Source organism: Salmo salar, chromosome ssa11 (genome assembly GCF_905237065.1).
Source record: "Salmo salar chromosome ssa11, Ssal_v3.1, whole genome shotgun sequence".
Taxonomy (NCBI): Eukaryota; Metazoa; Chordata; class Actinopteri; order Salmoniformes; family Salmonidae; genus Salmo; species Salmo salar.
In genome coordinates, this window is record NC_059452.1 from 92,766,169 (window position 1) to 92,837,207 (window position 71,039).

Genomic DNA, 71,039 nt, shown 5'->3' on the forward strand with positions numbered 1-71,039 from the left:
GTTCTATGATCCCAACACTGAGGCATGCCCCTCCCGGCCTCCAGGCCTGGTTACTGACCTTCAAGTGACATCAGAATGACATGCTCACAGAGGCTGAGCTGTAAATGAGACAGGAAGGAGAGAGAAGAGGCGGGAGAGGGGGAGAGAGGGGGAGAGATAGGGGGAGGGGGAGAAAGCGAGAGAAGAGAGAGAGGGGGAGACCGAGGGATAGAGAATTAAGACATCATGTTCAGGGAAAATGTTTAAGGATATCACTGATTGAAATAACGCAATTATTACAGCTGACATAGAGAAAAGCAAGTAGAGAAAAGCTGATCGTAGCAGTTTAGTCAAAGTATGAATTTGGTATATTTTATACATATTTAGGAACAACACAATGTATATAGTTTGATGACCATAGTATACAGCAGGGATCATCAACTACTGTAGATTCAGGCGCGGGACAGTTTTTTTCTTGAGCGGCTGGTCAGGGGGCCGGAACATAATTACAAATACTTTGTAGACTGCAAAGAAGCCCAAACAGAAATAATATTTTATGAAAACATAACAATTTCAAACCATGCTTACAGGTGTAAAATGTTTAAATATGTTTGCTCAGAAAACTTGGGGGAAGGGGGGGAAATTAAGTCACCCGCAGGGCATATTCGGCCCACGGGCAGCCAGTTGGGGAACCCTGGCATAAGTGTCTATGAATATCCCATGCTTTGGAGACAATGGCATTCAGTTTCCCCATTGGATTTTTGTGTGAGTGATGAGTATTTCTTGTGTGCTCCTTGAGTGGTCTGAACAGAGATTGACTTCATCACTACTTGTATTTGTGAGAAGTATTGACATATCGAATGCACCAAGCTGTCTGTTTAAACTACTAGCACTCAGCTCAGAGACCAGTGGTGGAAAAAGTACTCAATTGTCCTACTTGAGTTAATAGAAAATGACTCAAGTAAAAATGAGTCACCCAGTAAAATACTACTTGAGTAAAAGTCTAAACATATTTGGTTTTAAATATACTTATGTATCAAAAGTAAATGTAATTGGTAAAATATACTTCAAACATAAAATTATAAAATATAACTTAAGTATCAAACATAAAAGTGAAAGTATAAATTATTGCAAATTCCTTATATTAAGCAAACCAGATGGCAATATTTTCTTGTTTTTTAAATTTACAGATAGCCAGAGGCACACTCCAACGCTCATAATTTACAAACAAGCATGTGTATTTAGTGAGTGCCCCAGATCAGATGATCAGGGATGTCCTCTTGAGAAGTGCGTGAATGTCCTGCTAAGCATTCAAAATGTAATAACTACTTTTGGGTGTCAGGGAAAATGTATGGAGTAAAAAGTACATTATTTTCTTTCGGAATGTAGTAAAGTAAAAGTTGTCAAAAAATATAAATAGTAAAATAAAGTACAGCTACCCCAAAAAGTACTTAAGTAGTACTTGCAAGTATTTTTACTTAGTACTTTACACCACTGTCAGAGACCCATACGTACCCCACAAGACCTGCCACCAGAGGTCTCTTCACAGTCCACAAGTCAAGAACAGACTATGGGAGGTGCATAGTAGTACACAGAGGCGACGTTGCAAGGATTATGTGACACGTGTAGAAGCTAACCTCATGGCGTCCTATGTTTTGATAGGCTTGAAATGTGTCCGTTGGCTTGCATTTAAAGTCGAGCCCCTCCCACCATTCCTAGGCCATGGTCAAACTACTTGTCTTTCACTGACACCCCCACCCCAGTCCCTCAGCTGTCAGTCCTGTCAAAACACTGTCTCAGCCTTTGGCCCCGGGGTCAAAGGTTAATGAGCTCTGTGACAAACTCAACACAGAGAACAGCACTCAGAAATCTAGGCCTAGATTCAATCAGATCAGGTGTTAACAGGCGATAGCAGACACCCGCATAGCGGATGTTTTGGCAGTGTTGGAGGTGGAACTGCGTTAGAGCCGTCAAATCGGTGAGCAGCTGCTCTTACGATAATTGTCAGGAAGCCATAGCCGCCCCATTCATGTTAGAAGTTCAGAACGAAAAACTGTGTAGTCTAGAAATAATTACGCTCAAATTGAAAAATCATTCAACTAAATAATCAGGATTTCGATCATCCTAATCAAGGTGTAGATTACATCTCACATTCTAGTGTTCGAACTTGTAAACAAGGCTGCATTGGATTTCTGTTAATGTGACTCTGTGAAGCCAATGGCAATGTTCGCTTTAGCTATAATGCCAGGAACCGCTTGTGGATTTGACAGCTCTAACGCAGTTCCACCCCAGACACCGCCAAAACAACTGCTATGCGGATGTCAGCTAAAGCAGATCTAATTGAATAGAGACCTTAATTAGACAAGTGGAACTGTAGCCGTGTAGTCATCACTGCTCTCTCATCACTGCTTATTCATTAGGGGGATGGAGATTGTTTTTGTAATCTCTCTGTTTCCTCTCCTTCTCTCTTTCTCTCTCTCGCTCTCTCTCAATTCAATTCAAGGGGCTTTATTGGCATGGGAAACACATGTTTACATCACCAAAGCATATGACAAACAATAAACAAAAGTGAAAAAACAAACAGAAATTAACAGTAAACATTACACTCACAAAAGTTTCTCTCTCCCTCTGTTTGTCGATCCATCTTTTTTCTCATTCATTCTGTCTCTCTCTCATTTGCTTTGTTTCTCTCTCTCTCTTTCTTCTTGGTCTCTAAATATCGCCTCTGCCCAGCACCATGTGACCATCCTAAGAAGGTGTGGAGACCACAGTCAGTAAACCATGAATGAGAGAGCTGTGTGGAGTATGTAGCTAAGCTGTTCATGTAGACAGGCAGAACAATCAGGAGTAATGACAAACTGTTCCTGTAGACAGGCAGTACAATCAGGAGTAATGCCAAACTGTTCCTGTAGACAGGCAGTACAATCAGGAGTAATGCCAAACTGTTCCTGTAGACAGGCAGTACAATCAGGAGTAATGACAAACTGTTCCTGTAGACAGGCAGTACAATCAGGAGTAATGACAAACTGTTCCTGTAGACAGGCAGAACAATCAGGAGTAATGCCAAACTGTTCCTGTAGACAGGCAGAACAATCAGGAGTAATGACAAACTGTTCCTGTAGACAGGCAGTACAATCAGGAGTAATGCCAAACTGTTCCTGTAGACAGGCAGAACAATCAGGAGTAATGACAAACTGTTCCTGTAGACAGGCAGAACAATCAGGAGTAATGACAAACTGTTCCTGTAGACAGGCAGTACAATCAGGAGTAATGCCAAACTGTTCCTGTAAGACAGGCAGAACAATCAGGAGTAATGCCAAACTGTTCCTGTAGACAGGCAGAACAATCAGGAGTAATGCCAAACTGTTCCTGTAGACAGGCAGAACAGGAGTAATGCCAAACTGTTCCTGTAGACAGGCAGTACAATCAGGAGTAATGACAAACTGTTCCTGTAGACAGGCAGAACAATCAGGAGTAATGACAAACTGTTCCTGTAGACAGGCAGAACAATCAGGAGTAATGCCAAACTGTTCCTGTAGACAGGCAGAACAATCAGGAGTAATGACAAACTGTTCCTGTAGACAGGCAGAACAATCAGGAGTAATGACAAACTGTTCCTGTAGACAGGCAGTACAATCAGGAGTAATGACAAACTGTTCCTGTAGACAGGCAGAACAATCAGGAGTAATGCCAAACTGTTCCTGTAGACAGGCAGAACAATCAGGAGTAATGGCAAACTGTTCCTGTAGACAGGCAGTACAATCAGGAGTAATGACAAACTGTTCCAGTAGACAGGCAGAACAATCAGGAGTAATGCCAAACTGTTCCTTTAGACAGGCAGTACAATCAGGAGTAATGACAAACTGTTCCTGTAGACAGGCAGAACAATCAGGAGTAATGCCAGACTGTTCCAGTAGACAGGCAGAACAACCAGGAGTAATGACAAACTGTTCCTGTAGACAGGCAGAACAATCAGGAGTAATGACAAACTGTTCCTGTAGACAGGCAGAACAATCAGGAGTAATGCCAAACTGTTCCTGTAGACAGGCAGAACAATCAGGAGTAATGACAAACTGTTCCTGTAGACAGGCAGAACAATCAGGAGTAATGACAAACTGTTCCTGTAGACAAGCAGAACAATCAGGAGTAATGACAAACTGTTCCTGTAGACAGGCAGTACAATCAGGAGTAATGCCAAACTGTTCCTGTAGACAGGCAGAACAATCAGGAGTAATGACAAACTGTTCCTGTAGACAGGCAGAACAATCAGGAGTAATGACAAACTGTTCCTGTAGACAGGCAGTACAATCAGGAGTAATGACAAACTGTTCCTGTAGACAGGCAGAACAATCAGGAGTAATGACAAACTGTTTCTGTAGACAGGCAGTACAATCAGGAGTAATGCCAAACTGTTCCTGTAGACAGGCAGAACAATCAGGAGTAATGCCAAACTGTTCCTGTAGACAGGCAGAACAGGAGTAATGACAAACTGTTCCTGTAGACAAGCAGAACAATCAGGAGTAATGACAAACTGTTCCTGTAGACAGGCAGTACAATCAGGAGTAATGCCAAACTGTTCCTGTAGACAGGCAGAACAATCAGGAGTAATGACAAACTGTTCCTGTAGACAGGCAGAACAATCAGGAGTAATGACAAACTGTTCCTGTAGACAGGCAGTACAATCAGGAGTAATGACAAACTGTTCCTGTAGACAGGCAGAACAATCAGGAGTAATGACAAACTGTTTCTGTAGACAGGCAGTACAATCAGGAGTAATGCCAAACTGTTCCTGTAGACAGGCAGAACAATCAGGAGTAATGCCAAACTGTTCCTGTAGACAGGCAGAACAGGAGTAATGCCAAACTGTTGCTGTAGACAGGCAGTACAATCAGGAGTAATGCCAAACTGTTCCTGTAGACAGGCAGAACAATCAGGAGTAATGAAAACTGTTCCTGTAGACAGGCAGTACAATCAGGAGTAATGACAAACTGTTCCTGTAGACAGGCAGTACAATCAGGAGTAAAGACAAACTGTTCCTGTAGACAGGCAGAACAATCAGGAGTAATGACAAACTGTTCCTGTAGACAGGCAGTACAATCAGGAGTAATGACAAACTGTTCCTGTAGACAGGCAGTACAATCAGGAGTAATGACAAACTGTTCCTGTAGACAGGCAGAACAATCAGGAGTAATGCCAAACTGTTCCTGTAGACAGGCAGTACAATCAGGAGTAATGACAAACTGTTCCTGTAGACAGGCAGAACAATCAGGAGTAATGCCAGACTGTTCCAGTAGACAGGCAGAACAATCAGGAGTAATGCCAAACTGTTCCTCTAGACAGGCAGTACAATCAGGAGTAATGCCAAACTGTTCCTGTAGACAGGCAGAACAATCAGGAGTAATGCCAAACTGTTCCTGTAGACAGGCAGTACAATCAGGAGTAATGACAAACTGTTCCTGTAGACAGGCAGAACAATCAGGAGTAATGCCAAACTGTTCCTGTAGACAGGCAGAACAATCAGGAGTAATGACAAACTGTTCCTGTAGACAGGCAGAACAATCAGGAGTAATGACAAACTGTTCCTGTAGACAGGCAGAACAATCAGGAGTAATAACAAACTGTTCCTGTAGACAGGCAGAACAATCAGGAGTAATGCCAAACTGTTCCTGTAGACAGGCAGAACAATCAGGAGTAATGCCAAACTGTTCCTTTAGACAGGTAGAACAGGAGTAATGCCAAACTGTTCCTGTAGACAGGCAGAACAATCAGGAGTAATGCCAAACTGTTCCTGTAGACAGGCAGAACAATCAAGAGTAATGGCAAACTGTTCCTGTAGACAGGCAGAACAATCAGGAGTAATGACAAACTGTTCCTGTAGACAGGCAGAACAATCAGGAGTAATGACAAACTGTTCCTGTAGACAGGCAGAACAGGAGTAATGCCAAACTGTTCCTGTAGACAGGCAGAACAGGAGTAATGCCAAACTGTTCCTGTAGACAGGCAGAACAATCAGGAGTAATGCCAAACTGTTCCTGTAGACAGGCAGAACAATCAGGAGTAATGCCAAACTGTTCCTTTAGACAGGTAGAACAGGAGTAATGCCAAACTGTTCCTGTAGACAGGCAGAACAATCAGGAGTAATGCCAAACTGTTCCTGTAGACAGGCAGAACAATCAAGAGTAATGGCAAACTGTTCCTGTAGACAGGCAGAACAATCAGGAGTAATGACAAACTGTTCCTGTAGACAGGCAGAACAATCAGGAGTAATGACAAACTGTTCCTGTAGACAGGCAGAACAGGAGTAATGCCAAACTGTTCCTGTAGACAGGCAGAACAGGAGTAATGCCAAACTGTTCCTGTAGACAGGCAGAACAATCAGGAGTAATGCCAAACTGTTCCTGTAGACAGGCAGTACAATCAGGAGTAATGACAAACTTTTCCTGTAGACAGGCAGAACAATCAGGAGTAATGCCAAACTGTTCCTGTAGACAGGCAGAACAATCAGGAGTAATGCCAAACTGTTCCTGTAGACAGGCAGAACAATCAGGAGTAATGACAAACTATTCCTGTAGACAGGCAGAACAATCAGGAGTAATGCCAAACTGTTCCTGTACACAGGCAGAACAATCAGGAGTAATGCCAAATTCTTCCTGTAGACAGGCAGAACAGGAGTAATGCCAAACTGTTCCTGTAGACAGGCAGAACAGGAGTAATGACAAACTGTTCCTGTAGACAGGCAGTACAATCAGGAGTAATGCCAAACTGTTCCTGTGGACAGGCAGAACAATCAGGAGTAATGACAAACTGTTCCTGTAGACAGGCAGTACAATCAGGAGTAATGACAAACTGTTCCTGTAGACAGGCAGTACAATCAGGAGTAATGACAAACTGTTCCTGTAGACAGGCAGAACAATCAGGAGTAATGACAAACTGTTCCTGTAGACAGGCAGAACAATCAGGAGTAATAACAAACTGTTCCTGTAGACAGGCAGAACAGGAGTAATGCCAAACTGTTCCTGTAGACAGGCAGAACAGGAGTAATGACAAACTGTTCCTGTAGACAGGCAGAACAATCAGGAGTAATGCCAAACTGTTCCTGTAGACAGGCAGAACAATCAGGAGTAATGCCAAACTGTTCCTGTAGACAGGCAGTACAATCAGGAGTAATGCCAAACTGTTCCTGTAGACAGGCAGAACAATCAGGAGTAATGACAAACTGTTCCTGTAGACAGGCAGAACAATCAGGAGTAATGCCAAACTGTTCCTGTAGACAGGCAGAACAATCAGGAGTAATAACAAACTGTTCCTGTAGACAGGCAGAACAGGAGTAATGCCAAACTGTTCCTGTAGACAGGCAGAACAGGAGTAATGACAAACTGTTCCTGTAGACAGGCAGAACAATCAGGAGTAATGCCAAACTGTTCCTGTAGACAGGCAGAACAGGAGTAATGACAAACTGTTCCTGTAGACAGGCAGAACAGGAGTAATGCCAAACTGTTCCTGTAGACAGGCAGAACAATCAGGAGTAATGCCAAACTGTTCCTGTAGACAGGCAGAACAGGAGTAATCTGAATAATAACTCACAGCTCTGCTGCAGTGGTCTCCCCCCACCGGAGAAGTCTTCTAGGACAGTGTTCATTGACTGTGCTCTGAGGTGATAATAACGGTGCTAAGTCAACCCACCTGTTGGAACAGCAACAGTCACACAGATCATTCAGTTCTGTTCATGACCCCAGACCACAGCCACTTATCACAAGCTGAGTAGAGCTCCACCAGATCCCTGTGCAGGCAGCAGACTGTTTGATTAACTCTAGGTTGATCATGACAAATTTAGATTGGAATCTGCCTCTTTATTTATGGAGATTGTATTTTTGCAGTTGTTTCCCCTCTGATCTCTTTAAGCTGAGACTCATGACCCCTGCCATTATGACCATCCATATCCAATCACCTAACCTCAGAATCCAAGCTGACCTTGCGAGGAGGAATGACAAGCAGAGCGATAGGGCTGTTCTGGCATTCGATAAGGCCTCTTCTCCCTCCCTCAGCTTATAAAAGGGGACCCATAAGCCGTTCTGTGGAGTCGAGCTTCACACAGAAATAGCCGCACTGTGTCCTTGTCTCAGGTGGAGCCGGGAACGAGGGGTGAGTTTGGGGTTGGGCTTGATGTTGACAGGACGCAGAGCTACAGCATCTCCGTTTGCAGGCCCCAGATTAGCGCCCTTATTTCTGAACCACAGAACCATGTCACCCACCTGTCCACATCCCTCTGCTGCAGAGGTCACCCCCACATACACACACACCATGATACATGCTAATCACATACACACACACACACACACACACACACACACACACACACACACACACACACACACACACACACACACACACACAATGACACATGCTAATCACACACACACACACACCCATGACACATGCTAATCACACACACACACACACACACACACACACACACACACACACACACACACACCATGACACATGCTCACATGCTAATCAGATACACACACACACACACACACACACACACACACACACACACACACACACACACACACACACACACACACCATGACACATGCTAATCACATACACACACACACACACACACACACCATGACACATGCTAATCACATACGCATACACACACCATGACACATGATAAGCCAATACACATACACAGACGCATGCATGTGCGGGAACACACACATAATGCACATGCTGTACTGTACACCAAGAGTTACACATCACGTTACGTACACACGTACACTTCTCTACCTGTCCTACCACTTACATACTGTACTATGTGTCATCACACATGTCATTCAGCTGAATATGAGCTGCCCAGTCCGTTGTCTTATTTGTCTTATGTGCTTAGAAAAGAGAAGTGCTAGAACCTCAAAGGGTTCTTCAGCTGTCCCCATTGGAGAACCCTCTGAAGAACCCTTTTTGGTTCCAGGTAGAACCCTTTTGGGTTCCATGTAGAACCCTTTCCACAGAGGGTTCTACCTGGAACCCAAAAGAGTTCTACCTGGAACCAAAAAAAATTCTACCTGTCACCAAAAAGGGTTATCCTATGGGGACAGCAGAATAACCTTTTTGGAACCCTTTTTTCTAAGAGTGAAGGTTGCGGCCCATTCTATGATTGTAACCAATAACCCTCGGATACAAGTGCATAGTTCTCTACTGCCTGCACGTTGCAGTGGTAAAAATGACCCAGTACAAAATTAAGTGATGTGAATTTATCACACAGTTGGAGTTCCCATCATCATAAGTCTCTCTCTCTCTCTCTCTCTCTCTCTCTCTCTCTCTCTCTCTCTCTCTCTCTCTCTCTCCTTCTCTATCTCTCTCTCTCTCTCCTCCCTCTCTTCCTCATATCTGTTTGTGTGTCTCTCTCACTTATTGCAGCTGTTAGGGCAGAGAGGGGGCAGAAAGGGGGCCCTGTCTGCCACACAAGCGTTTCCTGATTAGCAGTCATTAGTGGTTATTATGACTCCGCCTGTGTGTGGATCTCAAGTCCCATTTAAATGCTGTTTATAACCCTCTCACTGAATTATCCTCCATTTAAAGGAAATCATAGTGGCTTACTCTGATGCAGTGATGAATTACTGAATAAAAGTTCTAATTAAATGTGTTTTTTCCTGAGGTTGTCAGGAATCCTGGCAGCAAGTCTCTCTTAGCAGCTGTTAGAGTTCATCGCAGTGCACACCATTTCCTAGTTTCAAGCAAATACAGAGAAGTTGGGAAGTTTACTGTGTGTGTATGTGCGTGGATGTGTGCGTGCGTGCATGCATGGTTGTGTTACGCTGTGCCTGTGTGTTGTTCAGGCCCCTCATGGACAACTTAACTAAAATGCTGTTGTTTTAACCCCTGCGACACACAACCCAAACTGCACCATCTGTCAAACCCCCACTTTATCACAGGCCCATTACCCATTCATACAGAGTGATGTGTAAACATTTTGGAATTCCTCCATCCAATTAAGAGAGCCGTTTGCAAACCAGTGGATTGGGTTTCCTCTGCACTTACAGCACTGATAATGGAGACAGGTCTAAATGTCCACTAATTAGCCAGAGAATTAGAGGCATCTGGGAGATAAACGCTGTAGACCACTGAACGTGGCCTGGTACACAGCAGAACACTGCACAGATCTAGAGGATTACAGGACACTCATAAACCACAGACAAATCATGTTCAGGGACAGAAGTTTGTCTTGACCCATGCGACCTGATCTTGTGACCTGACCCATGTGATCTGATCATGTGACCTTATCATGTGACCTGACCCATGTGATCTGATCAGGAAAATCTCCTGACCCATATCCAGGAGTCTACAAGGAAGACTAATGAAGCGCTCGTCAAATATCTGAGCTTTCCCACTATCCGCATCTCCCTTTACAGTACATGGACGACAGTAAAACATTTACAAAAATAATTAGAATTTGAAAAATACTTTTACTTTTAACATTGCAGAACCAATTTTATTTCTGTAAACTTATGTTTACAATTTTTATTTATAAAATAAAGACAAATGGATTGGACAAAATTATTGGCACCTGGAGCTAGTACTTGGTTACACAGCCTTTGGCCAAGATAACTGCAGACAAACACTTTTTGAACGGTGCCCTCCACCAACTGCTGTTTTCTGCTCTTGCCATAGGTTATGGATGCTATTCAGATCTGAACTCTTCATTGGCTACTCCAGAAAAGTCCAGTGTTTATTCTTGAACCATTCCAGGGTGCATTTGATGTGTGTTTGGGGTTGTTGTCCTGCTGGAAGATCGACAACCTTTCAGAAGTCTCTAAAACCTGACCCTTGGCAACACAGTGACTAGGGTCTAGTTTCAATGACAGACTCTTTAGGCATCTTACGGCCTACGTCACTACTCTAAAATACTAAATAGTATCTACTGTAGCAAGAATGTAGATTATGGAGGTTATTTGTAATGAGTGGCTGCATCAACTACCTTCAATAAAACCACTGCAAAGGTTTTTCCTGCAAACTTTGGTTTCGAATTGTGACGTTCTGGCATAAATGCCTTGTGATTTGTTGGGAGAGTCCCTGAATTTGTTGTCTTCCCTTATCGACGTAGCTAGCAACATAGCTCCTCTATGCCAAAAGAGTCCATCATTGAAACTGTACCCTAGTCACTGCTTTTGCCTAGAGTTGGGTTTACGAGACTACACAGTTTTTCTAAAATGTAAACTTGTTGCATAATCCAATGTCTATTTGTCACGCCCTGATCTGTTTCACCTGTCTTTGTGCTTGTCTCCACCCCCCTCCAGGTGTCGCCCATCTTCCCCATTATCCCCTGTGTATTTATACCTGTGTTCTCTGTTTGTCTATTGCCAGTTCGTTTTGTTTCATCAAGCCTACCAGTGGTTTTCCCTCTGCTCCTGTCTCTTGTTTGTGCCTGCTTTCTAGTTTTCCTAGTTTTGATCTTTCTGCCCGCCCTGACCCTGAGCCTGCCATTCTGTACCTTTGCCCCACTACTCTGGATTACCGACCTCTGCCTGACCTGACCCTGAGCCTGCCTGCTGTCCTGTACCTTTACCCTGTCTCTGGATTACCGACCTCTGCCTGACCTGACCCTGAGCCTGCCTGCTGTCCTGTACCTTTACCCCGTCTCTGGATTACCGACCTCTGCCTGACCTGACCCTGAGCCTGCCTGCTGTCCTGTACCTTTACCCTGTTTCTGGATTACCGACCTCTGCCTGACCTGACCCTGAGCCTGCCTGCTGTCCTGTACCTTTACCCCGTCTCTGGATTACCGACCTCTGCCTGACCTGACCCTGAGCCTGCCTGCCGTCCTGTACCTTTACCCCGTCTCTGGATTACCAACCTCTGCCTGACCTGACCCTGAGCCTGCCTGCTGTCCTGTACCTTTACCCCGTCTCTGGATTACCGACCTCTGCCTGACCTGACCCTGAGCCTGCCTGCCGTCCTGTACCTTTACCCCGTCTCTGGATTACCAACCTCTGCCTGACCTGACCCTGAGCCTGCCTGCTGTCCGGTACCTTTACCCCGTCTCTGGATTACCGACCTCTGCCTGACCTGACCCTGAGCCTGCCTGCCGTCCTGTACCTTTACCCCGTCTCTGGATTACCGACCTCTGCCTGACCTGACCCTGAGCCTGCCTGCCGTCCTGTACCTTTACCCCGTCTCTGGATTACCAACCTCTGCCTGACCTGACCCTGAGCCTGCCTGCTGTCCTGTACCTTTACCCCGTCTCTGGATTACCGACCTCTGCCTGACCTGACCCTGAGCCTGCCTGCTGTCCTGTACCTTTACCCTGTCTCTGGATTACCGACCTCTGCCTGATCTGACCCTGAGCCTGCCTGCTGTCCTGTACCTTTACCCCGTCTCTGGATTACCGACCTCTGCCTGACCTGACCCTGAGCCTGCCTGCTGTCCTGTACCTTTACCCTGTCTCTGGATTACCAACCTCTGCCTGACCTGACCCTGAGCCTGCCTGCTGTCCTGTACCTTTACCCCGTCTCTGGATTACCGACCTCTGCCTGACCTGACCCTGAGCCTGCCTGCTGTCCTGTACCTTTACCCTGTCTCTGGATTACCGACCTCTGCCTGACCTGACCCTGAGCCTGCCTGCCGTCCTGTATCTTTACCCCGTCTCTGGATTACCGACCTCTGCCTGACCTGACCCTGAGCCTGCCTGCTGTCCTGTACCTTTACCCCGTCTCTGGATTACCGACCTCTGCCTGACCTGACCCTGAGCCTGCCTGCCGTCCTGTACCTTTACCCTGTCTCTGGATTATCAACCCCTGCCTGCTTTGACTTGTCGTTTGCCTGCCCTTGTTGCTGTAATAAACATTGTTACTTCGACAGTCTGCATTTGGGTCTTACCTGAAACGTGATTCTATTGATACATCCATTATTACTTCATTCACAATAACAAGATCACACATTATAGATATGCTCAGGGCACCCCCTTGAGAATTTAAATGATTAATGTTTAGCCCAATATGGTAAAGCACCCTTAATGAGAGTCTAGTTTGAACAAATACATTGTGGAAAACAGAACAAAACACCTTATACACCTCCTAACCTAGGCCTGACCTGTCCTAACACCTCCCAAGCCAATAACCCAGGGCCACCTGTCTTGTAATAAAGAAGTCCTCTTAGCAATAGAAGACTGGACAAATACAGGGGTCTGTTTGTGTTTTATAGATGGAGGAAAGTAAAGATGGGGGGATTGAGGCTAACATGGCTACAGATAGGAAGTTGCCATTGTTTGTTTAGAGTCCTGTCCAAACAGAGGCATTAATGAATTGAGAGTTGGAGAGTCCTGGACACCTCACTACTGTCCTCATTAGCAGGCTTACGTTCTCAGGGGGCAAAGGCAAATATACATTTACACATTCACTCCCCAGTCTGGCCCAGCGTCGCTAGCAGAAATAACAGTGTTGCACAAAGACCTGGTATTTACCCCGCTTTAATGGAGGTTGCCATGGCGTTTCACAAATTATTGTAATTACGCTCACCATGCGGGTCACCCATGGTAACCGGCTGGTGGAAGGGTAGGATGGGGGGTTTGACTGGAGAGGAGGGAAAGTGATCATCTGTGATAAATAATAGGTTGAATTGCTGAATATAAAGCCTTTGATTAATGTAAATTAACCAGAAAATGTAAAAGAGGGCTTATTCTTTAGGCTCACTTTTCATCGGTTAGGGCCAGGGTGGGAGAGGGCTGACCAAAAGACTACCAAGGGACATAGAGATACAGTATATAGAGAGATGAGCAACAAAGAGAGACAGGTTGGTTGCTTTGAATGCTGAGCCCTTGTAGCCTTGCTCTGTCTTGTTAAATTACCTGGAATTCATTGCAGAGGTGTCTGTGTTCATTGGATTAGAAATTGACTGGTATAATTATGTAATTGGTTGAGCTTTATCCTCGAAATGAGCTGTCAGCTGGTGGAATTGATTTATTTCCCTTCCCCACTTCTCTGACATCCTCATTTCCAACCATAATAACTGACTAAATTATATAGGCTGCAGTGCCATCATATGGCATCTTTCCATTTAAGTGTTGCCTGTATAGTAGTCATTAAACTTTCCCAAGAAAACAACTATATCAAATGTCTATATACCCACAGCCTGGACTTACAGTTGAGTTACCATTTTCTAGCATAAGGGACTTGTGAGTCCGTTATTGAAGGCAGTGGGATTGTAGCTAGTGGTCAGATATGAGACATTGTAGGAGATGACCCAGGTCAAACGAATGGGAGAGAAACCTGCCACATTGTATGAGAGTTGAGGGGATCATCATTAAATACAATCGAGAGATTCATTCCTCGTTTCATTTCATTCACATGGCACTGACTTCTCCTCTGTTGAGTAATTTGCCTCAATAAATATTTTTAAAAGGACAAATATTTCCCAGATCAATTTGTGTTTGTTCCGCTGGTTAACCATGAAAGGTGCATGCTGCTACAGCCATACCTGGCTAGGAATAGTGATTCATTAGTTGCGGTAGTGAGTGGGAGTGTCATACCAGTGTGACTTTAGCTCATTTTGCCAGGGGAAAGGCAGGTGCCAATTAGATCTGAGTAAAGGTTCTTCTATACATGCACTTCTGTTATAAAGTGTATTATGAAACCCCCATCACAGGACGAACAGCCCCACTCCCCCCTGCCCTGCCCACTATCCTGATGGACTAAAATTGCTCCAAGTAGACGGGATTGATTCAATGGTTTCTACTGATTTTGAAAGAAACCTCTGGTTTATAATGATACTATTCAAGCTGTTACAATGGATACTGATTTGAGATAGACAGTTGAGAGCAACAGAGTGAGAGTGAGGGGGGGAAGAGAAAGAGAGAGGAAGAGGAGAGAGGGGAGAGAGAGAGAGAGAGAGAGAGAGAGAGAGAGAGAGAGAGACTGATTTGGGGACTTGTTAGGGGGTTGTTGAGCTGCATGTTTGTCCAAGAGGACTGGGGTTTTGTGGACAGTGACTGTCCCCCTCATCTTTTTATTGTTCTCCCTCCTATATCTCCCCCTATTTCATCTCCCCCTCACTTTTCCCTTTTCTTCCTCAGTTGTATTGATGTGCATCACAGTTTCCTATTTTCTCCAGTTCAAATTGCAGCATGTTAATTCTCCCACAAATTACAGCAATAGCAGGTATCTCTCTGTGATACTTTATAGAGGGGAGCAATCAGGGATAATTGAGTGCCTTTCAGATGGAGCCCAGCACATTCACTCCATTCAGATGGAGCCCAGCACATTCACTCCATTTCAAAGAGCATCCATTTATCGCCTAATCGCTCTTTAAGCACTGAATTTCTGGAACACAAATGATTTTGCTTAAGTGTATTTGGGAATCATAGTCTTTTGAGGAAGGATAATAGAAATCAAATCCCTTTCACGAGAGCTGACATTTCTACATTTTCCAATTGAAATTAATTTCAAAAATTTAGCATGAATATCTTCAAATTGCTGACAATTATACCTTTCAATGGGAACCAATTACACGCAACAAAAAATGGAGACATCAACTGGTGCTTCAGTTAAATGGCTTTGTTTCCCAATTCCCTGCTTTTCCTTGTTTTCCTTATAAAGATGTACATACAGTATATTGACTCAGGAGGCGACCTGCTTTGTGGATTACTTTCCATTCTCGTTTTTGCCCATTAAATTAACTCAAATGGGATCTTTTTGTTAAGCTTCAACAAACCTGTTTAGGATTTTTGTTTCTCTATGACAGCAGCAGACATAACTGTTGATGTGTTACAATGGAAGTTGTGGGGCCAGAATCATGCTGCTTGACCTCTAGTCAACAATTGATTTTAGGTGTAGCAAAGCATTCTGTTTGAACTATTAGACTGAATACCAATGTGGACTGAATAATGCTAGGTATTGGACAGAAGTTTTAAGGTTTGTTTTCCCTCTTGGCCATTGTGTTGGTAAACAGTTTACAACATGGATGGTGTAATGGGAATGCATCCATGTAGGTGTGTAGGGTTCAATAAATTCCCTTGTTGTCCCGAAATCCTGTTTGGTAGTCCCAAAATCCCAGTTGGTATTCCCGGAATGAGGAGAGAATAAGCAGGAAATCCAACCCTGGATTTCTGGAAAACCAGGGAATTTATTGAAAGTTCCTGAAATGTGAGCGGCACTTTTAGGGGCTTGTAGCCAAAGGAGGGGGAACATTGGATTGCTCTGATAAAGAAGTAATTTCACAAATGGTTAAGTCCAGCGTTGCTCAAGCTGAAAAATCTGCAACTTTGCTGTGAAAAGAGCTTTCAGGCTTACAACAGATCAGCAAATAGGAGTCATGGAATGTCATAATGTGTGTTGGAGACGGAGGAGAAGGGATCATTAATAGTGCATTGCTGAACTGACGGGCTACAGTACGTGGGTCAACAGTTGCCAAGCCAAACAAGAGTACTAAAACCATTCACTTCTCTTCCTAATTCCCCCTAAAGTGTTATTCATGCAAGAATTGCATGACTACTATGGGGACACAGCGGTGCATGCTCAATAATGACAATTAGCAGAAAGAATAATGGCGAATCAAATTGACAGTCACTGCTCATCAGCTTCTCACACAATGTCTTATCAAAACAAATTATTATGAAGGAGGTACTTTCTCTGCTTTTCTCCATCGCTCATGTGTATGACTGGAACAACAGTGGCAGGTGTTGAGTTGAGTTAGGGCAATTACTGAGGGATTTACAAACAAAACAAAAGGTCACCCCTCCTTTCATAGGGAACATCACAGGATCCATCTCTCTGCTCCTTCATAACAATATTTATCATGATCAATTTGTAATGAGCTCCTCTGTGGCTTTTGGAATAAGCTTCTGGTCCAGCTCATTTGTTGATGGCTGGAATATTTTAACCCTATCCCCTTGTAAAAAAATTTTTTAAAAAACACAAAGGACTTTAACCATTTTGATGATGGAACACAGGTTGAGGATAGCTCTGATAGCAGCTCAGCTACTTATCCAGTCATTTCTGTAGAATCCATTCTTACAATTCCTGACCCCTCAAACTGTCCGTTTTGTCCAATGCAGCCAGTTGAAATGTTTTCTCAAGTGGTGGTCGTTTTGGGGAGAAGAATAAATGATGCGCCTATATATTCCTCTCGGGTCAGGACATTTTGACAGCCCTCACTTTACAGTGGTCGCAATCAGGACGCATCCACAATGCAAATTGGACCAATCACTGTCCTAGGAGCAGGATAAGGAGGCAGCGGGAAAGAGGGCGCCATCACACTGCCTGGACGGCCCGTGTTGATTGAAAACAGTCTTCAGACTCCGGGAAATGATAGGGAGAGTAATTGACGAGAGGGCAAAAGGATAGCCCTTCATAAATAATGGGACATGGAGCATGTGTTTGAGCTGGCCAGCTAGGCCTCGTTTGGAGCGCTCAAGTCGAGCTTCAGGCCTGGTATTTTCATCTGGGGCCGGAGCACTGAGAGGCCTAAGGGATCGTTATCATCACACGTTGCCATGATTGATGTCACTTGATTGAAAAAGGGGACCCTCTTAGAATGGATTCGTTTAAATGTTAGTGAACGCTTTGGGAGTTTGTAGTGAAAGGCAGGGAGGCTAGTTAGATGTGTAATCAATAGATGAAAGCTCATCTGTCTAGGCCGGACTCCAAGGGAGAGGCTAGCAGGATTCTTTCTCTGTCCTCTGTTCTTCAGACACCACTTAGGCATTCAAGGTTTGCTGCATATATTTATTCATCAATTTATTTGTATTCCCCCTGATTCAAGGGCCACTGTTCAGCAGCACACAACAGTTCACACGTATAATTCTGAGAAAACACACACACAGACATACACACATCAAGACGAATAAACACACACCTCTACTGATTTAGAAAATGCATTTGCATGTTAAACTCCATGGCGTTTCCCACCCTTCAATTAGACGTTGTACTGATTCACTCATACATTTCCACATAGCTGAAAGTATGCAATACCTTATTGCAATACCTTCTAGTCATGTAGCACCCAACACTTTAAGCAGCTAGGCTAAAAGTAATGATAACTACATGTGCATTCCTACACTCAAAATGGAATGCACAACTTGTTCCAACATGAAAGGCAACCCAATTGGACATTTGATTTATTCTTCCCTATGAATATTTCTGCCAATGCTGTTGAGATGAGACCAGAGAACCTAATGATTGGCCTCTGTTCTGTGGTTCACTGATCAGGCCTCTGTCATTTAGTTCCTGGCAGATTTGGCTGCTGGTCATCTGAGAACAGACCTGCAAATGCATAGATACCTCACAAATGTGTTCTCTCACCCGCAATGCATGGCAACTTTTCAAACCCATTTTCCCCTAAATCATTCAGGCACATTTGTTCCCTTTTCCTCTTAAAACTCAATAGCTCAGGAATAAGCTCTGATTTCTGAATAGGACGGGCAACAGCGAAGAGAGAGAGATGACGAGAGGGATGAAGAGAGAAATGAAGAGAGAAATGTCAGAAGGAGGAGAGGATGGAAATTCAAGGGGGATGGCGCTCACAGCTAATCTACATGTAGACCACAATCCTCTCTGCCTGATTGGTGTCTACCAAGTTAAATGTGGAGGCAATTTAAAACACAGTGTGAGCTATTCGGTGAAACGTAAAAAACGCAGACGATTGAATATCCAATATCAACAGATTCTCTGTCGACTTTGATTGTATTCTCTTGTGAACAACTTTTCATTCCCCCTCCTGCTACTGCGCTCTCTCATGCCCTGTATCTGTAACTCCTCATACTCATGTCCTATAATGTGGTCTGTGTGATTATATGCATATTTACATGTAATTTACCACATTGATAACCTAAAATGGTCCTTAATCTGCTCTGCTCATTTTCTCTCAGGCTCCATGTCTTGCTGGGACTCACTCAGCCCACCTATCACCCCCTGAGCCCTGCACCATTGTGAATCCACTGGTACAATTGTCAAACCAATTATTAATTCTCTGCAATTACAATCGCACAAAGAACTTTTCTCTGCTCGGAGTGATGATTAAATTAACAGCTATTCCAGCTGCCTAATAACATCTAATAGAATATTCATAAGCAGCTCAAATGGAATGTGTTATCTCCATTAACTTCCTCATGCTCACTTAATTACATGCTTGTTATTGTATTTACACCTTGTTAGCACTCACTGAAGCTGACACACTTTGTGACTGGCTGTACAGCCTGTAGAAGAGATTATCACAGCATCTCTCTCTCTCGCTCTCTTTCCTCATCTCTCTCTCTATCGCTCTCTTTCCTCATCTCTCTCTCTATCTTTCTGTTTTGCTATTTTCTACTCTCCTTTCTTGGCTAAGTCATTTTAGCTCTCATTTTCAAAATAATGTACTCTCTTTCCTCAGCCTTTCTCTCTCCTCTCCATCTTTCTTATTCATGCTGCAAGGCATGCCATTTGACTTGTGATATGACTCCTGCTGTGCTCCTGCTGTGCTCCAGCGGTGCTTTCAGGTGAAAGTGTTCAATGGAAAAAGATGCGTCATACAGTCTCCATCGCTTTAGAGTGATCTATCTACCTCTCCACTCCTCAGATTGTTCAAATACAAATCGGAAAGATAAAAAATCTAATCTTGAACAATTGATGGCATGATTGCTTTTGTATTGATTATCTTTAATCCTCCTCTTTATCTTCCCTGTTTTCTCTTTACTTTCTCTTGTATTGGGTTGTTTTGTGTGATCATCATATGCTCATCTCTCAGAGTTTCACCCATGACCCTCAATCTGTGCCAGTTGAGCAGTATTTGTCCAATGCTTGGAATGAGGTCTGGCTGAGTGATGGCCATAGTCACAAGCCCTGTAACTAAGGTATGGACATTATAAGGCACTTGAAAGGATTTTTAAAAAGTATATATTTTTAATATAAACTAGTTGCTAAACGGATTATTATGTTTTAAACTTACGCTTATCCCTATTCACTTATTCTTCCCTCTTTCCAAATGTATTTTCCTCTTTCCTTAGATTCACCGGATTTCACCTTCTGTTTGTTGATATCATCAAATTTGTACCTTCAGAATACGTAAATGGGAAGGTTTAAATTATTTCTAAATACAAATTTCGGAAAATGTTTATTCAATAATAGAGTTCTAATTTGTTCTGATATATATTTTTACAAGTCAATAACCCATCTACAGAGTGGGTAAACTTTTTCTCTCTCTCATGTGCACTCTGTACTGTTCATGCTGTTGAATACATCTCTCAATTCTGTCCACAGAATGATTTCATTATTCATTTCATTGCAACACAGTTAAAAGAAAGGAAAGGTGCAAAGTTTTCCATTTGAAAGTTTATTGAAAATGAACATGTTTTTTCTATAATATAATATAATTTGTTATATTTTGTACACCTCCCTCTATCTCTGAGACAGCTCCCCAATGTCCACCTTCCTCTTCCTTTCTCTCCCTCTCTCCTCCTTCTCTGCCCACATGGCAGTAAGTCAAAGTTTGGTTGTAACTCTCCTACAGCTGTGAGGTGGAGTAAATAGTCCCCTTTTCTCCAACTTGGTGGGAAAAGTCAATATGCCATCTACAGAGTGGGTAAACTCTCTCTCTCTCTCTCTCTCTCTCTCTCAGTGAGTTTCTTTTTATCTTATTGATGGACTAATTTGTGATCCAACAAAATGCCTGGCATTTGAGGCATAAGTTGCACAGTGACAACTTAAAATTGGTGGCTAATGATGCCTAATGCACTTACTCATTTTTTTTGCCTCTGTTTATCCAAATTATAACTTGTTGGCCTTTATTGTTTCATTGCCTGCATGTGCTGTTGTTCTTTAGTCTGATTAAACATTCAGAGGAGTTTTTCAGCATGGCCTGTTTCCCTCTTTGGGGCTATAAGCCTCTCAACCACCCATCACAATATGACAGGTGTTTGGCTGTTCCTCATTTTCTTCTTGCCTCTGGGTTTCCTTGTAATGCCTGGATTAGGCTACTCAATGAAATTCAATGTACTGTGTTGCTGATAGTCCTTTGAAGGGGGATTGGTGTAGGCCTATCCTGAACTATTATTCTCTCGCCATTATTCATGACATTGTCGAATATGTAAGTAGCCTGCCTCAGGGAAATAATGGAACCCCCAGCCTTTAAACAAAGTGGTTTCCTTGTTGCTCTGAATGGAAAGCTATGAGATGACAAACCGCTTAATAAATAAAGTCTTCAAATTGGATGGAGGAGAATGAGCTGCAAGGGAATTAACGCAAGTCACACAATGAGTGCCATACTTCAGTCATTCTTTGCTTTTCAAAATCTATCAGTCATTCAACGTCATCTCCCGTCGATGTGTATGGTTTATTCATCCTGGAACAGGCCTCACTAATCGGGTTATTGTCCATTTTTAAAGATGCGTTCTTGAGATGCCGACGAAATGCGGTATCATGAAAACAATGTTACATTTTTAAATATTTGTTTGGACTGTTTCTTTTGGTTAACTTTTACGCCATGCTATTTGAAAAGGGGAAAGGAATGGCTAAAAATGCGCGCACACATACACATAGATGTAAACGCTTGGAAAAACACTTGGAAAGATGTTGGGAAAGCGTTAGCCCTTGTAGCAATGCCCCTATACTAAAGGGAATCCAGCTGGTGACAACTGAAATAAAGCTACTTCCAGTGCCCCTTTTATCTAAAAATCGCTTTATTGTGTCGTTTAAATTAGACGAGATTAGTAAGTAAAAAACGTGAGGGATTTTCAATAAAAAGGGAAATTAATCCGAGAGGTAATTTCACGCGATTTGGTTCAGCAGCATGGACGGGGTCAAATTGGGCAGAAGAGTTAAATAAAGGTAAAAAAATAAATAAAAAATCGAGTTAATAGCCAATGGTAGGGCTCCCGAATTAAGACGTGAGATCAAGAGGAAAAACATCTAATGAGTTGGTAGGCTACGGCACCACATATGAAAATAAATTCTGTTTTTTTTTATGCGTCTTTTAATGCCGGTCTACGTTTTGTTGCAAAATAAATATGACCATATAAATCCCTTGATCCACACCTTTGTTCCTGTTTAAGAGTTGAATCCAGCTCTTGAGATCCATCAGTGGGACTATAAACTTGGCTACATTAATCCATACTGGGCAAGATAATTTTTTTAGACACATCTGTTTCTCTTTTGCAAGCTTGTTAATACTGTTTCATGCTGTTGAATACACCTCTCAATTCTGTCCTCAGAATGATTTCATTTAGCATTTTTCATTTCATTGCAACACAGTTAAAAGCAAGCAAAGGTGTCAACTGATTCATATATATATATGTGTGCGTGTGTGTGTGTGTGTGTGTGTGTGTGTGTGTGTGTGTGTGTGTGTGTGTGTGTGTGTGTGTGTGTGTATATATATATATATGTGTGTGTAAAATGTTCCTCCTGAAAACTTGCTTCTGGCTCATACATGATTGATCATAAATAAAAACTTGAATACCCAAGTAATTTAATAAGACTGCGAAAATCTATCTATCAACAAACACCATATCATCAATACATTAAATATACATTAGGCTTATATGATCTACAGCATTGCTCTCCTTTTAAACCTCCCCAGGGCCTAGAGCTGTTCCTTTGGTGGCCTGTAGCACCCTGTGAGAGGCTGTTAATGGGTCATTCCTGAGGGTCAAAGGGCAGTTCACTATTTGTATTTCTTCTCTCTTCTTCAGTTCATGAGGAAAGCATGTTGTGGACAGTCTGGAGTAACAGAACATTGGGACAACTAACTAGGAAAGATGAGGCCTTGTTTTGCTATAGCCTACCACTTCAAAGCTGCTATTCCTTTGGTCATGACTCCTGCTCCATGTAGAGGGAATTGGAGGGGGTTTAATGTCTCTCAACACACCTCCTTCCCAGTGGTGCTGGAAGGTAGGATGTTGAGTTGTGTCAGCTGAGCTGAGTGTTCTTTGGCTTTGAGGCGCAGTGCTGCGATACTGGAGGCCCGGCGGTCCACAGGCGAGGAGGGGGAGGCCTCTGACAAGGCCGTTGGGGGCTGGACTGGGGCCTCTACTGCAGGTATGGCCTGGCGTAAGAGTGTCAGGGGACCCATGCTGGAGAAGAGTCTGTCAATGGAAGAAGAGCGATAGGGAAGGTTGGAAGAGATAGATACAGAAGATGTCAGGGAAGGAGAGAAGTGAGAAATAATTCATTACACATATAGTCCAAAGTAACCACTTCAATCAGATGAAGCCTTACTAATAGAGGTGTTGATGGTGCTCACCTTCCAAAGGAGGGGCTAATAAAGGTGGGGTGTCTAAACATGGCTGCTCCCAGGAAGGGGCCAAATCCCAGGGGGGGGGGGGAGCTGGTGAGGGGGTGGGTTAGACCCTGGAATGAGGTGGTAGCAGCTGTCCAGGCACAGTCCAGGGAGGGGTGAGAGTGGGGCGAAAAAGGACTTCCCTCCAGGTAGTGGCTTAGGTGGTGTGCTGCACCCAGGGGTCCAGAGATGGGGTGGCCCTGGGGGTGAGTCTGAACCCCAGATTTCTCTCGTTTCCGCCACTTAGCTCTACGGTTCTGGAACCACACCTTAGATAGAGGGAGGAAGAGAAAGACCATTAGGCCTAGCGTTGGGGTTAGAGTTATGTGTTTATGATTAGTATTTCAAAATGTTGGGTAACATACTTAGTATTCTCTATTTAGTATCTGTTACTTATTGAAATTGTAATTTGGACATGATAATAAAGCATGTTTTGTTCAAATTGAAAGTAAACCAATTATTGGCGACAGTGAAGAGAACAGAGAGGGATGATTCCCCTCCCATACAGACTTGACACTGGTTATAAAACGAAACATACGGATTTTACGAGGTTTTATCACCTCTCCAAAATATGATTAGCTGAAAATCTACAGCTGAAGCGAGTGACATCTAGGGGGCTGAATGCTAAGACTGGTATCTAAGGTTGAGACTCAAAATGTAAGCAATATCCTAAAATGAGGATGCTAGGGTAGCTAGCACCTTAAACGGCGTCTATCTCACTTGAAGTGCGAGATATCATCATATCAATGCAGGACTACTACAATAAGAAGATGGGAAATCAAACAGCATTACCCGCCACCGCTATGCGAGGATGACATTTACGTCAATACTGGCTATGTTTGAACTGATATTAAGTGCACGATAAAGTCATGAACGCCCTGAAGCAAATTCCGTTTTCTGGTGTGTTTATTAAATCATTTTCCCTCTCACTGTCTAAAGGGAACTGTATTACTTAACGTCATAATAGTAATAGCAATAAAATGCAATTAGGTATATTATAGACTTTACACTTGTATTATAATGCACATTATTATAGGATATCATATAATGTTCTTGCATGTTTATCGAAATTAAATATGGTCATAATGATGTAAAATATGAACTAACAATAATTTAGACTCACTTGCACACGCGCCTCCGTGAGATTCAACTGCATCGCTAACTCCTCCCTAAATTGAAAGAAGAAAAAATGGCAAATAATATTCAGTATCATCGCTTTAAACATACAAATCCAATGATGACAATAATACAAGCCTAAAGATACAATAGAAATTACATTATATAAAATATTAAATATTGTTGGATTAGCCTACTTTCTGTGTAGGCTTCTTATAATGAAAATAAACAATGACAATTCATAGCTATCAATATTCAAAATTCTGCTGTTTGAATCAATAGATATCCTGTCTCACAAATATGTTGCAATTATGCAAACAAATAGCTCCACCATTTAACAAACCTTTCTATCTGCAGCAGCCAACTTCAATTGACCTCTCATTAATTTAAACACTTTCGAACAATATTTTTTGAAAATATTTGTTTTTGCAACCATAATCACAATATTTCACAATTATAATTAATAATAATGAAAATTAGTGTGTCACTGTCAGATCATCATTACAATGGGTTTAAAGGAATATCATATTTAAACCAATATAATAGCCTACTCTATAATATTTAATTGGTATTCTATTCCTTGCACACACACATCTTTTAATATTTCGTTTTGTTATGTGTGAATTATAGTGTACAACACGTATTATTATTAGTAATATTATTAATAACAAAGTAGGCTAATAATGCGTAATATGACTGTTATATAATAATTCATAACAATTTAATAAATAATATTACTGTTCTGATATTACTATTAATGATAATAAATGTTTGATATTCTTACATTTCTTAGCCCAACAATGTTCATTTATATGTTGATCACCTCAATGCAAGGATTTACCATTAAAAAAGGCTAACTTTCGAATCATATCTAGACTCCCAATTTGGATTATCACAAACTGAAAGCTCAATTTTTATTTTATTTTCATAACCATAGGTCTAGCCATATATGCAACAGATGAACATTTTGATCGTGTTAAAATAACTGATTTTAAAAAGTGCTGGCACATGAGAATTCTACCTCGTGAACACATCCGGGTAGTGCGTCTTCTGGAAAGCTCTCTCCAGCTCCTCAAGTTGATAACTTGTAAACGTAGTCCTGTATCTCCTCTGTTTTCGCTTTAGCATCCCCTCCTCTGAGTCACTGCCAGCTGAAAGGCACACGTTGTCCTCGCTATCTTTTACATCTCCATCGATGTGCAAACTCTCCCCGTTCTTCGGGGACGTTTCTACGTCTTCGCAGATGAGCTCCTTGCAAGTGTCCTCGAACTTTGGGGCGCCAAGTTCCCCCTGCCCCTCTTTCCCTCGCCCGAGGTTCTGTTCTTCCTCGCTCGGACTGTGGGACGCGTTCTCCCTGTATGATTTACTGCGGCTGATGTTAACTTGTGGCGCCTGAGTGATTTTCAGAATTTCGTGGGCTTTGTCTAGAGGACGCTCCCTGTCTTGTTCCTCCTCATGCTCGCGAATTCCGCGACTGGAGTCCATGAACTTCCCCGCTGGGCCATATAGACGCCGCAACTTGGTGGGCAGGTGTATGTCGGCATTCTTCTGAGAGGCTGTGAAGACAGATCGTTTATTTTAAGGAACTTATAAATAATCAACAGCGCAATATGCAATATGTTTAATAAGACTATTATATAGCCCTGTATAGGCTAGTCTTCTCTAAAAAAAACATTGGCGGGCCTAATGAAATTTAAGTTAAATGCAAAGGACAGGCTGCACAAATGTTCATCTTAAAACTCAAACCTATTTTTTTGTGTTTCTCATGTTGTTTTGTTCGTATGCGTTTTGAACGCTTGTCTTGGGCGGGAGCTGAGTAGGCCTACCGGCACCTCAGGTTCTACTGCTTGAGCTCCTGTTCCTCTTATAGACTATTAGCTCAAACGTATCGTGGAGCTCCTGCACCTAAATACTGTATAAACATCACCGGCACCCAAAATCAGTACCGGAACCTATTTCAGTCCAAGTCAAGCACTGGCTATATCTTAACCATTAGCTGCAAATGCAATATACATTTGGACATGTTTACATTTGGACATGTATTATTTAATTGCATATTGCGCCCAAAGTAGGGTGCAAACTGTTACAGAGAAAGTCAACCAACAACACATTACCTTCCAAAGATGCATTATGTTCCACTCTCCCAGCCAGCATTGGTAAACTTTGCATTCCTGTGAGTCTGACTTTGAGAGGACTTCTCCTGCCGAGTATGCTTTCGATGCAGTACGAGAGCATGGGGGATTTAGGTTTGCTCTCGGTTGTGTCAGAGGCATCTTTCTCACTTGGGTGGCTCATGTTTTTCGCCGCACAGGTGAGCCTCTTGTCCGGACTGAGCTTGACTGCGTAAAAGTATGTTCGTCAACCGCGCAGCCTCCCCTCTCTCTTCCCCCGTCTACACTGACATCTGAGGCTACTTTACTTGTCACAGTCCCAAATCTGTCGCATCCACGTGTTCTTGGCTTCCAATTGGTTGCCAGCTGAAGAAATAAGCATAATAGCCCCCGATTGTCAGTCAAGTTCAATTTCAAGAACCAGTCAGAATATAGCTTACTTTTTTAAAGAGCTGTTGCCATACGTTTCGATGTTAGGCTATTAAAACCCTTATAATATAAATTCTTACGCACGTTTAGATCAGACACTTTGACATATGGATAGAATTCTGTTATAGACCTAGGCGAGGAGGAACAATAACCTATAGGTAGGATATAGGTTATTATAGTACAGGTGAGGTTTTAATGTGCAGCGATCAGTGCTAAGGTGTGTGTGTGTGTCATTGAGTAGTGCTATAACGTCAACCGTGAATTGAATATGCCACCTGCTGTAATTGTTTTGCCATTGCAGGTTAGGAAACGAACGCAGTTTTCGTTTTCTCTCTTGCTCGCTCCCTTTCTATTTCTCGCTCTCTTTATTGGCAATTTGGCATGAAGTACACAGGTAGGCCTAGCTATATAATTACATTTTTAAAAAATCACATTGAATGCATTCAAATCAGTTGTAGTTGAGGAATAAAGGATTGGGGAAAAAGTAAGTATTTTTTATTTAGATTGAAAATCACCCAAATTTCTCTGGCCTGTAGGGTTGAATGGCTTATCAATTTCCATAGACACTTGGCAAACAGGATGTTTAAACTCTCAGCTTTCGAGAATGTGTGACCATGGAGACGGGTAAACAAACACAGAAAACGGTTGTTGGTAGAATGGCTGCGAAAAATGAAACAGCGCAAGAATCCGTCGATGGGCCATATTACCTCGAAAAGGTGTTGATACCAGATGACTCAGACGACGATTATCAATATGAGGAAGTTCTGGCCGATGAAGAAAGGAGCATGGCAGAGGGGGATGATGAGGATTTGGAGGCCGCGGTAAGAGCATTGCGCGATGCTTCAGATGGAACGGGGTCAGTGTTACAGAGGCTCAGCTCAGCTAAGCAACCCTTCTCCCACATTCCAGAAGTGGTGGACGACTTTCTCCGCAACTTCCTTGTCAAAATGGGCATGAGCAGAACTTTGGATTGCTTCCAAGCAGAGTGGTACGAAATGGAGCAGAGGGGGTTGTTGAAAACCGAGCTAGTGGAGTTTGTGCCTGACGCGTATACACACAACCAACTTCTAGACAACGAGCTGAAGAATGTACAGAGAGAGCGGGACAGCTACAGGCAGGCAGCTTCCAAAGCTAGTGAAACACTGGTCAAGCTTCAGAAAGAGAGGGATTTCCATCGTTTGCAGCATAAGCGTGTTGTCCAAGAAAAGAACAGGCTTGTTGAAGACATCAAACGACTGAAGAAGCACTATGGGTCATATGAGCCTGCACTGAAGCAGTTGAGTTATAAGTACCAAGTGGCGCTGAAACAGAAGATGCTCATCAGTTTAGAGAGGGACAGAGCATGTGGCCAGGCCAACAGCCTGGAAGCCACCCTGTGTAATGTACATTCCTCATCTACAATCCGCTCAGCCAACAGAGACACAGGTCTGCCCCCACAACAGGAGAAATATCAGAGTAAGTCTGGGAAAGGAGGCCAGCTACAGAATGATGGAATTGCCCTCTATGACCAAGACAAAGACCCAACCAAAAACACAGCTCAGAAACACCCGAAAGACTCAGAGTTTCCTGTCAGCAGCCGTGTGAACCCCTACTTAGGCCAAATTAAAGCCCTGGCCTCACACTGCCCCAAAGCATCTGGATTCCGCTTCACCAACTCACTGAAGGCCCATACCCTGCCAATCAGCTGTCTTGCCCTGCACCCCCGCAAGTTTATTGTAGCCTCCTCCAGTGACGATCAGCTCTGGAGGTTGTGGGGTATGCCCATGGGGGACATGATCATGACTGGAGAGGGTCATAGTGATTGGCTCTCTGGCTGCAGCTTTCACCCAAATGGTGGTAGTCTGGCCACCACCAGTGGAGACACAACAGTAAGGATCTGGGATTTCTCCCAAGGCCGCTGCATCCTGACTCTGGATGGCCACACCCATGCCACTTGGGGCTGCTCCTTCCACTCATGTGGGGACTTTGTGGCCTCCTGCTCAATGGACAACACTACAAAGGTGTGGGACCTGCAGAGCGAGCGCTGTCGTAACACGCTGCGTGGCCACGTTGACTCAGTCAACAGTGTTACTTTCCTGCCCTTTTCCAACACTCTTCTTACTTGTTCAGCTGATAAAACCCTGTCTTTGTGGGACGCCAGGATTGGCCTGTGTGCACAGACCTTCTATGGCCACCAGCACTCTTGCAACCATGCCACCTTTAATGCACTGGGCAACACTGTTGCCTCCTGTGATTCATACGGAGTGGTCAAACTATGGGATGTGAGGAAAGTAGCAGCCATGATAACCATGGACACTGGGCCACATCCCAGCAACCAAATGGCCTTTAGCCCGTCAGGCCGAACACTGGCTATCGCCAGTAATGATGGCTCAGTTAAGCTGGTGGAGCTGGCATCTACTCAGGTGTCCAGTTTATTGGGCCATGATGATGCTGTCCAGAGTGTAGTCTTTGATCACAAGGGGGAGTACTTATTATCAGCTGGGTCAGATGGTGCCATTCTCATCTGGTCATGAAATTAATAAATGCTTAAAATGATTTTTAGCTGATTATTAAATGTAAAATAGACTTCTAATTGCTGACATGTGTTACATTGTTTGATTCTAGCACAGAATTATGTTCTCCAATTATCTTATTTTTGAAGAACATTTACCACTTTTCCTGAATAAAATAAGATATTTTAAAGATGTTTAATAATTTACTAATTTATTTCTGAATTGAAGCATGAATAAATGAATAAAGTTTTAATGACCTTATTTGCATGATTCACATTAGCTATGCCTATGATTAATACAAATCACTAATTGAATTGACACAAGTAGTCTACCAGTAGTCTACCGCCCAGGTGCGGCGCTATGATTTTAGTAGCCCTTTTTTGAGTGGAGAGCGGAAGTGGGAAGAAGCACAGACACAACATCTACAAAAACAAAACAAAACGTGCACACGAGATACAATTGGATGTTTCAATTTTTTAAGGTTCACCGAGATTAAAGCTTGGTATCAACTTAGAGTAACGTTGTTTACATATGGTTGCTCGCATAGTTAATGTTTTGTAGGCGACATTTTACACAAATGAGCATGTTCTGCATCTCACATTAGCTAGCTAATTGCTAACGTTAGCCAGCCAGCCAGCCAGGGAGCCAGGGTTGGTAACGTTATTTAACTTTTATTTGGTCAGTTAACTTAGCAGCACTGTGTAAGCAACCATGGAAAGCCTGTACAAGCGTCAAGTGTTCGCGACGATGCGAAAAAATAAAGCTGAAGCAAAGAAGAAAAGGGCTCAAATCGGTCTGCCGTCGTCTATCCTTGATGACAGTGACGAGGAGTCATGCGCGAGCACGACCAGCATCAGCGCCTCAGACTCAGAGAGTGAGGATCAGAATTCGGACAGCGGGAGCGAAAGTACACCTGCCAGTGGAGAACAGAGTGAAGGTAGTAGCTCCAGCGAAGGTAGATCCCGTCCTCGTCGGAAGCGCGTCCTCGCTGACAGCTCCAGCGACTCTGACAGCGACGTAGGAACCAAACCCAAACGGAAAGTCGTTCCCAAAAAACGCATTAAACAGCAAAGTCAAGATTCTGATTCGGAGGACCAGAGTGTTGCACAAAATGCCAAACAATTTGCTGAAGCCAAAGAGACCGCAGCTAAACGAAAGCAACGCCAGTCTCAACTCCTGGCATTATCCAAGAAGATGAAGTCCCGCGTCCCGAAACGCAGGGGCACGTTGGAGGTAGCTTATCACCATATATAATGTAAACGAACATAACAGCAGTATCTTTAAGTGTTGAGCCATTGTGCAAAATCATGTCACATACACCCATAAAATGTCCATAAGGTACCGAGGAAATGTTTAACATTGGTTGTAAAACAATGTTTTGTTCGCTTGTAAAGATTCAGGATTCGGGTGAAGAAGAGAAAGGTAAAGAAGCGAAAGATGCTAGTGGTGACGAGGATGATGACCACAACGATGATGCCCCTGAACTATTGGTGGGCAGTAGTGAAGAAGAGGCGGCAGATGACAGCGACAGTCTGAAGGACTTCATAGTTGAGGATAAGAAAAAGACGGGGGATAAGGAGTCGTCGTCAGATGAAAAGGCTGTTTCTCTTCCACGCCAATGTGAGTCTTAGCTGACACTATATCATGGGTCAATGTTTACACCTGAAATCACCATTACTATGTGTTATGATTCATTTTCCTCTTTTTGCTAGTCATCACTGGGTCTCAGCTCAATCACTTTCAAGTGGTCGTCAAAGCCCTTATGATCAACGTCCTGGATGAAACCTTTCTCAAGTCTCTTTATGGTAAGTGGTTGTTTTTTTTACAATAATGGGTCTTTAACACCATCCCCAATTGACTGTATCATCCAAGTGTAGGGAATATAATTGGTTGATCACTGTGAGCAGGCGGTGATCGGACAAAGCGATATGCTCAGGAGATGATGGCGTCGCTGTTCCACTTTGATGAGCGGACGATCCTCCCTCGCCTGGAGAACCTAAAACAGAGGAGCCGCTGGACTGACCGGTACAAGGTGAAGAAACATTTCAGAGAACTTAAGTCATTCAACATTGGCTGCATATTCACTGATCTGTATACATCTATGCTTGTACTTTGGCTAAGACTTCCATTCTTTACATTATGTGAAAAAACAATATATACAAACTGAGGTATGTGTTTTGGTGTCCATGTACAGGAGCGGGTGGAGTGTTACCCCAAGGTCCAGCTGATGAAGTTAGGATTGCATGGGAGTGTTTGTGAGGCATGCAAGCTCCAGCGACAGTGCAGTTTCAGTGTGAGTCTCTCGGGGCAACTGTATGACCTCAACAGCCTCCAAGAGGACCAATTCATGCCCAGTGACGCACAGGTACCACATCTGAGAAGAAACCAACAGTCTTTGTTTTATCCATTGCTGTCCCCAGATGAACGCATATAGTATGTGACGTTGGCATCCCATAAAATCCACCCTAACAAAAAGTACATCACCACAGATCAAATAATTATGTATCCTTATCCTTGCACCAATTTAACCTTTTGTGAAATGTCAGGTTTGCAATTTGTCTGAGAGGGTTTTCCACAACAGGAAAACCTTGCATGTCTTTCCTAAATTACAGGCTTTCAGTGTGGGCTCTGTTTGTGCCAGCCGAACAGAGGTGTATCATGCTCTGAAACACTTCAAGTACCACTTGTTTCAACACTGCCGGACAGTGATGGAGGAGGAGAAGAATGGCGAGGAGGAGCCGGTAAAGGAAACTGTGAAAAGGGTGTTCACAAAACTGGAGGAGAGTGGCTGGATCTCAGAGGTATATACCCCACTTACCCTCCATAAGTACTCATCATTGAATCATTAAATCAAACTTTGTCACATGCGCCAAATACAAGTGTATACCTTACCGTGAAATGCCTACTTACAAGCTCTTAACCAACAGTTCAAGAAATAGTTATCTAATGCCTGTTTCAGTAAACCCTCTTTACTTGCTCCCCCAAACTCCACGTGTAGAATAGAAAGCAATGCTCTCTGATTTTCTTTACTGACCATCACTCGCTGTTTCACTCCCATGTCTCTCTCTTAGGAATATGAGAAGTTCCAGGACCATCTCAATGATGCAGACTACTTCCAGGAGGAGAAGCTAGACTGAAGGTTTACGACAGACAGGATCATGGATCCATATCTACATCCAATTAAGTTTTACTGTTTATTCTGCACATTGTTAGGAAAGTGTTTTATTCATAGACATTTGACTTTCATTCAATGTAAACATTTAAGATTGTACTGAAAGCTTTTTAATAACTATTTTCCTCCTTTAGTCATTACCCTATACAAAGACATCTATTGTACCTGTATTTTATATCAGTAAATACTCATAAGCAACCAAAACATTTAGTGCAGACATGTTATATACTGTATGTGCAAAGATGAAGCAGAATACTCTGGTACTGCTGTAAATCAAATAAATGCTACCACTTGAGTGTTTTCTTTAAACTGTCCCTACTAAGTTGAAGCAGTGTTGTCCTTCTAATAGTTAAGATAATGTCAAATGGAGTTTGCTACAACAAATGAACTCAAATGAATTGACTATATAAAACATGAGTAATGTTCTGTGGACTGCAGTATAGGAAGGTACAACTCTTGTGAGTTGCTTATTTTCTATTAAAAACGCTTGTGTGCTGCTTCGTAACACAAACCAATAATAAAAACTACATTAAACAACATGTTGTCCATCTTCATACATTCATATTTCACACCGCAATTGTATCTGGCATGTAAGAAAAACTTACAGAAATAAACCCACAGACAAATGTAACACTAGTCAGGAGACTCTTACATCAGTCCCAACTTGTACTCCATCCTGAGATGTGGCTCTCCCATCAATTCACATTGAGCTGGATCTGCAAGAAAATATAAATATGACCACATTTGTCACACCCCTTTGTAAAACAGCTGAATGGCAGTTTTCAAATACTCCAGTAAACTATACAAATAAAGTTGCATACTAATTATGCTCCAAAACATTTAATGGGTATAGCAACCAACGTTTCTGCACGCAGTGCTGTGCTTTCTTCAGGATTGAAGAAACAACTGTGTGCCAAAATGTTGGTTGCTACACCCATTAAATGATCAGGGGCATAATTGATTAGTGTGCAACTTTTTTTTAATAGTATTCAAATACTCACCATTAGGAACGTCCTCAAACCAGATGCTCTCATCACTCCACTGAGTGTTTCTAGGGCAAGGTTGGAACTTTTCAGAATAATTTAGGAATTCCTACAATCTGGCACACTCAGACGAGAGTGCTCTGAAATTGGAGTTGATAGCCAGAGTGAATTTACGAACACACCCTTTGTAGGAAGTCAAAAGCCGAGTCTCCTCGGATAAGATGACAGTGTAATAAAGTGTAGGAAAGACAGATGCCTGTGTAGTACACAATCAAATACACTGAAAACTAACTAGATAGCAATTAAATGTACAATAATTTTGTTAGCTTAGTACATTTAGCAAGGTAACTAGCTAGCTAGCAAATTCATAGAGAACTTGATGTAGCTGGCTAACTAGCTAGTATGGATCACTGTATGGATGGACCAAACAAAGCTAGCTGGCTATACCGGTAAATGGTTAGCTAACGTCAGCTAGCTACTTATCTAGCTAGTTAGCTGTAACATTGTTTTTGGCCTCTCGAAATGGGATCAGTATGAAAAGCTTTTCTAGAGTAATATGCTATATGGTACTGGGTTATAAGAAATTGTTACAAAGCTGGCTAGCAAACTACTCAAAATGCTCACCATGGCTGCTGTCTTGTCATTCAATTGAACAAATACTAACTGCCTACTTCCGGTGTAGGCTCTGAAACTTTATATTTATTTTATTTAACTGGGCAAGTTAGTTAAGAACAAATTCTTATTTACAATGATGCCTACCAAAATAAAAAAGGTATCCTGCGGGGCCGAGGGCTGGGATTAAAAATTAAAATAAATTAAATACAAATGTAGGACAAAACACACATCACCACAACTAGCTAGCGTCGAGCTACTACTAGATATATATACTTGGTTTGTATCAAAAAAACTGTAGCGATAGACTTTAGTCAAAACATTTAAAATATCTAGGAAATAAAACCACAAGCAGGCCAAAGTGAAGTCAATGTTATAATACTCTACGTACATTTTACAATCTAAGCATAGCCATCTCAGTGCTGTTGAACGAGTAGCTGTTAGTACTAAAACAAACCCTACGTAAATTTTACAATATACGCATCTCTGTGCTGTTCAACAAGTAGCTATAAATGTTAAAATATTCCTTCATTTACACGCACAGGGGGTATAGCTCAGTGGTAGAGCATTTGACTGCAGATCAAGAGGTCCCCGGTTCAAATCCGGGTGCCCCCTCATTTTTGTGATTTTTAGCCTTAGTTACAGACAAGACTGATGGACCACAAGCAACAGCAACTATGAAGCAAATATGTAGTTTAATTGCACAATCATAGGTTATTGTCACGAGTCTTGCTCTGAAGGCAGAATTTAGCGATTTCCGCTAGATGGTTTAACAGCAAAGTCAAACGTTTCGCTTTTTGGTCTTAATTTAAGGTTAGGGTTAGGCATTATGGTTAGCAGATTTGATGACTGTGGCTGTGCCAGCTAGTGACCACTCTGCAGAGCCTCTTCCAGACCAATATTTATGCCCGAAAAACGCTAACCTGCTTTAGAAAAGTCCAAAAAGCAATCAATCTATAGTATATCATGCCAACAAATTGTTTTATATTGTCCCCATCCAAGGAATATCTATAGTAATTGAGACTCTTAGAACAGTTGTGGCTGCTTTGCGTGATGTATTGTTGTCTCTACCTTCCTGCCCTTCGTGCTTTTGTCTGTGCCCATTTATGTTTGTACCCTGTGCTTCTGCCATGTTGTGTTGCTACCATGTTGTTGTTATGTGCTGCTGCCATGCTATGTTGTCATCTTAGGTCTCTCTTTATGTAGTGTTGTTTTGTCTCTCTTGTCGTGATGTGATTTGTCCTCTATATTTATTTCATTTTTAATCCCAGCCCCCATCCCTGTAGCAGGCCTTTGCCTTTTGGTAGGCCATCATTGTAAATAAGAATTTTTTTATAACTGACTTGCGTAGTTACATAAAGGTTAAATGAAATAAAAATACATAACCAAGGCAAATGACATGATCTTGGTCAAACAACATCAAAGGCAATCTAAGAAAATATTTAAAAAAATATCAATTTTTATAAAAATGTAATCATGATGACCATCATACAATTACAAAATGCAGTACAAAATATCACACAGGACAGTGAAAAGAGTGGAAATAGATGTTTGCATAATGGTCTTGTCAATAAAGCAGTCATATTCCAGGCCCAGCAAAGTGAGCTGTGACATGGTCCCTCTGGCTCAAACCAAATGGAATATTTCTCTATATGAATGTTGGTACATCCACTTATCTAGCAGTCCTGGACAGAGCAGTAATTCTTCCTTTAATAAGCACTTTCTGTATTGAAATAGCTAGGGTCTCTCCCCTTTCCTTTCACAGTGTTTTGATCAGAGTTCATCCTTTTTCCAGCTGGGATCATCTATTTGAGGCTCTCGCTGACAGCTGCAAAGGGCACTCTGGTCTGAAGGCTGGGGCACCAGCTCCATATCTGGATGTTGTGTCGGCCGGCTTGTCTGACGCTCAGAGTACATCTGTTATGAAAGGAAAGAACATCCACAGCCGGGTTTCTTTTATCAATGATAAGAATGCTACCTTAATATATGAGCTGATTTAGCATTGGCAAGCATAGCATAAAGACAATACCAGGAGGCAATTACCTGTAGCACACTATAATAGTAACAGTACAGTCTGCTCGGTTGTACCAGCTCTCTTACAATTGCCTGGCCTGCTTTAGCGATTGCCTGTGCTTCAGCATCATTCTCCTGCAGGGAAAATAAAGACATTACTATCTTAAATCAAATATCCACAAAAAAACAGCTAAATCCTAATGGTAAAAAAAATGCATTCGCATTGCAAGCAGACAAACATACAAATGGTAGCAATGCATATTGACACACATTGACATGCACTCCTTGGCATGTCCTTCCTTAACATGCACTTACTGCTTGGCATACGATGCAAGGCGTTACAGAGGGTAGTGCGTACGGCCCAGTACATCACTGGGGCCGAGCTCCCTGCCATCCAGGACCTCTATACCATGCAGTGTCAGAGGAAGGCCCTAAAAATTGTCAAAGACTCCAGCCATCCAAGTCATACTGTTCTCTCTGCTACTGCATGCCAAGCAGTACTGATGCACCAAGTTCGGAACCAACAGGGCTCTGAACATGCTTCTACCCACCCCAAGCCATAAGACTGCTAAATAGTTAACCAAATAGCTACCCAGACTATCTGCATTGACCCCCTTTGCACTAACTCTTTTGACTCATCACATATGCTGCTACTACTGCTGATAATCTATCCTGTTGCCTAGTCACTTTACCCCTACCTACAGTGCATTCGGAAAGTATTCATACCCCTTGACTTTTTCCACATTCTGTTCCACATACAGCCTTATTCTTAAATGGACATTCAGAGAATTGTCCCGAAGCCACTCCTGCGTTGTCTTGGCTGTCTGCTTAGGGTCATTATCCTGCTGGAAGCTGAACCGTCGCCCCAGTCTGAAGTCCTGAGCACTGTGGAGCAGGTTTTTAATCAAGGATCTCTCTGTACTTTGCTCCGTTCACCTTTCCCTCGATCCTGACTAGTCTCCAAGTCCCTGGAACTGAAAAACATCCCCACAGCATGTTGCTGCCACCACCACCATGCTTCACCGTAGGGATAGTGCCTGGTTTCCTCCAGACGTTACGCTTGGCATTCAGGCCAAATAATTCAATCTTGGTTTCATCAGACCACAGAATCTTGTTTCTCATGGTCTGAGAGTCCTTTAGGTGCCTTTTGGCAAACTCCAAGCGGGCTGTCATGTGCCTTTTACTCAGGAGTGTCTTCCATCTGGCCACTCTACCATAAAGGCCTGATTGATGGAGTGCTGCAGAGATGGTTGTCCTTCTGGAAGGTTCTCCCATCTCCACAGAGGAACTCTGGAACTCTGTCAGAGTGGCCATTGGTTTCTGTTCAGAGTGACCAGACATTTTTTGGTACCCTTCCCCAGATCTGTGCCTAGACACAATCCTGTCTCAAGAGCTCTATGGACAATTCCATCAACCTCATGGCTTTGTTTTTGCTCTGACATGCAGTGTCAACAGTGGCACCTTATATAGACAGGTGCCTTTCCAAATCATGTCCAATCAATTGAATTTACCACAGGTGGACTCCAATGAAGTTGTAGAAAATCTCAAGGATGATCAATGGAAACAGGATGCAACTGAGCTCAATTTCAAGTCTCATAGCAAAGGGTCTGAATACTTATGTAAATAAGGTGTTTTTTATTTTCAATACATTTGCAAAAATGTCTAAACTTTTTCGCTTTGTCATTATGCGGCATTATGTGTAGATTGATGAGGGAAAACATTAATTTAATCAATTTTAGAATAAGGCTGTAAAGTAACAAAATGTGGAAAAAGTGAAGGGGTCCGAATACTTTCTGAATGCATTGTATATTGCCAAGTTATCGTTACTCATTGTGTATTTATTCCTCATGTTATCTTTCTATTATTTTTTCTCCCTGCATTGTTGGGAAGGGCCCGTAAGTAAGCATTTCACTATTAGTTTTCCCCATGTTGTTTACGTAACAAGTGACAAAAAAATGTTGATTTGACTCTCTCCCTTCTTACCTTAGCCCACTCAATCTTTTGGATGAGGTCAGAGAGACTCCTCTTCACAGGGATGTAGTGGGTGCCTGGCTTCAGATGGGTGTAGAAATGCTCATAATATGGTGAGATCTGCTTCAGCACCAAACTGTTACCCAGCATCAGGTAAGGGAACCTGTAAGCTGCCACTGTGCCATCCACGTTCACCTGATACTTATACTGTAAATGGGAGAGGGAACTCAAGGTGTCACAGCTCTGAATAAATAAATACAAAATCAACAATGGCTAACATTTCTTTATCTTCTCACTACTCACACAGGTAAAATCAGTTTTCAAATGGGAAACTGCTGGCTTTGGGTGATTGTAGTGTTCAGAATGTTCCCTCACCTTGAAGAAGTCAAAGAATCCAACAAGATTTGCTTTCCCCAGATCCTTCTCCCTTTCCCTGAAAAAGAACCAGCCAGTGATCCCGGCGTCTAGCAGCTCTGGGTTTTTCTTGGACAGAGTGACTAGGTGTAGGCGCTCTTCACGACTGTCCCGGCCACGGAAGAAGGCCTGTTCCATTTTGTTGGCCCAAGGGGGACCTAGACACCAAGGAAACAGAATAAGGTTATTGTGAGTAATGAGGTGTAAGTAAGCAGAATGAGGTTAAGGGATAGTGTATGAGGTTAGACGTCTTACCTGTGTTGCCTTGAACTGACAGTAGGTCATTGGAAACGCCCCTCATGGTCTCCAGGGTTGAGTGAGTGATGTCGTAGGTGGGCAGGATGATGTCACGGGTGTCTGTGGAGCCACACCAGGAGATGATTGGAACAGGCCCAGGATCGTCATCTGCTTTCCTTGTTTCCATTGGCCAGTCTCCCACATTGATGTAAAATTCCACATCAGGCAGCCTCACCTTTCAATTCAAATTCAGAGATAAAGACAGGGGAGCTCAGTTTATGCAGAACAATGAACTAAACAATTATATTGAAAATACGGTATTAGGAGAGTTTAAGGCAAGGGTCAAAGTATCACTAAACAGTTCAGAAAGGAACATGATCATACTTCTTGATGAAAGGACAGAGACCTGCACACAAACCCCCCCACAAAGCAACTCTTTACCTTCCTGGCTAGGGATAGTAACATCTCATCAGAGAACATCTTGAAGTCAGTGTATTTTCCCAGCGAGCGACGGTACACCTGGTTGTTGATGACAGTGTAGTGAATGAGACCTCCTCTGTTGGAGAACCGGCGAGGAACTTCCTGTAGGAGGCGCTGCAGGTCAATTGAGGGGAAGGCATTGAAGTCCCTCTGGATCTGGGGTTCCTCAGCAGGACACTGCATAATGCTCTGCCAGGTGGGAACATCATGCTCTGGGCAGTCACAGTACTCATGATAGACTGGGCCTGAGTATATACACCAAAGGGATGCATCATGTGGAAGTAGTGAGAATAGATCAAATTTCCAACATACTGCCATCTAGTCAAGTGTTTCCCAGCTCCAGTCCCCCCAACAGTACATATTTTTGTTATGGCCCTGGACAAGCACACCTGATTCTACTTGTCAACTAATCATCAAGCCCTTGACAAGTTAAATTATGTGTTTTTGTCTGGGGCTACAATAAAAATGTGTGCTGTTGGGGGTATTGGAGGATACACTGATCTAGCCTATATTATTCATACAGGCATACTCTGATGAGGAGTTCACTTGTAATTTCTGTCAAATGATCACACTAATCTGCAAAAGTCAGCCATTGACTGATATAGGTACCTTGTAGGGTGTAAGGTGACTTGGCAACGTGACTGTCTCTGTAGAGTACTTCGACCTTCAGTCCCTTGAGGATACTGCCATACAGACGGTACCTCATCAGAAAAGAACCATCTCCTCTGTCCAGGGGAAGGGGGACGTGGATGCGGACATGCTCCTTCTGTGAGAGTGAGACAATCTTCACTCTGAATGAGTCTTTACCTACATGTAAAGAGAAATAAAATTAGTTAGATGGATCACCTCTATAATGGGAACAATAATGTAACCATAGGGTCAATTAGAGATGGAGTAATTTTCAGTCTGCAAAGACTAAGCTAACTTGGGGAACTAAAGGGTCCCCAATCATGGACACTGTTTAAGAGTTTGATTTTGTGCAGCAATAAAACATTGGCTAGAGCAACAAAAACATGTATTTGGTAGATGACAAACTCCCCATTGTATATGAGATCTCAATTGATATTGGGGTAAAAGGCCTTAAAGGATGGGTTGCTAAAACGTTTCCCAAAAGAGAACTTTGATAAGAGATAGACATGAAACAGATATTAAATAATTGGGTACGTTCAACCGGATCACTTTTGTCAAGTCTGTGACTATCGTTGGTCACCGCCTTTCAAAGTGTGTTGCATTCTGGGATAAAAATTGTCTGACTTGCGTCTACATGTCCACTGCTTACTTACAAGCCATTAACTTCTATGGGCTACGTGGGACGCTAGCGTCCCACCTGCGGGACACACTATTCAACAGCCAGTGAAATAGCATGGTGCGAAATACAAAACAGCAAAAATCTCATAATTTCATTTTCTCAAATAATCAACTATTTTACACCATTTTAAAGATAAACTTCTCGTTAATCTAACCACATTGTCCGATTTTAAAAGGCTTTATGGCGAAAGCATAAAATTAGATTATGTTAGGACATAAACTTCACAAGAAAAACCACACAGCCATTTTCCAAGCAAGGACATGCATCACAAAAACCAAAAATACAGCTAAAATATTCACTAACCTTTTATGATCTTCATCAGATGGCACTCATAGGACTTCATGTTACACAATACATGTATGTTTTGCTCGATAAAGTTCATATTTATATCCAAAAACCCAATTTTACATTGGCGCGTGATGTTCAGAAAATGTATTCCCATCAAAACTTCCGGTGAATGAGCACATCAATTTACAAAAATACTCATCATAAACGTTGATAAAATGTACAACAGTTATTGAAAGAATTATAGATATACTTCTCCTTAATGCAACCGCTGTGTCAGATTTTAAAATAGCTTTACGGAGAAAGCACATTTTTCAATATTCTGAGTACATAGCTCTGCCATCAAAGCAAGCTATACAGATACCCGCCAAGTTCTGGGGTCAACTAAACTCAGAATTAGTATTATACATTTTCTCTTACCTTTGCTGATCTTCATCAGAATGCACTCCCAGGACTCCTACTTCCACAAGAAATGTTCTTTTTGTTCGAAATACTCCATATTTATGTCCAAATACCTCCGTTTTGTTTGTGCGTTCAGATCACTATCCAAAGGCATAACGCGCGAGCGTAAATCCAGACGCGAAAAGTCAAATAGTTCCATTACCGTTCGTAGAAACATGTTAAACGTTGTTTACAAACAATCCTTAGGGTCTTTTAACATAAAACGTAGATAATATTCCAACCGGACAATAGCGTATTCATTACAGAGGAAAAAGAAGGAGCGGCGCGCCAAATGTGCCTGCGCAGTAAACAGCTCACTGGTCCCGGCAGTCCACTCATTGACTGAGCTACTATTTTCTGCCCAGTAACAGGAGAAGGATGAAACACGTTTCTAAAGGCTGTTGCCAGCCAATGGAAGTGTTAGGAAGTGCAACGTGACCCCACAGACACTGTAGTTTCGATAGGGATTCAAAAGAAGAACTACAATTCTCAGATTTCTCACTTCCTGGTTGGATTTTTCTCAGGTTTTTGTCTGCCATATGAGTTCTGTTATACTCACAGATATCATTCAAACAGTTTTAGAAACTTCAGAGTGTTTTCTATCCACATCTACTAATAATATGCAAATATTTGACTCTGGGCCCGAGTATTAGGCAGTTTACTGTGGGCACGCTTTTAATCCGAAAATGAAAATACTGCCCCCATACCTTAAAAAGTTAACAATGCAGTTTTAAGAAAAATAACTGTTAAGTAAAAAATAGATAAGTACATTTAAAAAAATAAATAAATTTAAGAGCAGGGGAGAGGCTATATATACAGGGGGTACCGGTACAGAGTAAATGTGCAGGGCACTGGTTAGTTGAGGTAATATGTACATGTAGGTTGAGTTAAAGTGACTATGCACTGCACGAACCTTACAAAAATCATGAGATCAAAGGTCATGAAGTTCACTTCAAGTTTCTGCAGTTGCTCTTCACCAATTTCATCCTGCAGCCATCACCTGCACTGTGGGAGGCGCTATTGTCAAGCAATCATTAGGGTGTTTTTACTTGACCCACGCGAAAGAAACAGAAACCAATTTGCTGCAATTCATGTGTAGCCTACAGTGAATGAGGCTACATGTGATTGAGGCTCTCCCTCACTAATTGATTGCACACATGTGATTTAAGGTTGCGAGTGTGTGATATTGGTGTTGGATAAATGTTTTTTCGACATAAAGAAAACACTTTATAAACAATGACAACACTGCATTTTCTGAGGCGGCAGGTAGCCTAGTGGTTGGCGCGTTGGGCTAGTGACAGAAAGGTTGCTAGATCGAATCCCAAGGTAAAAATCTGTCGTTCAGCCTATTGCCAAGGCCGTCATTGTAAATAATAATTTGTTCTTAACTGACTTGCCTAGTTAAATAAAATATTGATCTGAGCCTTGCTTTGGAAAACCCCATTACTTTCGGCTGTCGCAGATGCACCTCCCACCGACGTCACTCAACTTTCGTCTTCAGTCGGTTGCTTTCGCCTTACGACTCAAACGCGCCCATTGATTTTAGGTAATTCTGCAGTTTATCAACACTTACCTGGAGAGAGGGTGAAGTTTTTCCCAGCTGAGTTGACAGCCTGGATGATGAAGTATCGGACGGGCAAAACGACTTTTGGGTCGAGCCCTGGACCCCAAACAAGACATTTTTCAGGATCGACTTCACTAGCTTGACAACACGGAAAGTCACTACAACATGTGGATAATATTAAAACTATACAAACTAACGGAAATAAACTCCGTATAGGGTTAAGTAGATTATCTTTACGCGTCATAGTTAATTTGTAAAAGTAGACTAGCAAACTAATATGTATTTTTAGGGTACCAATTATGCAGGCAGCATCTCGTCTTCAGAAAAGGGTGGAGAACGGGGGTGAAGTTTTGATTTGGCGGAGTGTGATTGGACGATGTATGGACTCGTGGGTATTGAGGAAGTTTGATGAAATACGCACAGGAAAATGCATTTGTTTACACAGACCAATTATCAATTGGATATTACAGAGTAATACCGTATATTACACGCTTTTAATTAAAGAAGATTCGTTTATTGTCACTCGGAACTTTTTTCCAGACTGTGAATGTACCATGAAAATATCCTCGGTGTAGTCCACTGGGATCCATACTTTAGTTCCGCTTACGCAAAGCAAAAATGTTTTTTCATTATTTAAACAAAAATATTAACTGTGCTTATATGTGCAAGGCAGGGCTCTACGGTGCGAGCATTTTACTCGCATATGCGCCTAAACATCTAGCTGTGCGACCTGGAATTTTTATTTAGGAGCACCAGTGAAACTAGAAAAATGTAAGATTCTAGTTTTATTACCTCAAATATTTTTCATTGTGCTCTTCAATTTATTTGTGTTCGCAAACATTTTTCAACTTGTAAAAAAGCATAGAGCCCTGCAACAGTAGAGATGTGATTAAGTTGGCTCCAATATGGATTCAATTAATGCACAGATTTAGTCCCGTTTTAGTCATGTTTTTCAACAATACAGAGGCCTGTAAGAAATTATTTTCAGTAAACTATGAATTGCTAAATAAAAATATTTGCACAATGTTACTCAAAACATTCCCCCTTTGCTAGAGTATTGACTCTTTCTCCCAAACACCACTGCTCAAGTAGTACTCTCCAACTGTAGTGGTATCTGAGTCATACTCCTCAAAGTCTGACAAACTGGACCTGTGACGTCTGATCAATGATAAGTGAATTTGAAATCTCTGTGGGCAAAATTGATGACTCATTGAACCGTAGAGGCCGGGGCAATGTCAGGCTCTTAGAGCTTAGGATGTGGTCTGTTCTATTTCGATTAACATAGGTTCTCTGGCTCAGTATGCAAGAAAAAGCTCTGGAAAGGGTCCTGTGTGAGCGACCAAGGCCCCCTGGCCCTCTGATATCCTCCAGACTCCTTAGGTCCCTTGTGGAGGCCATATCAGTTCCTGTGGAGATGCGGCTGTTTTTTGATGTTCGGTTTGAGTAAATGTTGGTGACAGAGATGGAGCGGCCATGTTTCAGGCCCAAATCTGTAGTGGTTGGAGTGCTATTCGAGTATGAGTTCTGTGTGAGTTTAAAACAGCCAGTTGTACTCCTATCTGATCTACTGTCCTTACCTAATGAGCTAAAGAAGGCATCTTCATTCTCCGTGTTGAGGCTAACATGACTGGGTCTAGAACTTGTAGATTCAATCTGGGATTCTTTTACAACAGATTGACTACTAAAATAGGGTGAATGTGGATAATTTGTTCTACTTAATTCTTCCTTTGATAGTGATGGATTTGCATTTGATATTTATATTGTGTTCCTTTCTTTGTCTTGAAAATCTAACTGGGAATTCATGGATGCTCTTTTAATGGTAGGCATTGTCGGCCCATTGCAGCGTTTGTTCTGTAGTCTTAGTTTTAGCACTTCTTCGACCTCTGGACCCCTGCTCTTCCCTGTCCTTCTATTCTCACTGATGTCACTAGCGCCCTCAAGTGTTGAGGGAACCGTTTTTCCCTTTCTACCAAGCAACACGCTCTTTTCTTCAATATGTTTGCTACTGAATGTTATCCTGAGGTGATTCAACACTGGGGCCCCACAAGGGTGCATGCTCAGCCCCCTCCTGTACTCCCTGTTCACCTATGACTGCGTGGCCATGCACGCCCTCAACTCAATCATCAAGTTTGCTGATGACACAACAGTAGTAGGCTTTATTACCAACGAGACAGCCTACAGGGAGGAGGTGAGGGCATGCAGAGTGTGGTGTCAGGAAACAACCTCTCACTCAACGTCAACAAAACAAAGGAGATGACTTCAGGAAACAGCAGAGTGAGCACCCTCGTATCCACATCGATGGGACAGCAGTGGAGAAGGTGAAAAGTTAAGTTCCTCGGCATACACATCACGGACAAACTGAAATGGTCCACCTGCCCTTCAGGACACCTACAGCACACGATAACACAGGAAGGCCAAAAAGATCATCAAGGACAACAACCACCCGAGCCACTGCCTGTTCACCTCACTACCATCCAGAAGATGAGGTCAGTACAGGTGCATCAAAGCTGGGACCAAGAGACTGAAAAACAGGTTCTATCTCAAGGCCATCAGACTATTAATCAGCCATCACTAACAGAGAGGCTGCTGCCTACATACAGACTTGAAATCATCGGCTACTTTAATAAATGGATCACGAGTCACTTTAATAATGCAACTTTAATAATGTTTACATATCTTGCATTACTCATCTTATATGTATATACTGTTTTTTTATACCATCTACTGCATTTTGCCTATGCCGCTCTGTCATTGCTCATCCATATATTTATATGTATACAGTTGAAGTCGGAAGTTTACATGCACTTATGTTAGAGTGATTAAAACTAGTTTTTCAACCACTCCACAAATTTCTTGTTAACAAACTATAATTTTGGCAGTCGGTTAGGACATCTACTTTGTGCATGACACAAGTAATTTTTCCAACAATTGTTTACAGACAGATTATTTCACTGTATCACAATTCCAGTGGGTCAGAAGTTTACATACTCTAAGTTGACTGTGCCTTTAAACAGCTTGGAAAATTCCAGAAAATGATGTCATGGCTTTAGAAGCTTCTGATAGGCTAATTGACATCATTTGAGTCAATTGGAGGTGTACCTGTGGATGTATTTCAAGGCCTACCTTCAAACTCAGTGCCTCTTTGCTTGACATCATGGGAAAATCAAAAGAAATCAGCCAAGACCTCAGAAAAAGAATTGTAGACCTCCACAAGTCTGGTTCATCCTTGGGAGCGATTTCCAAACGCCTGAAGGTACCACGTTCATCTGTACAAACAATAGTACGCAAGTATAAACACCATGGGACCACGCAGCTGTCATACCGCTCAGGAAGGAGACGCATTCTGTCTCCTAGAGATGAACGTACTTTGGTGCAAAAAGTGCAAATCAATCCCAGAACAACAGCAAAGGACCTTGTGAAGATGCTGGAGGAAACAGGCATAAAAGTATCTATATCCACAGTAAATCGAGTCCTATATCGACATAACCTGAAAGTCCGCTCAGCAAGGAAGAAGCCACTGCTCCAATTCGCCAATAAAAAGCCAGACTATGGTTTGCAACTGCACATGGGGACAAAGATCGTACTTTTTGGAGAAATGTCCTCTCATCTGATGAAACAAAATAGAACTGTTTGGCCATAATAACCATTGTTATGTTTAGAGGAAAAAGGGGGAGGCTTGCAAGCCGAAAAACACCATCCCAACTGTGAAGCACGGGGGTGGCAGCAATATGTTGTGGGGGTGCTTTGCTGCAGGAGGGACTGGTGCACTTCTCAAAATAGATGGCATCATGAGGGAGGAAAATTAGGTGGATATATTGAAGCAACATCTCAAGATATCAGTCAGGAAGTTAAAGCTTAAAGCTTGGCCGCAAATGGGTCTTCCAAATTGACAATGACCCCAAGCATATTTCCAAAGTTGCGGCAAAATGGCTTAACCTGTTTGGGATAGGGGACAGTATTTTCACGGCCGGATAAAAAACGTACCCGATTTAATCTGGTTACTACTCCTGCCCGGAAACGAGAATATGCATATAATTAGTAGATTTGGATAGAAAACACTCTAAAGTTTCTAAAACTGTTTGAATGGTGTCTGTGAGTATAACAGAACTCATACGGCAGGCCAAAACCTGAGAAGATTCCATACAGGAAGTGCCCTGTCTGACAATTTGTTCTCCTTCTGTGGCATCTCTATCGAAAATACAGCATCTGTGCTGTAACGTGACATTTTCTAAGGCTTCCATTGGCTCTCAGAAGGCGTCTGCAGTCTCTGGGCGAAAAACAGCAGGAGTTTTTGTGAGTGGTCAGGCAGGGAACAGTGACACTGGAGATGCGCATCCACGAGAAGACTTCATTTGTTTCTTTCAGCCTTTGAATGAATACAACGTCGCCCGGTTGGAATATTATCGCTATTTTACGAGAAAAATAGCATAAAAATTGATTTTAAACAGCGTTTGACATGCTTCTAAGTACGGTAATGGAATATTTTTATTTTTTTTGTCACGAAATGCACTCACGCGTCACCCTTCGGATTGTGACCTGAACGCACGAACAATACGGAGCTATTTGGATATAACTATGGATTATTTGGAACCAAAACAACATTTGTTGTTGAAGTAGAAGTCCTGGGAGTGCATTCTGATGAAGAACAGCAAAGGTAATCCAATTTTTCTTATAGTAAATCTCTAGTTTGGTGAGGGCCAAACTTGGTGGGTGTCAAATTAGCTAGCCATGATGGCCGGGCTATGTACTCAGAATATTGCAAAATGTGCTTTCGCCGAAAAGCTATTTTAAAATCTGACACCGCGATTGCATAAAGGAGTTCTGTATCTATAATTCTTAAAATAATTGTTATGTTTTTTGTTTACGTTTATCGTGAGTAATTTAGTAAATTCACCGGAAGTTTGTGGTGGGTATGCTAGTTCTGAACATCACATGCTAATGTAAAAAGCTGTTTTTTGATATAAATATGAACTTGATTGAACAAAACATGCATGTATTGTATAACATAATGTCCTAGGAGTGTCATCTGATGAAGATCATCAAAGGTTAGTGCTGCATTTAGCTGTGGTTTTGGTTTTTGTGACATATATGCTTGCTTTGAAAATAGCTGTGTGATTATTTTTGGCAGGGTACTCTTCTGACATAATCTAATGTTTTGCTTTCGCTGTAAAGCCTTTTTGAAATCGGACAATGTGGTTAGATTAACGAGAGTCTTGTCTTTAAAATGGTGTAAAATAGTTGATTGTTTGAGAAAATTGAATTGTGATATTTTAGTTGGTTTTGTATTTCGCGCCGTGCGATGCCACTGGCTGTTGGCTAGGGGTTCCGCAGGCGGAACGTCTGTCCCTAACAGGTTTTAAGGATAACCAAGTCAAGGTATTGGAGTGGCCATCACAAAGCCCTGACCTCAACCCTATAGAAAATTAGTGGGTTGAACGGAAAAAGTGTGTGCGAGCAAGGAGGCCTACAAACCTGACTCAGTTACACCAGCTCTGTCAGGAGGAATGGGCCAAAATTCACCCAACTTATTGTGGGAAGCTTGTGGAAGGCTTCCTGAAACATTTGACCCAAGTTAAATAATTTTAAAGACAATGCTACCAAATACTAATTGAGTGTATGTAAACTTCTGACCCACTGGGAATGTGATGAAAGAGATATAAGCTGAAATAAATAATTCTCTCTACTATTATTCTGACATTTCACAATCTTAAAATAAAGTGGTGATGCTAACTGACCTAAGACAGGGAATTCTTACAAGGATTAAATGTCAGGAATTGTGAAAAACTCAGTTTAAATGTATTTGGCTAAGGTGTATGTAAACTTCCGACTTCAACTGTATATTCTTATTCCATTCCTTTACTTAGATTTGTGTGTATTAGGTAGTTGTTGTGGAATTGTTAGATTACATGTTAGATACTGCTGCATTGTCGGAACTAGAAGCACAAGCATTTTGCTCCACTCCCAATAACGTCTGCTAACCATGTGTATTTGACCAATACAATTTGATGAGCAGTTCCTGTGCTCTCTGTCTGGATGTTTTCAGTGAGCCAGTCTCTACTTCATGTGGGCACAACTTCTGCATGGCCTGTATCACAAAGTACTGGGATAGCAATGACTTGTGCCAGTGTCCAATGTGTATGGAGACATTCTACAGGAGGCCTGAGTTTTGCATCAATACTTTCATTTCTGAGCTGGTTGCTCAGTTCAGGAAGTCAGTTCAAGTTAAAGCTATCAACAGCCCAGAACAATGCCCTTCTCAACTCCTACACATCCCCTGTGACGTCTGCACTGAGACGAAGATCAAGGCCCTGAAGTCCTGCATGGTGTGTCAGACCTCTTACTGTGACACTCACCTGGAGCCTCATTAGAGAGTTGCAGCCTTAAAGAGCCACAAGCTGAGAACCTGGAAGACATGATGTGTAAGAAGCATGACAGACTCCTGGAGCTGTTCTGTAGGACTGACCAAATGTGTCTTTGTGTCTTGTGCTTGAAAACAGACCACATGACTCATGACACTGTCCCGCTAGAGGAAGAGTGTGGAGAGAGGAAGGCTCAGCTGGGAAGGACTGGGGCAGAAGTTCAGCACATGATCCAGGAGCGACTGCAGAAGGTTATAGAGGTCAAACTATCAGTAAAGCTCAGCAAGAGAGTTGCAGAGAGCGAGATATCAAAAAGTGTGCAGGTCTTTATTGATCTGGTGCGCTCCATTGAGAGAAGCCACGCTGAGCTCATTGAGGTGATTGAAGAGGAGCAGAAAGCAACAGAGGCAGGCTGAAGGGTTCATTAAAGCTGGAGCAAGAAATCACTGAGCTAAAGAGAAGCACTGAGCTGATACAGCTCTCAAACACTGAAGACCACCTCCACCTCCTCCAAAGCTCCCCATCCCTGTGCACTCCTCCATCCACCAAGGACTGGTCTGAGACCAGTGTTCACAGTAATCTGTGTGTGGAGACCGTGAGGAGAGCCGTGTATGAGCTGGAGGAGACACTGAATAAAGAAATGAAGAAGCTGCCTGAATTCAAACTGAAGAGGATTCGGCAGTATGCAGTGGATGTGACTCTGGACCCTCATGCAGCACATCCCTCTCTCATCCTGTCTGAGGATCGGAAACAAGTGAGAGTTGGAGGCATCAGACAGGATCTTCCTGACAACCCAGAAAGGTTTGATCATGTTGTCATTGTATTGGGAAAGGAGGGCTTCTCATCAGGGAGATTTTACTATGAGGTGAAGGTTAATAAGGGGAAGACTGAGTGGGATGTAGAAGTGGACAGAAAGTCCATCAACAGGAAGGGGAATATCTCACTGACCCATAAAAATCCAGGTTGTATCACATCCGGCCGTGATTGGGAGTACCATAGCGTGGCGCACAATTGGCCCAACATCGTCCGGGTTTGGCCAGAGTGGGCTGTCATTGTAAATAAGAATTTGATCTTAACTGACTTGCCTAGTTAAATAAAATGTTTAAAAAGTTTAAAAAAAATACTGGACTCTGATCCTGAGGGATGGGAGTAAATACACAGCTTGTGCCATGTGTCATCCTCTCCCTGAGAGAGAAGTCACAAAAGGTTGTGGTGTTCATGGATTATGAGGAGGGTCAGGTCTCCTTTTATGATATGGAGGCCAGGGCTCATATCTACTATCACTGGCTGCACCTTCACTGAGAAACTCGATCCATACTTTAGCCCTTACATGAATAATGATGGTAAAAACTCTGCCTCTGATCATCTCTCCTGTCAATCACACAGAATGAGTTACAATCCAATTGACTTGTAAAATATCAATATTATTATTTTGATAGGAATGTGTAAATGGATAGGGATTGAAGTGTACTAAAGTTACATGTAATCTAGGGCTGGGCCATATGGCCTAAAAGTAATATCTAGATTTTATTTCAGAAATTTGGACGATTCACGATATATATACACACATCTTGATTTTTCTAAACAAACAAAAAAAGACCAAAACATAATTCAAATAAGTGTTTTCTTTATTAAAATGAATAAATAAACAATGCAACTTGACTTTGTATCAACTAGGCCAGTGGTCACCAACCTTTGAGTCAAGATCACGTTCTGAGTCAAAATGCATGCCGAGATCTACCGCTGGTTTTTTATTAACATTACTTAAAAAATGTAAGCCTATGCAACATTAACCAATTAAAAACAGTACTGTAGCAATGAGGTTTGTGCAGTAAGCTATAGGCCCAATACATTATCACTGCATACTGGCTTTGCTTGAATTTACCTGCCAAAGCATTGTTGTTCGGGACATTTTTTTAAATTATATTTCAACATTTGAGGTAGGCTATATGATCACACCGGTAATAGATTCATTGCTGTATTACTTGTGAGGCAAAGCTGAGTGAGCATACAATTAAAGAATTAGATTTTTATTTTACTGGGCTGATGGTGCCTGCATCTGATGGTCAGTCTCAGCGGAGGGAGAGAGCAGCAGACTGAGGGTCCGTCTCTCAACATACCTCCGCTCTCCCTTTCCTCCACTGACACTGACCAAAAAGGGACACTGTCTTCCAGCTGATGGCGAAAACTCGAGTCGCACTGCATTATTTCTGCCTCATGCACAAATTCATGTTGTTACTCCCATGAACAGAGAATGTGAAATATTCCTTGATGTAAAAAAAGACCCAAGCCGCTAATAATAACAACAACGCAAGCCTATAGATAGATACACTTTCCTACTCATTCATTACTGCTGCAGTGCTTGTTGTAGCGCTGAGTGGAAATATGAAGAACGCGCATTTTATGGTTTATACAAATGTTGAATACAAAGTGTTGACAGTGCTGAGTAAGAACTTAAACGTGAACTCACTCATAAAAACAGCAGCTCTTTGCTGTGTTCGTTGACAGTCTCTCTCTAGTCATGGTTTTAAACGTTTTGAAATCTCACAGTATCAATTTTGCCTAAGCTTTATTTTATGCCTGCTAAATTCCTGCAGACTCGGTCATCTGAGCAATCTGATTGGCCCCCGAAGGCATAGTGCACTTGATTTCCTCTCCAGGCCCACCGGGAAGGCAGAGTTTGTACCTTCAGACACATGAAATGGACACATGAAATGGCAACAGTTTGCCTACCCGGCACGCAGGGCAGCTGAATTGGCCACACCTACCATCAACAGCCCGAGACTAATAAAAAAAATAGGAACACAAGCCTTAAACGTTGGGTTTTTTACAGAAATGTTTGGCGATCGACTAGAAATGTTTGTTTACATCCCTATTAGTGAGCATTTCTCCTTTGCCAAGATAATCCATCTACCTGACAGGTGTAGCATATAAAGAAGCTGGTTAAACAGCATGATCATTACACAGGTGCACCTTGTGCTGGGGGCAATGCCACAGATGTCTCAAGTTTAGAGGGAGCGTGCAATTGGCATGCTGACAGGAATGTCCACCAGAGCTGTTGCCAGAGAATTGAATGTTCATTTCTTTGCCATAGAGAATTTAGCAGTTTGTCCAACCGGCCTCACAACTGCAGACCACGTGTAACCACACCAGCCCAGGACCTCCACATCCGGCTTCTTCACCTGCGGTATCGTCTGAGACCAGTCACAGCTGATGAAACTGTGGGTTTGCACAACTGAAAAATGTCTGCATAAACTGTCAGAAACCGTGTCAGGGAAGCTCATCGGCGTGCTCGTCATCCTCACCAGGGTCTTGACCTGACTGCAGTTTGGCGTCGTAACCAACTTCAGTGAGCAAATGCTCACCTTCGATGGCCACTCGCATGCTGGAGAAGTGTGCTCTTCACGGATGAATCCTGGTTTCAACTGTACTGGGAAGATGGCAAACGGCATGTGTGGGCGAGCAGTTTGCTGATGTCAACTTTGTGAACAGAGTGCCCCATGGGGTTATGGTATGGACAGGCATAAGCTACGGACAACGAACACAATTGCATTTTATTGATGGCAATTTGAATGCACAGAGATACCATGACGAGATCCTGAGGCCCATTGTCGTGCCATTCATCCGACCCTATCACCTCATGTTTCAGCATGATAATGCACAGCCCCATATCGCAAGGATTTGTATATAATTCCTGGAAGCTGAAAATGTCCCAGTTCCTCAATGGCCTGCATACTCATCAGACATGTCACCCATTGAGCATGTTTGGGATGCTCTGGATCAACGTGTACAACAGTGTGTTCCAGTTCCCGCCAATATCCAGCAACTTCGCACAACCATTGAAGAGGTGTGGTACAACATTCTACAGCCTGTTCAACTCTATGCGCAGGAGATGTGTGAAGCTGCATGAGGCAAATAGTGGTCACACTGAATTCTGACTGGTTTTCTGATGCACATCCCTACCTTTTTTTTTAAAGATATCTCTGACCAACAGATGCATATCTGTATTCCCAGTCATATGAAATCCATAGATTAGGGCCTAATGATTTTTTAATTATTGACTGGTTTCCTTATATTTACAATTAACATTTATGTCATTTAGCAGGCGCTCTTATCCAGAGCAACTTACAGTAGTGAGTGCATACATTTACACATTTATTTGTACTCGTCCCCCATGGGAATTGAACCCACAACCCTGCCGTTGAAATTGTTGCAAGTTGCGTTTATAGTTATGTTCAGTGTATGTCAGTGAGCTATTAATGCCACCTTATCACAGAAGACACCCTCTGATAGTGACTTCCCTCTGTGTTGCCCTCTCTGACAGGGTATACCTTCAGGAACATCATACAACATGCATCCTCATAGAAAAGATCTGACCGTTAATCATTTACTAAGTCAGAGATCGCTACTCCTATAAACTATGCACTAAGTTCAGCTTTCACTAAAGCTTTCAATCAGAGTTGAATCAGTTGATACAGCATTGTATATTACCAAAGCAATAACATTTAGGAAAACCGTACTGGAGTTCCTAAGTCATAAACATTACATCAAATCTAAGGTGGCAAAAAAATAAGACCTATTCTGTATTAGCTAAATGATGAGATAGGAAAAAGGCCTAGTTTCTGCTACTAGAAGTGACCATCATTCTTGACCATCTACCTACACATCCAATTTAAAATGAGAATATTGACAAATGTTAAGCTTAATTCTGTCACACAGCTAGAAGTGCTAGTGACATTCCAATTTTCTGTGGCTCAAGACACCCTTTGAACCAGTGGTGTAAAGTACTTAAGTAACAATACTTTGAAGTACTACTTAAGTAGTTGTTTTGAGTTTCTGTACTTTACTAATCATATTTTTGACTACTTTTACTTCACTACATTCCTAAAGAAAATAATGTACTTTTTACTCCATACATTTTTCCTGACACCCAAAAGTACTCGTTACATTTTGAATGCTTAGCAGCACAGGAAAATGGTCCAATTCACACACTTAACAAGAGAAAATCACTTGTCATCCTTACTACCTCTGATCTGGCGGACTTACTAAACACAAATGCTTTATGAGTGTTGGAGTGTGCCCCCGGGCTACCAGTAAATGAAAAAAACAAGACAATTGTGCCGTCTGGTTGGCTTAATATAAGGAATAATAAATGGTTTATACTTTTACTTGTACTTTTTATTTCATAAGTATATTTTAACAATTACATTTACTTTTGATCATTAAGTATGTTTAAAACCAAATACTTTTAGACTTTTACTCAAGTATTTTACTGGGTGACTCACTTTTACCTGAGTCATTTTCTATTAAGGTATCTTTACTTTTACTCAAGTATGACTATTGAATACTTTTTCCACCACTGCTTTGAACTCATAAATCAAATAGCCAAACATTTCAGTTCCTTCAAGAAAAGTGCAATTTATTTGGTCTAACCACACTAGAACATTTGACAGAAAAACAGTTAGGAGCATATGAAACAAAACGGTGCAAACAGATTAATTGGGATATTCAAAGGCATACTGTGGGCTATATTCAAGAGCAGATAGTCTTTCATGGTTTTACAGTGTTTGTGCAGTTGTAAGGCCATAGCTGAGAAAAGGACCATCCTCACAGCAGCCACACAGCTTGTGGGCATCTTAGTAAGTTAAGCTCTTGAACATACTGTATGCTCTGACGATGCTGGGCCAATTATGAGCCACCCTATGGGACTCACAATCACGGCCGGATGTGATACAGCCTGGATTCGAACCAGGGACTATAGTGACACCTCTTGCACTGAGATGTAGTGCCCTAGACCGCTGCGCCACTCGGGAGCAAAAAAAAATAATTCTCAAACAATTTCCCCATTTGCTGAACTGGCTAAATTAGCCACAAAGATAGTTTTACCTGCCTCTTTCTGGTTCTGCATTGTGGTCCTTGGAACCGTTTGAGTTATAGTTCATCAAGTCTGAAGACCCCTAACCTGCGGCTAGATCGAAATGACATTGATTGGCGTTTGCCATAAATGGATGTCATTAATAGTACATTGCGACATTAGGTACATTATTTGTAACACTAGGGGTCACTGTTGTTTATTCAAAGTGTTTTTTGGAGGGGGTTAACCTTTATTTAAATGAGAAAGTCAGTTAAGAACAAATTCTTATTTACAATGATGGCCTACCAAAAGACAAAAGGCCTCCTGTGGGGACGGGGGCTGGGATTTAAAATTGAAATAAAAATATAGGACAAAACACACATCACGACAACAGAGACACCACAACACTACATAAAGAGAGACCTAAGACAACAACATAGCATGGCAGCAACACATGAAAACACAGCATGGTAGCAACACAACATGGCAGTAGCACAACATGTAGCAGCACAAAACATGGTACAAACATTATTGGGCACAGACAACAGCACAAAGGGCAAGAAGGTAGAGACAACAATACATCACACGAAGCAGTCACAACTGTGAGTAAGAGTGTCCATGATTGTGTCTCTGAATGAAGAGATGGCGATAAAACAGTCCAGTTTGAGGGTTTTTTTGCAGCTCATTCCAGTCACTAGCTGCAGCGACCTGAAAAGAGGAGCGACCCAGGGATGTGTGTGCTTTGGGGACCTTTAACAGAATGTGACTGGCAGAACGGGTGTTGTATGTGGAGGATGAGGGCTGCAGTAGGTATTTCAGATACGTAGGAGTGAGGCCTAAGAGGGTTTATAAATAAGTATCAACCAGTGGGTCTTGCAACGGGTATACAGAGATGACCAGTTTACAGAGGAGTATAGAGTGCAGTGATGTGTCCTATAAGGAGCATTGGTGGCAAATCTGATGGCCGAATGGTAAAGAACATCTAGCCGCTCGAGAGCCCCCTTAACTGCCGATCTATAAATTATGTCTCCATAATCTAGCATGGGTAGGATGGTCATCTGAATCAGGGTTAGTTTGGCAGCTGGGGTGAAAGAGGAGCGATTACGATAGAGGAAACCAAGTCTAGTTTTAACTTTAGCCTGCAGCTTTGATTTGTGCTGAGAGAAGGATACTTGTATGAGTCGACTACCTCAATCTCTAAACCCTCAGAGGTAGTAATCACACCGGTGGGGAGAGGGGCATTCGTCTTGACCTTGACCACATGACCTTTGTTTTAGAGGTATTCAGAACAAGGTCAAGGGTAGAGACAGCTTGCTGGACACTAAGAAAGCTTTGTTGCAGAGCGTTTAACACAAAAAGTGGTTCTTTTTGAAAGCTCCTATGCTGCTCATTTTAGGAGTGCAAATTCATCAGAGCCCAAAAGTTTGTCCTACGGCTATCAGAGACACTAGATTAGACTACCATATACAGTCATTGGATTACATTTTATTGATCAAAAGTAAATGTTTTTGATATGATTAATGTAGAAAAACTACAACTCCAGATGTACAGTCGTGGCCAAAAGTTTGGAGCATGATACAAATATACATTTTCACAAAGTTTGCTGCTTCAGTGTCTTTAGATATTTTTGTCAGTTGTTACTATAGAATACTCAAGTATAATTACAAGCATTTCATAAGTGTCAAAGGCTTTTATTGACAATTACATGAAGTTGATGCGAAGAGTCAATATTTGCAGTGTTGACCCTTCTTTTTCAAGACCTCTGCAATATGCCCTGTCAATTAACTTCTGGGCCACATCCTGACTGATGGTAGCCCATTCTTGCATAATCAATGCTTGGAGTTTATCAGAATTTGTGGGGTTTTGTTTGTCCACCCGCCTCTTGAGGATTGACCACAAGTTCTCAATGGGATTAAGGTCTGGGGAGTTTCCTGGCCATGGACCCAAAATATCGACGTTTTGTTCCCCGAGCCACTTAGTTATCACTTTTGCCTTATGGCAAGGTGCTCCATCATGCTGGAAAAGGCATTGTTCGTCACCAAACTGTTCCTGGAGGGTTGGGAGAAGTTGCTCTCGGAGGATGTGTTGGTACCATTCTTTATTCATGCCAACAGTCTCAGGATGCTTTACTGTTGGCATGACACAGGACTGATGTTAGCGCTCACCTTGTCTTGTCCGGACAAGCTTTTTCCGGATGCCCCAAACAATCGGAAAGGGGATTCATCAGAGAAAATGACTTTACCCCAGTCCTCAGCAGTCCTCAGTCCTCAGCAGTCCAATCCCTGTACCTTCTGCAGAATATCAGTCTGTCCCTGATGTATTTCCTGGAGAAAAGTGGCTTCTTTGCTGCCCTTCTTGACACCAGGCCATCCTCCAAAAGTCTTCGCCTCACTGTGCGTGCAGATGCACTCACACCTGCCTGCTGCCATTCCTGACCAAGCTCTGTACTGGTGGTGCCCCGATCCCTCAGCTGAATCAACTTTTGAGACGATCCTGGCGCTTGCTGGACTTTCTTGGACGCACTGAAGCCTTCTTCACAACAATTGAACCGCTCTCCTTGAAGTTCTTGATGATCGGATAAATAGTTGATTTAGGTGCAATCTTACTGGCAGCAATATCCTTGCCTGTGAAGCCATTTTTGTGCAAAGCAATGATGACGGCACGTGTTTCCTTGCAGGTAACCATGATTGACAGAGGAAGAACAATGATTCCAAGCACCACCCTCCTTTTGAAGCTTCCAGTATGTTATTCGAACTCAATCAGTGATCTCCAGCCTTGTCCTCGTCAACACTCACACCTGTGTTAACGAGAGAATCACTGACATGATGTCAGCTGGTCCTTTTGTGGCAGGGCTGAAATGCAGTCAAAATGTTTTGGGGGGATTCAGTTCATTTGCATGGCAAAGAGGGACTTTGCAATTAATTGCAATTTATCTGATCACTCTTCATAACATTCTGGAGTATATGCAGATTGCCATCATACAAACTGAGGCAGCAGACTTTGTGAAAATTAATATTTGTGTCATTCTCAAAACTTTTGGCCACGACTGTACCTATGTGTCTCTAATGCTCTTAATAAAATATACAACTTTTTGACAAGAGACGATTGTGTTTTTATGGCAAGGGAAAATGTCAAGGTCTCTTCTGATTGTTCTACCAGCAGGTTGCAGAGTTGATTATTATTATTATTCTTTCATTATTTGTTACTTTTATTTCTTTCTTTTTTTAGGTATTTTTCTTAACTGCATTTTTGGTTAAGGGCTTGTAAGTAAGCATTTCACAGTAAGGTCTACACTGTATTCAGCGCATGTGACAAATACAGTTTGATTTGATAGCTATGTAGTATCTATCTCAGCAACCTGAGTAGGAATGTGTCTCATGATGTCCTTGGGCAGGGGGGTGTGGCCAGGCTAGAACAGTGGGAGTTTATATCCTCTTTTACTTTCTCTAGTGACATGCAGACATGAATAGAGGGCTCTGGACCTCTTGACACACTGAGCCCAGGGAAACAGTGCTCCCAAGGTAACAACAAGGTAAGACTTCCACAATGTCTCAATTCCTCTCTGCTTATCTCTCTCATACTCCCTATATCTCTCCCTGAATAAGGTTTTAAAGCTTTTTCAGCAGTATTATTATTCTATAACCGAGTAGATTGTTGGCAGAGCAGACTACAGCATGTACACTATGGAGAATGGCATTACGGCAGGGTTTTTATTACTGTAAACATGTGAGGTCTAATAATATAAATAAAACACGTTGTTTGAGAGCAACATGTACAGGCATTGTTCTTCTGATTGTGTGGATTGCTTTTAACCTTTTTTTCATTTCTAATTACTGAATATTAAAACCTACAATCTACCTGCAGTGAAGCCATTCAACATTTACATTACATTCAGTCATCTAACCGGCTCCCGGTTGTGTGGATTATTAGCTTTGTGTTTTGACGACAATCAAGCTCAGTACATGACCACAACCAAGAAGTTTTACATTTACATTTAAGTCATTTAGCAGACGCTCTTATCCAGAGCGACTTACAAATTGAGTTTTGAACACAACCACAAGGATTAACAACAAGGTTTCACCCTGATGGCCAAACAGTGTCGTTGTCACAGGGTAGATCAACGGTGTTATTACTGCATTAGGTTATGGTGGTCTGAAACCATTATTTTCCTTTTACCAAATTCCTTTTTATCTCTTATCTCTCTATCTCATTCTCTCTCTCACACACATACACACACTTACTTTTATGCATGCTATAGGCTTACACATTTTTCCTAGGAATACGTTTTTATTAAAAACTGTACTAACACAAAGATTGGATCCCTTTCTCATACAAACAGGAAGTGAAACTGTAGGCGGGAGGGTGAGGCAACTTTGGAAGTTACTGTCACTTGAGTTCCAAAGAATGCAATGATAATGTGCTTATATCTGTGCTACTAATTAGGAAGGTCTCTGTGCTGTCTTAGTGGTGAGCACCAATATCAATAATGCAATATGATATCATTATTGTTTGAGCAAGGCATATCAAGATATTGTTTAATCCTTGCTGTTAATCTACACTTTTATGTAAAAGAGCATACATGACTGTTCCGGCCGTCACAAACCCTCTCACAGGCTCTCAGTTTAGCATACTTAACTGCCTGCTGATGGCTTCCCATTGTATTCAAACTGACTGGGAAGGTTAGGACCCCAGAACATTCATACATGACCCAATGGACAATCAGCAAGCAGTTGTCTGAATTTCACAAGCCTTTGAAGTGAAGCCCACACAGTCCACACAATGTTATTCATTCAAACCAATGTGATATCGACATCGGTTAGACAGAATGCAGCTGATACTTGCCATATCAGTGCCCGTCAGTAATGCCTATCACTGTTTGAGTTGAATGCAGGATCAGTCAGGAAGAATGTCTTCCTATCTCCCCATTAATTTTATTGTAACAATGAAGAAAGCCACACAAATGGGATCACACACTGCAGATTCAGGATTAGAAAACTACCAAGTAAATTACCTAGTGCTGATCTGTCATTACATTTACATGACCAGAGTGCTGCTTCAGTATCAACCTATGTCCATGAGTTGTTCTGATGACAGAATGACTCTCCAGTGAGGATTGGGGGACACTTCTCAATTGCAATCAAAAATAGCTCACTAGCTTTAGAGAACTTACGCTTTTCGAAATCTTCCCTATTTTGCCTACTCTACAAGTTTACACATGCCCTTATTGATGCGGTGAAGCAAATGCAGCACCACGGCATGCGAGTAGTACACAAATTCACCATAATCACACAACTTAAGAGAGAGGGACAGAGATATCCAGCTCAGTCAACTGGTCTCATCATGTTAATGTACAATCAAATAGTGTTACTTTATAATAGTTGGAGAAAGAGATTCACCCTGATTTATGACATTTTGTAACCATTGCAGACCTGAATGATGATCTTTTGGTGGTTCCTGGCACTGCTGCTGGGATCTGTTGAAATATATAGAGGTATGGTGACCTTACACACATGCATGCACACACACACACACACACACACACACATACACACTTGATTAAGTGCACTTTAACTGTGCTACACATAGGGTGGGGACATCAAATAATACCCCCCCCCCTCACTTAAAGGAAAGGCTGCTTATGTTACTTCCCAATCAGCAATGACAGTGATTTCTTCTTTCTGACTCTCTCTCTTTCCCCTTGACTAACCCTGTCTCCAGCCCATGAATGTGATGTGTTCACTTATCTGGACTTTTATCACGCTTTAATTGGAACCAGTCTGTATGTGAAGCTGTTGCTGTACACCAGAGCTAATCTGACCTGTGGTCAGGAGCTGTCCCACCATAACCTGTCGGCCCAGCCCCAGTTCAACCTCACCAAGCCCACCACTTTTGTAGTTCATGGCTACCGTCCTACGGGCGCTCCGCCCAACTGGTTGAATAACATCATAGAGCAGCTGTTGGCCCGCGGAGACATGAATGTCCTGGTGGTGGACTGGAACCGCGGAGCTGCCAATATCAACTACCTGAAAGTTGTGACCTACTCACGACATACAGCGGACAACCTCACTGCCTTCATCCAAAACATGCAGGTTAAGAATGGGTGCTTGATCTGAATACCTAACATATGTGATGAGGGCCAAATGTATTACTTTGTACTAACAGTGTAGTATCTCTTTTGCCTGTTTTGTCTGTGTCAGGAGAATGGTGCCTCTCTTAGTTCCATCCATATGATTGGGCTCAGTCTAGGAGCTCACATCACAGGCTTTGTTGGAGCCAAGTTCAATGGCAAAATTGGGAGGATCACAGGTTAGAATACATTTTCTGTTTCTTCTTTATTGTTTTTATTATGGATACAAACTTTAGAGGCCTTTTTAAACCTTGAATACACTACAAGTTTGAAAAGAGTGAAAATGAAAATCCTACATCTGTACTGATCTGATATTGACCTGATCAGCTGTAGATCCAGCGGGGCCGCAGTTCAACGGGAAACCCCCTGAGGATCGTCTGGACCCTACAGATGCACAGTTTGTGGACGTTGTGCACACAGACATGGATGGTATGTGCCTCTGCTTGCCTGTTTGGTTTAATACAATGGGAATCATGTAGTCATGTGAGGTGTTTCCTGTTCTGTCACGTGTTCATTGTGCGTTACCAGCATTTGGTTTCAGGAAGCCTTTGGGCCACATTGATTTCTATGCTAACGGTGGAGCCGACCAGCCTGGCTGTCCACTGACCATCTTATCAGGTAAGTCGCTTAGTAAGAGACCGTCCTTCGAATGATACATAAGAAATGAATTCAACATGTGTATCACATAGTTTATTCCTGTAATGGTAAATACATCACTGATGTCCTCTAAATCCATCCTCAGTTCTCCCCTTCCTACTCTCCCAGGGTCCAGCTATTTTAAGTGTGACCACCAGAGATCAGTACTCCTCTATCTGGGTTCCTTGAACCGGACCTGTAACATCAGGGCCTTCCCCTGCACCTCCTACACTGACTTCCTGGACGGACTTTGCATGGACTGTGATCAATTCAAACCTGCCGGATGCCCTGTATTTGGTGGGCCCTCTAACTCCCCTTAGATTCATGAGTTTCATCTCATTAAAAGCTTTTTTTAATTACATAAATAATCACATAAAGATGTGATAGTTTACCTACTCCCAAAATGAAGGCCTTAATTAAGCTAATGTACATTACTGAATCGCACATAGGCTGCACTTACACATGCAGCCCAATTCAGATCACATCAGATCTTTTCACATCAGATATTTTTCAGAGATGCCTGTCCAATCGCAACCATAGTTCTTCAATGTGAAACGCAATCTGTTTTTGGAAGGCAGTGTCCCTTCACATAGACATAACATGGCTGTTTTATCTATTATTTCAGGTTATGACATCATAGAGTGGAAGGAGTCTCTGGTGCCTCTGCGGCAAACCAAGGCTTTCTTCACCACCAATAAACAGACACCATACTGCCGTAAGATGATAATCATCAGCTTGCACACACATTTGACCTCTAAAGAGAGACTTGCCGGGAATACTGTTGTACATAATGGCCAGTCATTTTTCTGTGATGGTCTTCCTGGTCTAGCTTTGCGTGCCTGGCTTATTTTAACTGATCAGGCAAAACGTACAGTATAGCAAGACTAACAAGAGCTCTGTAAAAGTTGTTAAAATATGTTGCTGTGCCTATTCAATGAATGGAAACATACAGAGATCTGTAACTAGGTCATTGGTCAGAGGAAATCAAATTAATGTATGTACTTTTTTACCTCTCTCTCAGAGACAAACTATTGGGTGGACATTGTAACATGGAACAGTGATACTCGCTGGGGCTACATCACCATAAAACTGCACAATGGTAGTGAGGTGACAGAGGCAACAATAAACCAGTAAGTAACTATGTACTCACTGTATCATTACTAAAACAACACATACTGTACATACAGTATACACTCTGGGACACTCTGGGGAATCTCATTAACATCTCATATGCTCTCGTTCTTCAGTAAAGCATCCAGTTTTAATAAGTACTCAGAGACCCGATTACTGGCCCAGTTTGAAAAAGACCTTCAGAAAGTCCACAAGATCTCAATCAAATTCTCCAGGGTGAATGTATTTAAACCTAAGTACAAACTACGGGTGCTCCGAATCCGTCTCACACACCTGGAGCGCAAAGACAGGTCAGTGTTCCGTCACATCCTCTTTCCTCTCAGGCTTCTATCACGTGTCAACTATTTTCTACGTGGCAACTTTTCTTTTACTTTTCCCTTTCATGTTGTTGGAAAAGGTTGATAGCAATTATAATTTGATTAAAATTGGAAATGTTAAATAAACCTTGTGTGAAGTAAAATGTGAATACTGCCGATGCAAGGGATCTTTTGGGGTTGAGAGAAGAGTAAAAGGTCTGTTGTTGCAACAGGAAATTATACTTAGATAATGACATCCTGTTTATCTGCAGTTTGAGGTATACTATAGAAATGTTATATATTCCATTTGAAAAGCAGCGTATGTCAAAAAAGGAGCAAGGTTTTATACCCAGAGAGATAGCATATGCACACTTAGAGACACACATAAATCATTGTATACAGTAAGTGCACCCATCCAAAATTGGTCCATTTGGAGTTCTGTACTGTTGAGGACTTTCTGAGAATGGTGCTGTACGTATGGTGCTGTTTCATATGGTATGTGTTAATCCATTTAGTACGATATGTTACAAATGTGCACAATATGTTACGAATTTGCTAAACGTATGACGTTACAAATTCCAATTTGTTGTGGCTAATGTTAGCTAAGTGGCTAGGTGTCTAACGCTAACATTAGCTAGCCCTAGGTCTTAGGGTTAAGAGAAAGATCAGGAAACATGTTTTGTTTTGTTCATGTATTTAACTCCTTATTTGTCACTTAACAGTCTAAGCCCTGTTTAGCCCAAACAAATGCATTGAATAACAGATTCACTACATGGAACAACAGATAGTCCCACCCCAAAAATGTTAAGGAAGTTTGTTCTGAAGTGTCTATCCTATATCTGAGAGATTAGAAAAATACAAGTAAAAAATGTTTTATCTAACTAAACAGTCTCCATACAGTGCCTTCAGAAAGTATTCAGACCCCTTGACTTTTTCCACATTTTGTTACATTACAGCCTTATTATAAAATGGATTAAATAGTTTTTTCCCCCTCATCAATCTACACACAATACCACATACTGACAAATCAAAAACAGGTTTTTAGAAAAAGTATCAGACTCAGTACTTTGTTGAAGCACCTTTGGCAGCGATTACAGCATCGAGCCTTCTTGGGTATGACGCTACAAGCTTGGCACACCTGTATATGGGGAGTTTCTCCCATTCTTCTCTGTAGATCCTCTTAAGCTCTGTCAGGTTGGATTGGGAGCATTGCTGCACAGATATTTTCAGGTCTCTCCAGAGATGTTCGATCAGCTTCAAGTCCGGGCTCTGGCTGGGCCACTCAAAGACATTCAGAGACTAGTCCCGAAGCCACTCCTGTGTTGTCTTGGCTGTGTGCTTAGGGTTGTTGTCCTGTTGGAAGGTGAACCTTCACCCCAGGCTGAGGTCTTGAGTGCTCTAGAGCAAGTTCTCATGAAGGATCTCTCTGTATTTTGCTCTGTTCATCTTTGCCTCGATCCTGACTAGTTACTGCCACTGAAAAAACATCCCCACAACATGATGCTGCCACCACCTTGCTTCACTGTAGGGATGGTGCCAGGTTTCCTCCAGAAGTGATGCTTGGCATTCAGGCCAAAGAGTTCAATCTTGATTTCATCAGATCAGAGAACCTTGTTTCTCATGGCCAAGAGTGTGCAAAGCTGTCATCAAGGCAAAGGGTGGGTACTTTGAAGAATCTCAAATATAAAATATATTTTGATTTGTTTAGCACTTTTTTGGTTACATGATTCCATGCGTTATTTCATAGTTTTGATGTCTTCAGTATTATTCTACAATATAGAAAATAGTCAAAATAAAGAAACTCTGGAATGACTAGGTGTGTCCAAACTTTTGACTGGTACTGTATATACTGTATAAATAAATATATATATTTTTTCATTGTTGGACATGAAAGACTGTAAAAACACCAGGAAATCAGCTCCAATTTATTTAATTTTTATCATCTGTTCCCAAGTATTCCGATGCATAATAGAAAGGCACGTGATCGTATACAAATGTACGCAAGGTTTGAAATTATTGTTTTAGTCAAATTATATTATAACTGTTTGGGCTTCTTGCAGTCAATTTGTAGTCTACAAATTATTTGTAATTATGTTCTAGACCATCTGCTCAAGAAAAAAAAATTGGCCTGTGGCTGAATCTAGTTTATGATCCCTGACATACATTATCCCAAAATGGTGTCAGTTTGTTTTTTGAATCTCTAACAGAGATGTGACATTTCGTGGTGCATTACATGCATTCTGGCAGGAGTGAAGTAAGTCCTATAGATTATCTTAAATTGCATTATTTTATGTTTTAGGTTGTAGGGCAGGTATGAACATTTTCACATATCTGTGACCAATGTTTCTCCTTAATTTCTTTCTTTAGATCGGTTTCCCATTTTTCCCTTATGTTCTGAACCATCAGGTAGAGTTTTAATCAACCCTTAATATAACTTTAATCAACTTCTTTGTTGTAGCAGCTTCTTTCGGTATTTTTTTCTGTGCTAGAGGCCTTAGGTTTATCCAGATTCTGTTGAAGCGATTAAATAAGATTTCAGAGTTGTAAGAACTTAAAGAAATTGGCCTCGGATAATACAACTCTTTTTTGTTATTGATTGAATGGCAGTAGAGAAAAAAAATTCACGATGCTACTTTGGAACCAGAACTTAAAGGTGTTGTCATTAAACACTGGATGTAAGGGGGGGGGGGTATTCCAAATAGGGGTGACTGGCTATATTGGTTCTTTCCACTTCATGAATTTATGTACATTTTCCCAAATACTTATGGTATTGAGAATCAAATCAAACTTTATTTGTCACATGCCCCAAAAACAGCAGGTTACTGTGAAAATCTTACTTACAAGCCCTTAACCAACAAAACAGTTCAAGAAAGAGTTAAGAAAATATTTACCAAATAAACTAAAGTAAAAAATTATAAAAAGTAACAGAATAAAATAACAGTAACGAGGCTATATACCAGGGGTACCGGTACCGAGTCAATGTGCGGGGGTACAGGTTAGTCTAGGTAATTGGTACTAGTAGGTAGGGGTAAAGTGACTATGCATACAGTTGAAGTCGGAAGTTTACATACACCTTAGCCAAATTCATTTAAACTCAGTTTTTCACAATTCCTGACATTTAATCCTAGTAAAAATTCCCTGTCTTAGGTCAGTTGGGATCACCACTTTACTTTAAGAATGTGAAATGTCAGAATAATAGTAGAGAGAATGATTTATTTCAGCTTTTATTTCTTTCATCACATTCCCAGTGGGTCAGAAGTTTACATACACTCAATCAGTATTTGGTAGCATTGCCTTTTAAATTGTTTCACTTGGGTCAAAGCTTTGGGTAGCCTTCCACAAGCTTCCCACAATACGTTTGGTGAATTTTGGCCCATTTCTCCTGACAGAGCTGGTCAGGTTTGTAGGCCTCCTTGCTCACACATGCTTTTTCAGTTCTGCCCACACATTCTATATAGGAATGAGGTCAGGGCTTTGTGATGGCCACTCCAATACTTTGACTTGGTTATCCTTAAGCCATTTTGCCACAAATTTGGAAGTATGCTTGGGGTCATTGTCCATTTGGAAGACCCATTTGCAACCAAGCTTTAACTTCCTGACTGATGTCTTGAGATGTTGCTTCAATATATCCACCTAATTTTCCTTCATGATGCAATCTATTTTGAGAAGTGCACCAGTCCCTCCTGCAGCAAAGCACCCCCACAACATGATGCTGCCACCCCCGTGCTTCACGGTTGGGATGGTATTCTTCGGCTTGCAAGCCTCCCCCTTTTTCCTCCAAACATAACGAGGGTCAATATGGCCAAACAGTTCTATTTTTGTTTCAACAGATCAGAGGACATTTCTCTAAAAAGTACAATCATTGTCCCAATGTGCAATAGCAAACCGTAGTCTGGCTTTTTTATGGCGGTTTTGGAGCAGTGGCTTCTTCCTTGCTGAGCGGCCATTCAGGTTATGTCGATATAGGGCTTGTTTTACTGTGGATATAGATACTTTGTACCTATTTCCTCCAGCATCTTCACAAGGTCCTTTGCTGTGTTCTGAGATTGATTTGCACTTTTCACACCAAAGTACATTCATCTCTAAGAGACAGAACGCGTCTCCTTCCTGAGCGGTATGACGGCTGTGTGGTCCCACGGTGTTTACAGTGAGGCAAAAAAGTATTTGATCCCCTGCTGATTTTGTACATTTGCCCACTGACAAAGAAATTATCAGTCTATAATTTTAATGGTAGGTTTATTTGAACAGTGAGAGACAGAATAGCAACAAAAAAATCCAGAAAAAAGCATGTCAAAAATGTTAGAAATTGATTTGCATTTTAATGAGGGAAATAAGTATTTGACCCCCTCTCAATCAGAAAGATTTCTGGCTCCCAGGTGTCTTTTATACAGGTAACAAGCTGAGATTAGGAGCACACTCTTAAAGGGAGTGCTCCTAATCTCAGCTTGTTACCTGTATAAAAGACACCTGTCCACAGAAGCAATCAATCAATCAGATTCCAAACTCTCCACCATGGCCAAGACCAAAGAGCTCTCCAAGGATGTCAGGGACAAGATTGTAGACCTACACACGGCTGGAATGGGCTACAAGACCATCGCCAAGCAGCTTGGTGAGAAGGTGACAACAGTTGGTGCGATTATTCACAAATGGAAGAAACCCAAAAGAACTGTCAATCTCCCTCGGCCTGGGGCTCCATGCAAGATCTCACCTCGTGGAGTTGCAATGATCATGAGCACGGTGAGGAATCAGCCCAGAACTACACGGGAGGATCTTGTCAATGATCTCAAGGCAGCTGGGACCATAGTCACAAAGAAAACAATTGGTAACACAGTACGCCGTGAAGGACTGAAATCCTGAAGCGCCCGCAAGGTCCCTCTGCTCAAGAAAGCACATATACATGCCCATCTGAAGTTCACCAATGAACATCTGAATGATTCAGAGGACAACTGGGTGAAAGTGTTGTGGTCAGATGAGACCAAAATGGAGCTCTTTGGCATCAACTCAACTCGCCATGATTGGAGGAGGAGGAATGCTGACTATGACCCCAAGAACACCATCCCCACCGTCAAACATGGAGGTGGAAACATTATGATTTGGGGGTGTTTTTCTGCTAAGGGGACAGGACAACTTCACCGCATCAAAGGGACGATGGACGGGGCCATGTACCGTCAAATATTGGGTGAGAACCTCCTTCCCTTAGCCAGGGCATTGAAAATGGGTCGTGTATGGGTCTTCCAGCATGACAATGACCCAAAACACACGGCCAAGGCAACAAAGGAGTGGCTCAAGAAGAAGCACATTAAGGTCCTGGAGTGGCCTAGCCAGTCTCCAGACCTTAATCCCATAGAAAATATGTGGAGGGAGCTGAAGGTTCGAGTTGCCAAACGTCAGCCTCGACACCTTAATGACTTGGAGAAGATCTGCAAAGAGGAGTGGGACAAAATCCCTCCTGAGATGTGTGCAAACCTGGTGGCCAACTACAAGAAACGTCTGACCTCTGTGATTGCCACCAAGTACTAAGTCATGTTTTGCAGAGGGGTCAAATACTTATTTCCCTCATTAAAATGCAAATCAATTTATAACATTAGTGACATGCGTTTTTCTGGATTTTTTTGTTGTTCTTCTGTCTCTCACTGTTCAAATAAACCTACCATTAAAATTATAGACTGATCATTTCTTTGTCAGTGGGCAAACGTACAAAATCAGCATGGGATCAAATACTTTTTCCCCTCACTGTATTCTTGCGTACTATTGTTTGTACAGATGAACGTGGTACCTTCAGGCGTTTGGAAATCGCTCCCAAGGATGAACCAGACTTGTGTAGGTCTACAATTTTTTTTCTGAGGTCTTGGCTGATTTCTTTTGATTTTCCCATGATGTCAAGCAAAGAGGCACTGAGTTTGAAGGTAGGCCTTGAAATACATCCACAGCTACACCTCCAATTGACTCAAATGATGTCAATTAGCCTATCAGAAGCTTCTAAAGCCATGACATCATTTTCTGGAATTTTCCAAGCTGTTTAAAGGCACAGTCAACTGAGTGTATGTAAATTTCTGACCCACTGGAATTGTGATACAGTGTATTATAAGTGAAATAATCTGTCTGTAAGCAATTGTTGGAAAGATTACTTGTGTCATGCACAAAGTAGATGTCCTAACCGACTTGCCAAAACTATAGTTCGTTAACAAGACATTTGTGGCGTGATTGAAAAACGAGTTTTAATGACTGAAACCTAAGTGTTTGTAAACTTCCAACATCAACTGTAGGTAATAAACAGAGAGTAGCAACAGTGTAAAAACAAATGTGGGGAAGGGGTCAATATAAATAGTCTGGGTGGCCATTTTATTAATTGTTCAACAGTCTTATTGATTGTTGGATTGTCTGTTTTTTTCGTCAACGCCATGGACCTGAAATATTAAGTATATTTTAGATCATACAGTATTACATTTGTGGCTTCGATACTCCTCCATGCACAAGGATAGTCTGCTGTCCTTTGAACGCAGTTGTGCAGTAATACATCTTCATATGAGGTAGTCCAAGACCTCCAGCTGTATAGGGTAAGTTTAAAACAGTCAATTTGACTCTTGAGGTTTTCCATTCCAAATAAAGTTGGAGAGCAGGCCATTTATTCTATTTAAAAAGTTGGATGGAATTGAAATGGCAAGGCCTGGAAAAAATACATCAACCTTCGTAATATATTCATTTTGATTATGTTGACCCTACCTAACATAGAAATAGGGAGAGATCTCCATCGCTGAAACAGATTCAAACCTATCTATTAAAGGAGAGTAATTGATTTTATGTGCCTCCTCCAGATTGCATGGTATAAGTACACCCAGGTATTGCATATGTGTGTTTGTCCATTTCCACTTAAATGTACTTTCTAAGCAGAAATATATATTATTTCAGTTTTCTCCCAATTCACTTTGAATCCTGATACAGCACCATAGATGTCCAACAGATACATAAAGTAAAATGTCAGATAAATAAAGTAAAATGTAATCTGCATACAATGATATTTCATGTTGATCTCCACCAATCTCTATGCCCCAGATTGAGCCATGATTTCTAATTATTGATGCTAGGGGATCTGTGGCTAGAGAAAATAAATAACTAGACAAAGGTCTTCCCTGTCTTGTCCCTCTTGATAACTTAAATGATTCAGAGATCTGTCCATTTGTTTGTAAAGACACTTTGGGGAAATTTGTACAATAGTTCAATCCACTAAATAAAAACCGGACCAAAACCAAACATTTTTAAGACAGCCACCAAATATGCACATTACACCATATGGAATGATGGCTTATGAAGTTATAAAGTACAAATGTATGCACTCACTACTGTAAGTGTAAGTCGCTCTAGGGAAGAGCATCTGCTAAATGACTAAAATGTAAATGTAATTATATTGAAAAAACTGCAGCGATTGTCTGAAAACCCTATTTCATCTGAGTGAATCAAATAAAAATGTTTTTCTTTGCGAAAAGCCAATACTTTAGCAATGATTTTGTCATCCACATTCGAAATTGATACTGGGCGGAAGGCTCTGCATTACTTTATTTTTAAGTAGCGGGATAGTAGCCAAACATAATGACTGGGGAAGTAAAATAAATTCTAGTGCTACTGTGAGCGTAAGTAACATTGGCTTTAATAATTTGGGACAAAAATGTCTATAAAATTCGGTTGGAATTGATCATTACCAGGAGATTTCCCAATTTGTAGATTATTGATGGCCTCCAATAGTTCACATGGGGTAATGTTTCTATCCATATACATTTTCT

The 71,039-nt window shown here is 41.9% G+C and overlaps 5 protein-coding genes, 1 long non-coding RNA gene and 1 other non-coding gene across 10 annotated transcripts in view; 4 read left to right on the forward strand and 3 right to left on the reverse strand.

Annotated features, from left to right (window-relative positions):
- Positions 1–22,402: 22,402 nt before the first annotated feature.
- On the reverse strand, positions 22,403–27,528 carry LOC106563578 (aristaless-related homeobox protein). Of its 2 annotated transcripts, none has more exons than XM_014129287.2 (5): positions 26,460–27,528; positions 25,367–25,901; positions 24,353–24,398; positions 23,194–23,498; positions 22,403–23,035 (listed from the first exon to the last, which is right to left on the reverse strand). In XM_014129287.2, exons 1-5 carry the CDS (start codon positions 26,638–26,640, stop codon positions 22,810–22,812), a joined length of 1,293 nt encoding a protein of 430 aa, XP_013984762.1. In that variant the 5' UTR covers positions 26,641–27,528; the 3' UTR covers positions 22,403–22,809. The 2 variants fall into 2 exon arrangements, with proteins under 2 accessions (XP_013984762.1, XP_045546036.1); XM_045690080.1 differs by having other exon boundaries at positions 26,092–27,528.
- A 13-nt stretch (positions 27,529–27,541) lies between these two features.
- Positions 27,542–29,567, forward strand: spag16 (sperm associated antigen 16). The gene has a single exon (XM_014129285.2). The coding sequence runs from the start codon at positions 27,542–27,544 to the stop codon at positions 29,396–29,398; it is 1,857 nt and encodes a 618-aa protein (XP_013984760.2). The 3' UTR covers positions 29,399–29,567.
- Positions 29,568–29,831: 264 nt separating this feature from the next.
- Positions 29,832–34,470, reverse strand: LOC106563579 (uncharacterized). 2 transcript variants are annotated; one of them, XR_006757686.1, is made up of 5 exons: positions 34,157–34,470; positions 33,551–33,672; positions 33,155–33,265; positions 31,542–31,751; positions 29,832–31,373 (listed from the first exon to the last, which is right to left on the reverse strand). It is a non-coding gene; the product is annotated as an uncharacterized lncRNA (long non-coding RNA). The 2 variants fall into 2 exon arrangements; XR_001319281.2 differs by lacking the exons at positions 29,832–31,373; positions 31,542–31,751 and having other exon boundaries at positions 32,582–33,265; positions 34,157–34,260.
- Positions 30,089–33,086, forward strand: LOC106563577 (coiled-coil domain-containing protein 82). Its single transcript, XM_014129286.2, has 7 exons — positions 30,089–30,610; positions 30,772–30,997; positions 31,090–31,182; positions 31,285–31,409; positions 31,572–31,742; positions 31,990–32,178; positions 32,449–33,086. Exons 1-7 carry the CDS (start codon positions 30,089–30,091, stop codon positions 32,512–32,514), a joined length of 1,392 nt encoding a protein of 463 aa, XP_013984761.1. The 3' UTR covers positions 32,515–33,086.
- Positions 34,471–34,687: 217 nt separating the features above from the next.
- trnac-gca (transfer RNA cysteine (anticodon GCA)) lies at positions 34,688–34,759 on the forward strand. The gene has a single exon. It is a non-coding gene; the product is annotated as a tRNA-Cys (tRNA).
- A 699-nt stretch (positions 34,760–35,458) lies between these two features.
- Positions 35,459–43,413, reverse strand: LOC100195440 (protein O-glucosyltransferase 3). Of its 2 annotated transcripts, XM_045688813.1 has the most exons (9): positions 43,153–43,413; positions 42,868–42,954; positions 39,869–40,066; positions 39,221–39,504; positions 38,798–39,014; positions 38,504–38,700; positions 38,141–38,335; positions 36,188–36,292; positions 35,569–36,061 (listed from the first exon to the last, which is right to left on the reverse strand). In XM_045688813.1, the coding sequence occupies exons 3-9, from the start codon at positions 39,963–39,965 to the stop codon at positions 35,918–35,920; spliced, it is 1,239 nt and encodes a 412-aa protein (XP_045544769.1). In that variant the 5' UTR covers positions 39,966–40,066; positions 42,868–42,954; positions 43,153–43,413; the 3' UTR covers positions 35,569–35,917. The 2 variants fall into 2 exon arrangements, with proteins under 2 accessions (NP_001133941.1, XP_045544769.1); NM_001140469.1 differs by having other exon boundaries at positions 35,459–36,061; positions 42,868–43,172.
- Positions 43,414–58,541: 15,128 nt separating this feature from the next.
- The window catches only part of liph (Lipase member H), a 17,607-nt gene continuing 5,109 nt past the window's right edge, over positions 58,542–71,039 (forward strand). The window contains 10 exon segments of the mRNA NM_001173770.1: positions 58,542–58,603; positions 60,499–60,562; positions 60,790–61,160; positions 61,269–61,377; positions 61,526–61,627; positions 61,727–61,816; positions 61,964–62,131; positions 62,460–62,549; positions 62,856–62,964; positions 63,082–63,255. Coding sequence (NP_001167241.1) covers positions 60,505–60,562; positions 60,790–61,160; positions 61,269–61,377; positions 61,526–61,627; positions 61,727–61,816; positions 61,964–62,131; positions 62,460–62,549; positions 62,856–62,964; positions 63,082–63,255 — 1,271 coding nt within the window. The 5' untranslated portion in view covers positions 58,542–58,603; positions 60,499–60,504.

Bases quoted from the DNA above. Each gene is read 5' to 3' on its own strand.
- LOC106563578 (XM_014129287.2), bottom strand. From the start codon at position 26,640: ATGAGCCACCCAAGTGAGAAAGATGCCTCTGACACAACCGAGAGCAAA. The intron at 25,902-26,459 runs GTAATGTGTTGT...CTGTCTTCACAG, and splicing joins ACATAATGCATCTTTGGAAG to CCTCTCAGAAGAATGCCGAC. The intron at 23,499-24,352 runs GTGAGTCTAAAT...CCTCTATCTAAG, and splicing joins TCACGGAGGCGCGTGTGCAA to GTGTGGTTCCAGAACCGTAG.
- spag16 (XM_014129285.2), top strand. From the start codon at position 27,542: ATGGCTGCGAAAAATGAAACAGCGCAAGAATCCGTCGATGGGCCATAT.
- LOC106563577 (XM_014129286.2), top strand. From the start codon at position 30,089: ATGGAAAGCCTGTACAAGCGTCAAGTGTTCGCGACGATGCGAAAAAAT. The intron at 31,183-31,284 runs GTAAGTGGTTGT...CACTGTGAGCAG, and splicing joins CTTTCTCAAGTCTCTTTATG to GCGGTGATCGGACAAAGCGA. The intron at 31,743-31,989 runs GTACCACATCTG...CCTAAATTACAG, and splicing joins TCATGCCCAGTGACGCACAG to GCTTTCAGTGTGGGCTCTGT.
- LOC100195440 (NM_001140469.1), bottom strand. From the start codon at position 43,102: ATGACGCGTAAAGATAATCTACTTAACCCTATACGGAGTTTATTTCCG. The intron at 39,015-39,220 runs GTAAAGAGTTGC...TTGAATTGAAAG, and splicing joins TACTATCCCTAGCCAGGAAG to GTGAGGCTGCCTGATGTGGA. The intron at 36,293-38,140 runs GTAAGAAGGGAG...TTTTCCCTGCAG, and splicing joins AAAAGATTGAGTGGGCTAAG to GAGAATGATGCTGAAGCACA.